Source organism: Symphodus melops (assembly GCF_947650265.1).
Source record: "Symphodus melops genome assembly, chromosome: 16".
Taxonomy (NCBI): Eukaryota; Metazoa; Chordata; class Actinopteri; order Labriformes; family Labridae; genus Symphodus; species Symphodus melops.
The window spans coordinates 16289817-16361905 of record NC_136706.1 but is presented as its reverse complement, the minus strand read 5'-3'; the positions used below and the strand labels follow the sequence as shown (position 1 = coordinate 16361905).

At 41.5% G+C, this 72089-nt stretch overlaps 1 long non-coding RNA gene across 2 annotated transcripts; it reads left to right on the top strand.

The window, feature by feature from the left end:
- Positions 1-39606: 39606 nt before the first annotated feature.
- On the top strand, positions 39607-45497 carry LOC306836538. 2 transcript variants are annotated; one of them, XR_013780791.1, is made up of 2 exons: positions 39607-39929; positions 44821-45497. It is a non-coding gene; the product is annotated as an uncharacterized lncRNA (long non-coding RNA). The 2 variants fall into 2 exon arrangements; XR_013780792.1 differs by having other exon boundaries at positions 44789-45497.
- The last annotated feature ends 26592 nt before the right edge of the window (positions 45498-72089 follow it).

The window sequence follows — 72089 nt, the reverse complement described above, 5'->3', positions numbered from 1 at the left end:
GTAATAGTAGCTCTTCTTTTGCACTTATGTCTTCGAAAACCATTCAGATGAACACTCATAACTGCGCCACATCCAGCTTATTTGTCGACTCGTCAACTGGAATGAAAAAACGTTCATTTGAGTTCATGTCCTTCTCCTTCCCCGACATTCCCTCGCATCGCTAAGTAACGGTTTTCCGGGATAGCTGCACGTCCCGAGTAGTGGCCACAATCTCTACTCTGTTTTTCAAATCATCTGATTTCATCTTTCACAACTTTGAGGTCCTTAAAAAACGTTTTGTGTTAACAGGAGCGTGGCTGACGCTGTATGATGCTATCGTTGCAGCCTTACCCTTTGTGTTGGGCCAGATGAAGACGGACTGCAGTGCTGCAAGCTGACCCTTCAATTCTTTCAGTTTTACTTTATTTTATTTGGGGAAAACATAGACATTTACACATTACACACACACACACACACACACATAATACACTTATAATGACTTTGGCTTCTCTGCAGCTGTGATATGTCTCTTAGGTTTTAGAACAGCAGATTTCTGGAGAAGTAACACCAGGATATCTTCTCTTTGATTGACATTAACCATCTTATATTGTTATTACCTTATAACTTATTCTGATTAATCATCAAAAGGAAATAAAGAAAATGTTCTCTCATAAATATCAGTCATTTTGGGGCACAATTATTCCTCAATTTCAGCGCTTCCGTCACTCAAATTAAGTCCGTAAAAGACACCTATTGAGTAAAATGTATCTTTTCTTTAAATACCTTTTTTTTTTTTTTTTTTTAAATATATGTACAAATGCTTTGTTGTGTCAACCAAAGTGATGACACTTCAGCAACTAATGTATTCAATCATTTTGATGCAAAGATGTTTTTTTTTTTTTGTAAAGCACAGTGGGAAAGCAATCAAAAATGATCCCTAATCTTGTTTTATAAAGACTTTTGATTAGGCTGATGTCAAATTGGAAACATCCCTGCATGTAGCCTAATAAGCGTCAACACCACAGCTATAAAAAAAAGTTACATTACCATCTCAATATTTAAGTACAAGACTATGCGACCGCGAGAGTGCGACCGCGGGAGTGCAGCCGCGACACGTGGCCAAGCAGCAGGCCTTACAGTCATCGAAGGTTAAAAAATTGGAGGGTGCCGAGACATCTAAGTTTGATGGTACGCCGTGGCCACGCCCTTTGACGAAATAACGTGCAGAGCACAACGAGAGATCTTCAACATGTCCAGAACACACTGACACTGAGTTCACGATGATCGGATAAACGCTGTTGTAGGAGTTCGTTCAAATAGCTAACCTGTGAAAAAGGAATTTCAGCCATTTTTCTTGCATTAAAAAAAAAGTATGGCGGACTTCCTGTTTGGTTATGACCATGGGTGTAAGAGGCTTTTATGTATCTCCTGACATGCCCAATGAGCATAAAAAATTTCATGCACGTAGGCCAAAAAAACCTCTATAGGGAGGCCTTTTTGAAAATTTCAAGGGGTCCCCACTGAGTTATTTAGCCACGCCCACTTTTTATGCCAACATGTCTAGTTTTATTTTTCCACTGGGATCATGTGTGTGATGTTTGATGAATCTATGACTATATTAAGGCCCGTAACAAACTACTTCCTGTTTGTGACGAACAACGCGTCCGTATGACCACGCCCTTTGAGGAAATAACGTGCGGAGCACAACGAGAGATCTTCAACATGTCAAGAACACACTGACATTCTCATTGTGTCAATCGGATAATTGCTTTTGGAGGAGTTCGTTCAAATAGCTAACCTGTGAAACGCGAATTTTCGCCATTGAAAAAAAATATGGCGGACTTCCTGTTTGGTTTTGACTATGGGTGTAAGAGGATTTTATGTGAGATCCCGCATGCTGAATGTGCCTAAAAATTTTCATGCACGTACAATTAAAAAACCTCAATGGGGAGGCCCTTTTGAAAATTTGAAGGGGGCGCCACTGAGTCATTTTGCGAATTTTTTTTACGGAATGACAAGAATATCAAATTTTTCGCCAGACCCGATGACACTGGAGATTTTGATGAGTTTTCATTCACGTTCAAGCCGTCAAAAGTGGCTCCAAAGAAGTGGAAGAAAAAAGAAAATGACAAAAATAATCATTAGAAAAACAATAGGGTCCTTCGCACTGGTCAGTGCTTCGGTCCCTAAAAATTAAAACCGCAAGCGGTGATGAAGGGACCGAAGCACCCCGCGCATGTCGGCATGTGACGCGACCGCAAGAGTGTGACAGCGGGAGTGCAGCCGCGACACGAGGCCAATCAGCAGGCCTTACAGTCATCGAAGGTTAAAAAATTGGTGTTCCGAGACATCAAAGTTTGATGGTACGCCGTGGCCACGCCCCTTGACGAAATAACGTGCAGAGCACAACGAGAGATCTTCAACATGTCTAGAACACACTAAGATTGAGTTTGCGGTGATCGGATAAACGCTTTTGGAGGAGTTCGTTCAAATAGCTAACCTGTGAAACGCGAATTTTCGCCATTGAAAAAAAATATTACGGACTTCCTGTTGGGTTTTGACCATGTGTGTAAGAGGATTTTATGTAGCTTCTGACATGCCCAATGAGCATAAAAAATCCCATGCATGTAGGACAAAGAAACCTCTAAGGGGAGGCCATTTTTAAGATTACATGGGGGCGCCACTGAGTCATTTAGCCACGCCCACTTATCATAACAACATGACAAGTTTAATTTTTCTACAGGGATCATGTGTCTGATGTTTGGTGACTCTACACCTATATTAAGACCCATAACAAACTACTTCCTGTTTGTGACGAACAACACGTCCGTATGACCACGACCTTTGAGGAAATAACGTGCAGAGCACAACAAGAGATCTTCAACATGTCTAGAACACACAGACCTTGACGTTGTGTCAATTGGATATAGGCTTTTGTAGGAGTTCGTTCAAATAGGTAACCTGTGAAACGCGAATTTTCGCCATTAAAAAAAAATATGGCGGACTTCCTGTTGGGTTTTGACCATGGGTGTAAGAGGATTTTATGTAGCTCCTGACATGCCCAATGAGCATAAAACATTTCATGCATGTAGGACAAAGGAAGCTCTATGGGGAGGCCATTTTTAAGATTTCATGGGGGCGCCACTGAGTCATTTAGCCACGCCCCCTTATTATAACAACATGACAAGTTTTATTTTTCTACAGGGATCATGTGTCTGATGATTGGTGACTCTACACCTATATTAAGAACCATAACAAACTACTTCCTGTTTGTGACGAACAACGCGTCCGTATGACCACGACCTTTGAGGAAATAACGTGCAGAGCACAACGAGAGATCTTCAACATGTCAAGATCACACAGACTTTAACGTGGTGTCAATCGGATACAGGCTTTTGGAGGAGTTCGTTCAAATAGGTAACCTTTAAAACGAGAATTTTCGCCATTAAAAAAAAATATGGCGGATTTCCTGTTTAGTTTTGACTATGGGTGTAAGAGGATTTACTGTAGGTCCTGACATTATGAATGTACAAAAGAATTGTCATGCATGTCAGAGGAGTTCGTTCAAATAGCTAACCTGTGAAACGGGAATTTCGGCCATTTTTGTTGCATTCAAAAAAATATGGCGGACTTCCTGATTGGTTATGACTATAGGTGTCAGAGGATTTTATGTAGGACCGGACATGCCCAATGAGCATAAAAAAATTCATGCTCGCAGGACCATAAAACCTCAATGGGGAGGGCTTTTTGAAAATTTCAAGGGGGCGCCACTGAGTCATGTGGCCACGCCCACTTTTTATGCCAACATGTCTAGTTTCATTTTTCCACCGGGATCATGTGTGTGATGTTTGATGAATGTATGACTATATTAAGGCCCGTAACAAACTACTTCCTGTTTGTGACGAACAACGCGTCCGTTTGACGAAATAACGTGCAGAGCACAACGAGAGATCTTCAACATGTCTAGAACACACTAAGATTGAGTTTACGATGATCGGATAAACGCTTTTGGAGGAGTTCGTTCAGATAGCTAACCTGTGAACCGTAAATTTCAGCCATTCAAAAAAAATATGGCGGACTTCCTATTGGGTTTTGACGATGGGTGTAAGAGGATTTTATGTAGCTCCTGACATGCCTAATGAGCATAAAGATTTTCATGCATGTAGGTCAAAGAAATCTCTATGGGGAGGCCATTTTTAAAATTTCATGGGGGCGCCACTGAGTCATTTAGCCACGCCCACTTATTAAAACAACATGACAAGTTTATTTTTTCTGCTGGGATCATGTGTGTTATGTTAGATGACTCTACGCCTATATTAAGCACTATAACAAACTACTTCCTGTTTGTGAGGAACAACGCGTACGTACGACCACGCCCTTTAACGAAATAACGTGCAGAGCACAACGAGAGATCTTCAACATGTCAAGATCACACAGACACTGACTTTTTGTCAATCGGATAAACGCTTTTATAGGAGTTCGTTCAAATAGGTAACCTTTAAAATGCAAATTTTCGCCATTAAAAAAAAATATGGCGGACTTCCTGTTTAGTTTAGACTATGTGTGCAAGAGGATTTATTGTAGTTCCTGACACTATTAACATACAAAAAAATTGTCATGCATGTCAGAGAAGAAAACCTCTATGGGGAGGTCTTTCAGAAAGGTAAAATAGGGGTGAGCCGAGACATCAATGTTTGATGGTACGCCATGGCCACGCCCTTAAACGAAATAACGTGCGGAGCACAACGAGAGATCTTCAACATGTCTAGAATACACTGACACTGAGTTTGCAATTATCTGATAAACGCTTTTGGAGGAGTTCGTTCAAATAGCTAACATGTGAAACGTGAATTTCGGCCATTTTTGTTGCATTCAAAAAAATATGGCGGACTTCCTGTTTGGTTATGACTATAGGTGTAAGAGGATTTTATGTAGGTCCTGACATGCCCAATGAGCATAAAAAAATTCGTGTATGTTGGACAAAAAAACCTCAATGGGGAGGCCTTTATGAAAATTTCAAGGGGGCGCCACTGAGTAAATTAGCCACGCCCACTTTTTATGCCAACATGTCTAGTTTTATTTTTCAACTGGGATCATGTGTATGATATTTGATGAATGTATGACTATATTGAGGCCCGTAACAAACTACTTCCTGTTTGTGACGAACAACGCGTCCGTATGACCACGCCCTTTGAGGAAATAACGTGCAGAGCACAACGAGAGATCTTCAACATGTCGAGAACACACTGACATTCTCATTGTGTCAATGGGATAAACGCTTTTGGAGGAGTTTGTTCAAATAGCTAACCTGTGAAACGCGAATTTTCGCCATTGAAAAAAAATATGGCGGACTTCCTGTTTGGTTTTGACTATGGGTGTAAGAGGATTTTATGTGAGATCTCGCATGCTTAATATGCCTAAAATCTGTCGTGCACGTACGATGAAAAAACCTCGATAGGGAGGCTCTTTTGAAAATTTGAAGGGGGCGCCACTGAGTCATTTTGCGAATTTTTTTTATGAAATGGCAAAAATATCAAATTTTTCGCCAGACCCGATGACAATGGAGATTTTGATGAGTTTTCATTCACGTTCAAGCCGTCAAAAGTGGCTCCAAAGAGACGGAAGGAAAAAAAAAAGGAGAAAAATTAAAACCGCAAGCGGTGATGAAGGGACCGAAGCACCCCGCGCATGTCGGCGCGTGTCGCGACCGCGAGAGTGAGACCACGGGAGTGCAGCCGCGATACGTGGCCAAGCAGCAGTCCTTACAGTCATCGAAGGTTAAAAAATTGGAGTGTGCCGAGACACCAATGTTTGATGCTCCACCGTGGCCACGCCCCTTGACGAAATAACGTGCAGAGCACAACGAGAGATCTTCAACATGTCTAGAACACACTAAGATTGAGTTTGCGATGATCGGATAAACGCTTTTGGAGGAGTTCGTTCAGATAGCTAACCTGTAAACCGCGAATTTCAGCCATTCAAAAAAAATATGGCGGACTTCCCGTTGGGTTTTGACCATGGGTGTAAGAGGATTTTATGTAGCACCTGACATGCCCAATGAACTTAAAAAATCCCATGCATGTAGGACAAAGAAACCTCTATGGGGAGGCCATTTTTAAGATTTCATGGGGGCGCCACTGAGTCATTTAGCCACGCCCCCTTATTATAACAACAGGACAAGTTTAATTTTTCTACAGGGATCATGTGTCTGATGATTGGTGACTCTACACCTATATTAAGAACCATAACAAACTACTTCCTGTTTGTGACGAACAACGCGTCCGTATGACCACGACCTTTGTGGAAATAACGTGCAGAGCACAACGAGAGATCTTCAACATGTCAAGATCACACAGACTTTAACGTTGTGTCAATCGGATACAGGCTTTTGGAGGAGTTCGTTCAAATAGGTAACCTTTAAAACGAGAATTTTCGCCATTAAAAAAAAATATGGCGGATTTCCTGTTTAGTTTTGACTATGGGTGTAAGAGGATTTATTGTAGGTCCTGACATTATGAATGTACAAAAGAATTGTCATGCATGTCAGAGAAAAAAATCTCTATGGGGAGGCCTTTCAGAAAGGAAAAATAGGGGTGCGCCGAGACATCAATGTTTGATGGTACGCCATCGCCACACCCTTAAACGAAATAACGTGCGGAGCACAACGAGAGATCTTCAACATGTCTAGAATACACTGACACTGAGTTTACGATGATCGGATAAACGCTGTTGGAGGAGTTCGTTCAAATAGCTAACCTGTGAAACGTGAATTTCGGCCATTTTTGTTGCATTCAAAAAAATATGGCGGACTTCCTGTTTGGTTATGACTATAGGTGTAAGAGGATTTTATGTAGGTCCTGACATGCCCAATGAGCATAAAAAAATTCGTGTATGTTGGACAAAAAAACCTCAATGGGGAGGCCTTTATGAAAATTTCAAGGGGGCGCCACTGAGTAAATTAGCCACGCCCACTTTTTATGCCAACATGTCTAGTTTTATTTTTCGACTGGGATCATGTGTATGATATTTGATGAATGTATGACTATATTGAGGCCCGTAACAAACTACTTCCTGTTTGTGACGAACAACGCGTCCGTATGACCACGCCCTTTGAGGAAATAACGTGCAGAGCACAACGAGAGATCTTCAACATGTCGAGAACACACTGACATTCTCATTGTGTCAATGGGATAAACGCTTTTTGAGGAGTTCGTTCAAATAGCTAACCTGTGAAACGCGAATTTTCGCCATTGAAAAAAAATATGGCGGACTTCCTGTTTAGTTTTGACTATGGGTGTAAGAGGATTTATTGTAGGTCCTGACATTATGAATGTACAAAAAAATTGTCATGCATGTAAAAGAAAAAAACCTCTATGGGGAGGCCTTTCAGAAAGGTAAAATAGGGGTGCGCCGAGACATCAATGTTTGATGGTACGCCATGGCCACGCCCTTAAACGAAATAACGTGCGGAGCACAACGAGAGATCTTCAACATGTCTAGAATACACTGACACTGAGTTTACGATGATCGGATAAACGCTGTTGTAGGAGTTCGTTCAAATAGCTAACCTGTGAAACGGGAATTTCGGCCATTTTTGTTGCATTCAAAAAAATATGGCGGACTTCCTGATTGGTTATGACTATAGGTGTCAGAGGATTTTATGTAGGACCGGACATGCCCAATGAGCATAAAAATATTCATGCTCGCAGGACCATAAAACCTCAATGGGGAGGGCTTTTTGAAAATTTCAAGGGGGCGCCACTGAGTCATGTGGCCACGCCCACTTTTTATGCCAACATGTCTAGTTTCATTTTTCCACCGGGATCATGTGTGTGATGTTTGATGAATGTATGACTATATTAAGGCCCGTAACAAACTACTTCCTGTTTGTGACGAACAACGCGTCCGTTTGACGAAATAACGTGCAGAGCACAACGAGAGATCTTCAACATGTCTAGAACACACTAAGATTGAGTTTACGATGATCGGATAAACGCTTTTGGAGGAGTTCGTTCAGATAGCTAACCTGTGAACCGTAAATTTCAGCCATTCAAAAAAAATATGGCGGACTTCCTATTGGGTTTTGACGATGGGTGTAAGAGGATTTTATGTAGCTCCTGACATGCCTAATGAGCATAAAAATTTTCATGCATGTAGGTCAAAGAAATCTCTATGGGGAGGCCATTTTTAAAATTTCATGGGAGCGCCACTGAGTCATTTAGCCACGCCCACTTATTAAAACAACATGACAAGTTTATTTTTTCTGCTGGGATCATGTGTGTTATGTTAGATAACTCTACGCCTATATTAAGCACTATAACAAACTACTTCCTGTTTGTGAGGAACAACGCGTACGTACGACCACGCCCTTTAACGAAATAACGTGCAGAGCACAACGAGAGATCTTCAACATGTCAAGATCACACAGACACTGACTTTTTGTCAATCGGATAAACGCTTTTATAGGAGTTCGTTCAAATAGGTAACCTTTAAAATGCAAATTTTCGCCATTAAAAAAAAATATGGCGGACTTCCTGTTTAGTTTAGACTATGTGTGCAAGAGGATTTATTGTAGTTCCTGACACTATTAACATACAAAAAAATTGTCATGCATGTCAGAGAAGAAAACCTCTATGGGGAGGTCTTTCAGAAAGGTAAAATAGGGGTGAGCCGAGACATCAATGTTTGATGGTACGCCATGGCCACGCCCTTAAACGAAATAACGTGCGGAGCACAACGAGAGATCTTCAACATGTCTAGAATACACTGACACTGAGTTTGCAATTATCTGATAAACGCTTTTGGAGGAGTTCGTTCAAATAGCTAACCTGTGAAACATGAATTTCGGCCATTTTTGTTGCATTCAAAAAAATATGGCAGACTTCCTGTTTGGTTATGTCTATGGGTGTAAGAGGATTTTATGTAGCTCCTGACATGCCCAATGAGCATAAAAAAATTCATGCACGTAGGACAAAAACACCTCTAAGGGGAGGCCTTTTTGAAAATTTCAAGGGGGCGCCACTGAGTCATGTGGCCACGCCCACTTTTTATGCCAACATGTCTAGTTTCATTTTTCCACCGGGATCATGTGTGTGATGTTTGATGAATGTATGACTATATTAAGGCCCGTAACAAACTACTTCCTGTTTGTGACGAACAACACGTCCGTATGACCACGCCCTTCGAGGAAATAACATGCGGAGCACAACAAGAGATCTTCAACATGTCTAGAACACACTAAGATTGAGTTTACGATGATCGGATAAACGCTTTTGGAGGAGTTCGTTCGGATAGCTAACCTGTGAACCGTAAATTTCAGCCATTCAAAAAAAAATGGCGGACTTCCTGTTGGGTTTTGACAATGGGTGTAAGAGGATTTTATATAGCTCCTGACATGCCCAATGAGCATAAAAAAATTCATGCACGTAGGACAAAAACACCTCGAAGGGGAGGCCTTTTTGAAAATTTCAAGGGGGCGCCACTGAGTCATGTGGTCACGCCCACTTTTTATGCCAACATGTCTAGTTTCATTTTTCCACCGGGATCATGTGTGTAATGTTTGATGAATGTATGACTATATTAAGGCCCGTAACAAACTACTTCCTGTTTGTGACGAACAACGCGTCCGTTTGACGAAATAACGTGCAGAGCACAACGAGAGATCTTCAACATGTCTAGAACACACTAAGATTGAGTTTACGATGATCGGATAAACGCTTTTGGAGGAGTTCGTTCAGATAGCTAACCTGTGAACCGTAAATTTCAGCCATTCAAAAAAAATATGGCGGACTTCCTGTTGGGTTTTGACCATGGGTGTAAGAGGATTTTATATAGCTCCTGACATGCCTAATGAGCATAAACATTTTCATGCATGTAGGACAAAGAAATCTCTATGGGGAGGCCATTTTTAAAATTTCATGGGGGCGCCACTGAGTCATTTAGCCACGCCCACTTATTAAAACAACATGACAAGTTTATTTTTTCTGCTGGGATCATGTGTGTTATGTTAGATGACTCTACGCCTATATTAAGCACTATAACAAACTACTTCCTGTTTGTGAGGAACAACGCGTACGTACGACCACGCCCTTTAACGAAATAACGTGCAGAGCACAACGAGAGATCTTCAACATGTCAAGATCACACAGACACTGACTTTTTGTCAATCGGATAAACGCTTTTATAGGAGTTCGTTCAAATAGGTAACCTTTAAAATGCGAATTTTCGCCACTAAAAAAAAATATGGCGGACTTCCTGTTTAGTTTTGACTATGTGTGCAAGAGGATTTATTGTAGTTCCTGACACTATTAACATACAAAAAAATTGTCATGCATGTCAGAGAAGAAAACCTCTATGGGGAGGTCTTTCAGAAAGGTAAAATAGGGGTGAGCCGAGACATCAATGTTTGATGGTACGCCATGGCCACGCCCTTAAACGAAATAACGTGCGGAGCACAACGAGAGATCTTCAACATGTCTAGAACACACTAAGATTGAGTTTGCGATGATCGGATAAACGCTTTTGGAGGAGTTCGTTCAGATAGCTAACCTGTGAACCGCGAATTTCAGCCATTCAAAAAAAATATGGCGGACTTCCTGTTGGGTTTTGACCATGGGTGTAAGAGGATTTTATGTAGCACCTGACATGCCCAATGAGCATAAAAAATCCCATGCATGTAGGACAAAGAAAACTCTATGGGGAGGCCATTTTTAAGATTTCATGGGGGCGCCACTGAGTCATTTAGCCACGCCCCCTTATTATAACAACATGACAAGTTTTATTTTTCTACAGGGATCATGTGTCTGATGTTTGGTGACTCTACACCTATATTAAGACCCATAACAAACTACTTCCTGTTTGTGACGAACAACGCGTCCGTATGACCACGACCTTTGAGGAAATAACGTGCAGAGCACAACGAGAGATCTTCAACATGTCTAGAACACACAGACTTTGACGTTGTGTCAATCGGATAAAGGCTTTTGTAGGAGTTCGTTCAAATAGGTAACCTGTGAAACGCGAATTTTCGCCATTAAAAAAAAATATGGCGGACTTCCTGTTTAGTTTTGACTATGTGTGCAAGAGGATTTATTGTAGTTCCTGACATTATTAACATACACAAAAATTGTCATGTATGTCAGAGAAGAAAACCTCTATGGGGAGGTCTTTCAGAAAGGTAAAATATGGGTGTGCCGAGACATCAATGTTTGATGGTACGCCATGGCCACGCCCTTAAACGAAATAACGTGCGGAGCACAACGAGAGATCTTCAACATGTCTAGAATACACTGACACTGAGTTTACGATGATCGGATAAACGCTGTTGTAGGAGTTCGTTCAAATAGCTAACATGTGAAACGTGAATTTCGGCCATTTTTGTTGCATTCAAAAAAATATGGCGGACTTCCTGTTTGGTTTTGACGATAGGTGTAAGAGGATTCTATGTAGGTCCTGACATGCCCAATGAGCAAAAAATTTTTTGTGTATGTAGGACAAAAAAATCTAAATGGGGAGGACTTTTTGAAAATTTCAAGGGGGCGCCACTGAGTCATTTAGCCACGCCCACTTTTTATGCCAGCATATCTAGCTTTATTTTTCCACTGGGATCATGTGTGTGATGTTTGATGAATGTTTGACTATATTAAGGCCCGTAACAAACTACTTCCTGTTTGGGACGAACAACGCGTTCGTATGACCATGCCCTTTGAGGAAATAACGTGCAGAGCACAACGAGAGATCTTCAACATGTCGAGAACACACTGACATTCTCATTGTGTCAATCGGATAATTGCTTTTGGAGGAGTTCGTTCAAATAGCTAACCTGTGAAACGCAAATTTTTGCCATTGAAAAAAAATATGGCGGACTTCCTGTTTGGTTTTGACTATGGGTGTAAGAGGATTTTATGTGAGATCTCGCATGCTGAATGTGCCTAAAAATTTTCGTGCACGTACGATGAAAAAACCTCAATGGGGAGGCCCTTTTGAAAATTTGAAGGGGGCGCCACTGAGTCATTTTGCGCATTTTTTTTACAAAATGACGAGAATATCAAATTTTTCGCCAGACCCGATGACGTTGGAGATTTTGATGAGTTTTCATTCACGTTCAAGCCGTCAAAAGTGGCTCCAAAGAGGCGGAACAAAAAAAATAAATAATAATCATTAGGGTTACAATAGGGTCCTTCGCACTGGTCAGTGCTTCGGTCCCTAATAATCATTAGGGTTACAATAGTGTCCTTCGCACTTCGCACTGGTCAGTGCTTCGGTCCCTAATAATAATTTGAAAAACAATAGGGTCCTTCGCACTGGTCAGTGCTTCGGTCCCTAATTAAAACCGCAAGCGGTGATGAAGGGACTGAAGGATAAAAGTTGGTATTGAAGGATAAAAGTTGCTATTTCATCCTTTTCCTAAATGTTGTTAATAGAAATCTGACTCTTTAAATAATTACCTCAAATCTCTGCGCATTCTTGTGATGGGATGAGAGGAATGACTGGAGGCGTCTCTTTCAGGTTAACAGAGTTTATTAACCTGATGAATCAAGAATAGAAGTTACAGAGTCTCTGGGTTCAACACTACACGTCCCTGACAACAGACAGATGCTGGATCAGTTCACGAAGTCTGAGCCCCGACTATCTTTCCCTGAACCCTTTTATACACTAGACAGAGAATATCTAACCAAATAATGCATTCAAGAATGTGCGGTTTCCTTCCTTCGATTGGGGCAACTTCCAAATTATGCGTCTTCGGATGAGTGGTTCCCCTTCTCTCATTGGTGCATCAAACTCCCGAATCCTTTCACCTCCTGTAGGGGAAAACACATCCTGCCTGGCCTGTTTCTTATCACAAGAAAGACATCTAGTCTAGTAACCAATTCTTTTTAAGGAGAAGACAATTTAGGTGATTAAGAATCAAGGCTCACTCAACCTATATAAAAGTGGGTGAGTGATTAACTGTTCAGGGCCATAAACTAAACCTATGTTTTAGTTGGTGAGTGATTCAGTTTAAAGGGCCCAAAACACATGTTGGAATGTGCATTCACTTCTGCAAGCCCTCTTCACACAAACACCTTACTGAAAAGTCAGACAATTTTATTAACACACACAAACCTGGAATAAAACATGATAAAATAACTGGTATAATATAAATGTAAGCAAACATCATTCAAACTGTAAATATCAAACCTTTCCTTTGGACCGGGTGATGAAACTTTATTGCAGTAAGCACATTGATTATAAGCAGAAAAAGGCCTAATATTCTATCAACTCCCCCTTTTGACCTCATTAAACATGAGGTCAATATAAAAAAGTCTTCTTCATAAGCATCAATGTTAAGTTCCTGAATAACAAGGCCTGAGCATTAACATGCAATCAAGGGCAATAAGCCCTGATAAACTGAATAAGGTCTTTATTCATCTGCAAACTGAGAATTTTACAATGGTGGGCTTCATTTTATTACCACTTACATCCTGGGGTTGTGTAGTCCAGTCATCTGGTCTGGTAGTGGTGAAATCTACCTGCATTAAAAGAATTTATCATTTACGTCTGTTAAACACATGTTGCCATTGAAGTCTTGGAATTTCAATGGTATTGGAGAGGTGAAGATATTGAGAACTTGCAAGATCACTGCGCCTGCCTCTGAATCCAAAAAAAATTTGAAGTTTCATGTGGCTTAAAGTTAAAAACACAAAAAACATCTTGAGAGAAGTAATCAGACAAGCAGATCTTTGTGTGCTACCATAAGTCTTTCACACCATCTCTACAGGCCATTTAAATCTCAAATGACCCTCAGTCAGAGGCATAAAAAGAACTAAAGTATTCTTACAAATAAAGGTACTATTTTTTATTAATATTTTACTAAAATACTCAAAGTCAGTCTAAACATGCACTCAAATGAAAATAAAAACTAGCTAATTGAAAATCTACTATAAGCAAAAGTTACTTGTTACTGTCTCTTGTTTTGTTGTTCATTGAAGGAAAATATTTACAGAGATGTATCCTGCAAACATATTCTTTTGCACCCCATTTACAAAAACAAAATATAAATAGACATTAAATCTCCAAACCTCCTTCTAACTGCATCCTCACATTTGCTTCTTCACATCCACCAACAGGTTCATCTGAACCACTTTTACTTTCTGTCACCTTCTTTCACTATTACCTTTAAATTCTTCCTTCAGGATCATTAAAGTGTCTATCTATGTCACCTTTTGCTGCTTTCAATGCTATATCTTGTACTTTTACTTTTTGTGATGAAGGGAATCGTTTTACTTTTCCAGTTTAGTCAGAGGTAAGTGGTACAGTTTCTCTGGATGTCTAAAACAACAGACGTTGTCTAAAACGTTCTCACCTCTAAATGAGCAATAAATACATTTGACAAATTAGCCCTTAGTTTGACATATTTCTGGACTTGTTCTTCACAGATATAAGAAGTTAAGGTTCATTTAGTCAGCTATGTTGATGCTTTCTGCAGTGTAAATAATGTGTGAATGGAACAAAACTATTTACAACTTTGTTTGTCTGAGATTTGTCACGATGAATGCTTTAGATAAGATGGGGGAAGTCACACTATGTGTTGTCTTTACAAGAGCTTTTACTACAGCCACTGCATATATTATTATGCATCAATACCCGTCTATATCCCCCTTTTTTCTGAAAAAAGGCCGCATTAACAACACCCCCTTTTTCAGAAACATCTAAGAAGAATGGAGTAAAATAATCAGAGAATTAAAACCATTCTATCTGTTAGAGGTCAAATGAACAGCAGCTACAACACGCTCTGGGCCCATAAGAATACAGAGAGAGGTAATACACCAGTGAGAGTTAACAACATATGCTTCAAAAGCATCATGATACACAAAGTTGGGAGTGTGAATGTAATTTAGAATGACATGGTACAGGTCTTTTGGAGGGACTAAAGGCTGGATGGACTGCAACCAAGGTTTCCAAAAGTTGTAAAAAGCAAGAATGTCCCCTTTTTCAAGTGTCTCTGGCAATGGTCGTTGGTGTCCCCGTGAACTCCACTACTGGAACACATTGTGATGAAGATTGAAGGTTGTGAAACATCACCAGTGAGAGTGGAGTAACATAGTCTTGTGTCAACCACAGAGCTGCATGAATTCAACAGTCATTGTGAGGAGGGGCTCTGCCAAACCCTCTCCCTTAAAGCACTCTGGATGACCCTTGACATTTAACCAGGCTGCTGTCACACCTGGGTGGCTCCTTGTCCATTAGGAGTCCGGTACTGATAAGAACCATGCTGCTTGCTGCTTCAGAGGGCCCTGTGAGGGAGGGCCGGAGCAGCCCACTGTCCTGGGCGGTGTCTGGCCCAGTGGTCGAGTGTCCCACAATAAAAACATCCTTGATTCTGTGGACCTGGAGCAAACCCACCCCAGCCAAGTCCACCATATCCCCTGTAATCACGCCTGTACAGATTGAAATTGTACCCTGTACTCCTCCCATAAGAGTGATATGGCTGCTGCACATATGGTTGCTCTAGATGAAACACCGGAGCGTATTTGGTTGCATCATAAAGTAGCCTCTCCCTCTTGAAGCTGTATCTGTAGGAGGTGCAGCTCTAAGTCTTATTAACTCTATCATCTGCTGTTTGCTGTTGTTTATGTGAGCGTAAGTGATGTAAGACGTGCATCTCCCATCTGGGGAGCGATATACTATTAAAACCAGGCATTTCAACTAGGTTTGCTTTGACTGATTCTGGGAGGCCTGCTACTAGGACTGCTTGTTTGAACTAAAGCTATGCCCCCCCTAGTACAACCTTATATTAAGAACATGCCAACAAGTGTAGCACCATCTAAGTTGACTTCATTTTTGTGTACAGTTTGTCATTGATGTCAGTAAAATTTCCAGTCTAATTCTTTAAACATCACTCGTAAACAGTCTAGAAATAGTTGAAATGTCAGCAAGGTGAACATATTATAAAGTTTAAATTTTTTTCTCAGCTATGGGGCCAAAATAAAGTAATTTTTGGTTTTCTATTTTAAGAATGTAAAAAACAAAGTCAGAATGGGTTGTTTGCATAATCAATGCATGCAAATAAGTACTAAGTACTAATAAGTGATCTACAACAGCTGCGCTCCTTGAATTAATCAATGCTGAGATTTAGCTATATAATATGTCTATATAACAACAAGAAAAACACTATAAAACATTTAACTACATGAAAAAAAGCAACAACAGTGAGGACTGTGGGGTGATACTGAATGGGCTAAGAAAGGATGGGGCCTTCTTCTCTCCTGTAAAACACCCTATCTAATCTCTCCTTTAAAGATACTGATCAACCCAGTGCACAGAGTCAACAAGCACACAGACCAGAGCCCCACTCTTCCAATCAACAGCCAAAACCCAAAACAAATCTCCTAGCAGTTAAAAAGGAACTCCTCCTCTTAACTATGCAAATGTAGAGTTCATCTGTTTTAAACCTTTCGAAGAATTTTAAAAGATTTTCTCCTCTCCTTCAGTAAATGTTCCACTATTATTGCCTATTTAATGACACTAAAATTCTATTTATCAATCACACTCAAACAAAATAATTACACAGGCCTTCACACACATGATTTACCACACAGCACACAAACACACACATCAACAGACATCAACAGCACTCACACACACCTACTCAGCACAGCACTCACACATCCAAAAAACTCCACCAGCACACACACATCTACTCACAGGTTTACCAGGTAGAGCTAAAGATGTTGCTCAAAATACCCATAACAGGGTAAAAGAAAAAAACCCCAACCTTTCCCCTTTCCACTCTCTGAACCAGTGAGAGAAAAGAGAAAAGGAGGTGTGATGAACGGAATAAAAAAACATATATTTCTAAATATTTGTACTTAAGGAGCAGAACTTAAGTTCAAATTAACACACAACAGAGGACAATATATACACGTGAACAGCAGAAAATGTATAGACGCACTGCTCTATTAGGAGTCCTCACTGGCAAGCTTCTACAGCAGTCCTAATGACAACTGCGGCCAGTGACTGGGGGTTCTATCCCAGACTCACAAACAGTTTTAATACACTTCTGCTGATTCACCGCCTCCCCAATGATCCCACAAACAGTTCTCTGTCGACTGAAATGACCAGCGCTCAACCTGTTGCCTTCTTTACATTGTCATTCAGTGTCAGAAGAAAAGACCCAGCCCAACATTCAACCCAGCCAGTCTCTCGCCCCTGGCTTTCTAACCAGTCTCTCGCCCCTGGTTTTCTAGTCAGTCTCTCGCCCCTGATTTTCTAACCAGTCTCTCGCCCCTGGTTTTCTAGTCAGTCTCTCGCCCCTGACTTCTCTTCGTACGGCCTTCTGTTCGATCGCTTACTTGTATTCTTGATTCAATTTTCTAAATTTAGACATTAACACCGTCTATACCCAAACCAGACAACGATAATTTAGATTTTCCAATGTGCACAATTTTATGGAAAAGGTTTGTGTTCACCTTTGGTTTTTGTGAGGCCTCTCGATGTCTGGATAGGTCTGGACGTTGTACCATAGACTTCAATGCAGTCGTTCTACTACCTTAAGAAATTAATATATTTGAATTAAACATATTTCAAAAAAATTTCATAAATTAATGAATACTTACGTCCTCCGTCAAACCTCATCCCCCATCGTCGGGGTCACCAAGTGAAGGATAAAAGTTGGTATTGAAGGATAAAAGTTGCTATTTCATCCTTTTCCTAAATGTTGTTAATAGAAATCTGACTCTTTAAATAATTACCTCAAATCTCTGCGCATTCTTGTGATGGGATGAGAGGAATGACTGGAGGCGTCTCTTTCAGGTTAACAGAGTTTATTAACCTGATGAATCAAGAATAGAAGTTACAGAGTCTCTGGGTTCAACACTACGCGTCCCTGACAACAGACAGATGCTGGATCAGTTCACGAAGTCTGAGCCCCGACTATCTTTCCCTGAACCCTTTTATACACTAGACAGAGAATATCTAACCAAATAATGCATTCAAGAATGTGCGGTTTCCTTCCTTCGATTGGGGCAACTTCCAAATTATGCGTCTTCGGATGAGTGGTTCCCCTTCACTCATTGGTGCATCAAACTCCCGAATCCTTTCACCTCCTGTAGGGGAAGACACATCCTGCCTGGCCTGTTTCTTATCACAAGAAAGACATCTAGCCTAGTAACCAATTCTTTTTAAGGAGAAGACAATTTAGGTGATTAAGAATCAAGGCTCACTCAACCTATATAAAAGTGGGTGAGTGATTAACTGTTCAGGGCCATAAACTAAACCTATGTTTTAGTTGGTGAGTGATTCAGTTTAAAGGGCCCAAAACACATGTTGGAATGTGCATTCACTTCTGCAAGCCCTCTTCACACAAACACCTTACTGAAAAGTCAGACAATTTTATTAACACACACAAACCTGGAATAAAACATGATAAAATAACTGGTATAATATAAATGTAAGCAAACATCATTCAAACTGTAAATATCAAACCTTTCCTTTGGACCGGGTGATGAAACTTTATTGCAGTAAGCACATTGATTATAAGCAGAAAAAGGCCTAATATTCTATCAGGACCGAAGCACCCCGCGCATGTCGGCGCGTGTCGCGACCGCGAGAGTGCGACCGCGGGAGTGCAGCCGCGACACGTGGCCAAGCAGCAGGCCTTACAGTCATCGAAGGTTAAAAAATTGGAGTGCGCCGAGACATCAAAGTTTGATGGTATGCCGTGGCCACGCCCTTTGACGAAATAACGTGCGGAGCACAACGAGAGATCTACAACATGTCTAGAACACACTAAGATTGAGTTTACGATGATCGGATAAACGCTTTTGGAGGAGTTCGTTCAAATAGCTAACCTGTGAAACGTGAATTTGAACCATTCAAAAAAAATATGGCGGACTTCTTGTTTGGTTATGACCATGGGTGTAAGAGGATTTTATGTAGCTCCTGACATGCCCAATGAGCATAAAAAATGTCATACATGTAGGACAAAGAAAACCCTATGGGGAGGCCATTTTTAAAATTTCATGGGAGCGCCACTAAGTCATTTAGCCACGCCGACATATTATAACAACATGACAAGTTTAAATTTTCTACTGGGATCATGCTTGTTGTGTTTGATGATTCTACGCCTATATTAAGCAGTGTCACAAACTACTTCCTGTTTGTGACGAACAATGCGTCCGTATGACCACGCCCTTTGAGGAAATAACGTGCAGAGCACAACGAGAGATCTTCAACATGTCGAGAACACACTGAAATTCTCATTGTGTCAATCGGATAATGGCTTTTGGAGGAGTTCGTTCAAATAGCTAACCTGTGAAACGCGAATTTTCGACATTGAAAGAAAATATGGCGGACTTCCTGTTTGGTTTTCACTATGGGTGTAAGAGGATTTTATGTGAGATCTTGCATGCTTAACGTGCATAAAAAATTTCATGCACGTACGATGAAAAAACCTCAATGGGGAGGCCCTTTTGAAAATTTTAAGGGGGCGCCACTGAGTCATTTTGCAAATTTTTATTACGAAATGACGAGAATATCAAATTCTTCGCCAGACCCGATGACGTTGGAGATTTTGATGAGTTTTCATTCACGTTCAGGCAGTGAAAAAGGGCGTCAAAGAGACGGACCGGAGAAAAAAAAAATAATCATTTGAAAAACAATAGGGTCCTTCGCACTGGTCAGTGCTTCGGTCCCTAATAATCATATGAAAAACAAGAGGGTCCTTCGCACTGGTCAGTGCTTCGGTCCCTAATAATCATTTGGGTTTCAATAGGGTCCTTCGCACTGGTCAGTGCTTCGGTCCCTAATTAATAATCGGTATTTAATTGAAGGTGTGAAATCCGAACACAAAGCCCTTTCACCCAGCCTAAGTCACAATGTGAATCCACAGTAATCACAAACAACTGCTCTTTAAATTATAACAGAATTTATTTAACAAAGCAACATCAAGTTAATCAATGAAACTCAATCAAACAACTATTATAAACCAAACTACAGGTAACAAACAAAACAAACAAGCGTGGCACGTGTGTGTGTGCGCGTGCGTGTTTCTGAGAGGGAGGGACGGACGGACGGATCAAAATGGCGGCAACCACGCGTGGTCACATGATGGCGGACACAGAACGTGATCTACGTTTCAGCAGCGTCTGGAAAGCCACAGATCTCCGTGTGTGCGTCTACCGAAAGGTGTGTGTGTAAAGGCGAGAGAGCGAGAGGGAAAACAACGCACCTCGACAGCTCAATCTCAGGCTGGAGCTCACGCACAACTCAGAGCATAGTTAACTTCACTTACCAGAAGCCAGTGGCCGGATTTGTATCAGACGGCGTTGACACTAGTCTTTCTGATAGTGAGTCTATTACCCGGTTATGACGCAAGAGCTCACAGATAAACACACGGAACGCAGTGGCACAAATAAAGTAAACAAACAAAAGAGGTTTTACTCTGGTAAAACCTAAGACACAGTGGTCAAACACCAAGCAAATATTATCACCGTTTCACAATAATAACTCAGTTATTAAACACACTCTGTATATCTAACTGCCCAGACCTAGCTAAGCCTCACTTGTAACCGTTTTGTCCACGGTTGATGAAAGGAAGAAAAGAGGTCCTGGAGCGGCCTTTCTGCAGTTGTATGGTGATGGCAGCGCGTCCAAGGGGTTGAGCAGGGCCGTGGTATCCTCCGTCGAGCGAGGTGATCTCCGTGGATGTCCTTTCTTTAAGGACGGAACGAGACGTAATCCTTACAGTCTCTCTCAATACCGTTTCAATACGGGAGAAATAAGACGCTCTTTTTTAGAGATGCGTTCAAGTGGATGATCTAAGCTCGGAATTTCAGATGTCGGTTTGCTTCAAGGCCTTCGGTTAACTGCGCGCCAAAACTTTTAAACAAAGAGAAGCGTGTTGTGAAACAGGAAGCAGATGGAGTATCCTCGGACGTCGCCAGACGACGTTTGAAAGAGGAAGAACAATGGGGCATGGCCGGCTTTATACCTCCCAGACTTCACACCTATGTGTTAGGTGTGGCACAGCATTCTGGGAGTACCAGCAAGGCATGCTGGGATAAAGAGTCTTTTGTCGTAGTTCTCCAAACATACACAGCCTGATCTTTGCCATCCTGGCTGAACCCAACAACTAAAAGAGGCTTGCTCTATAAACTTAGTCTATAGATGAGCTATTTTTGTATGTAACATGTGTCTTGTGGAAGTTCAGCTAAGCCATTTACCTAAATATTGTATTTAAATTGAAAAGAATAAAAACGACTGTTGCGTGAATGCATTGCTTCTTTTTTTATTTGTAAGAGTGTACAGTGTGAAGGTGTTGGATCATGAGAAGTAGAGGTTGTTGATAAGGCCAATATTGCTTCAGTTGCATAATTAAGAACAGTTCATTTTGGAATAAGTTTAAGGTTTAGATTCTTTGTGCGATTAGAAGTTTGCATTACTGTATAGGGTCTTGGCTTGGGCCCCTGATTCACTGCCAATGTTATTGGCAGTCATTTCTGGAGAGGTCTCTGTTCACTTCCTTGGCTGAAGTACCCTTAAGCAAGGTACCGAATCCCCAACTGTTCTGTGCAGCCACCTGTATGTTGCCCTCTAACTCAGACATCTGTATTTGTGAATGTGTGGGTATTTTTTATCTCTGTGTCTGAGTGGCATGTCTCAATTAAAGAATGCATAGTATATTTATCCTTAATAGAGTATAACATTAAACAAATAACAAAAATGAACTGTGAATAGTAATCCTTACAATAAAATGTTTTCATGTTAATTAGCTGCTTTTATAACTATTATATGTTCTTGAAAGCAAAAGTTCTGCCTTAGTTGTGCTAAAAAATACACATAATGTACTGTACTGGAATTTAAAAATAGAGTTCCAAAATGGCACTTTTCACATCCTTGCTGTATGGTATAAAGGAGGATTTTAATTGAAATTTAGTCACTGTTTACCTTGATTGAATTAAAGTAATCGTAAAAAGTTCAATCATGATGTCCTTTATGAGAGAATAGTAAATTGTAAGATTAGCATTTAGCAGAAAACGTTTGAAATCTGTGCATAAAATATATAATAAAAATATAAAATTTGAATTGTAATAGTTGTACAACTTTTCAGGTGACTTTGTTTATTTAAAACATACATCTGCATTAAATTCCTCTCAAGACTGAATATTTGTTTAAAAAAATTTGTGTGATTTTGGGAATCAGTGCCTGCTTGTAAAACAATATTAATTAATCCACTGATTAGATCGATGAAGCATAACGGTCGTGACGTCATTATAAAACGACCGCGTAGTTCGCTAGCGCATAACGTTTGCTTTTTAATTCTCTCGGCTGCATTAACTCTTCAAACTTCATATAAATGATGTTCATCTGTAAAGATTATCCCACTAAACAAAACAACGCGTCAGAAAAAAATCCCATAGACAAATTTACGTAGGAACCACCGGCGCCGTTTTTTTGGGTTGGCCTACAAAAATACGTCATTACTATACCAGTCTATTTCAGCCATATTGCTAGGTTGGAAGCTACTATATGCTCTGAGGATAAAGCATTTGGATAAAGCATTTAAGAAGAAACAGCGAAAAAGGATGTTTCAACTTCAAACTGATATGGATGGAGGAGATTTTGAAGGTGCTGTACTCAAATCAAATGTTCATGGCCATCTCTACAAGCCGCGATGACGAGCAGTTGAGGCTGAAAGAGGAAAGAGAGGCAGCTGCTGCGCCCGCTGCAGCCCAAAGACAGGGCCTGCATGTCGCCCACAGTGAGGAGGAGAGGCCGTGGCTGCAGCCGAGGTAGAGGGCCTCTATGTCAGCAGTGGTGGGGACGAGGAGCGGCGGCCTGGAAACATACTTTGAAATCCCTGAAGTGAACTGGAAACATCAGCCAAAGCCTGCAGGATTTAATGGACGTTTGTCTATAAAGTGAATGTTTTTATTTCATTTATGTTACTGACGTGGCATGAGTAACAGCCTACTGTTTAGCCTTCATGCTAACTGTGTGCTCAATGCTTTGTAGACAAGTTGCCTGAGAGCCTTCAGCCACTTTCTGGGATTAGTCCTGCAAGGAGAGAGACTGAGTAAAGACCATTGTGTTGTTCTGCCTACCTGTGTCCTGCAGGCCATCAGAAGACTATGGCTTCATCTCAAGTCCCTTATTTGCAGTCTCCTCAGTCCTCGGCCGAACCAGAAGTAGTTCCAGAGCCACCATGTTGAGGATCATCTCAAAGCTCTTATAGCGAACGGAGGAGAGAGGAGGCAGATCCGAGGAGCGATAACCAAGGAGACACAAGAGCCGACTTCACGGAAGTCTTTTCACTGACAGACACGCCTCCTTCTCATATATCACTCACTGATTGGACACTGCAGAGGATCAGACTTCAGTGAAACTTCTCAACATGAGCAGAGTTTAATACCGGAGAAAAGACGGACATTAAAAAGACGCTAAACGGAGCGTCGGACATTTTAACAGGTTATGAACATAAGTGAATTTGTAAAGAGTCTGTCTGTGATGAGCTGGGATTAAAAAGAGTCTGACGTGAAGATTAACAACTAAATATGAAGCTCTATAACTTCTATAAAATCAATACATCCTTCATGTTCTGTTCATCATCCATCAGACTGTTTGAATGTCTGATGAGGATGACAGTTTGATGAAGAGGAAGTCAGTCAGTCACAAACACGTTTTACATTCCCACTTATTTATCCTCAGAAAGTTTCATCATTTAGATTCTAATCTAATTCAGTATTCCTGACACATAAATATCTGTGTTATACAGAGATTGTTGTTGAAATACAGGCTAGGCTGAGTCAAAACTGTATAATAATAGACAATTCAAAATGAATTATTTTAGTCAGTAGAAAGTGTCCTTTTGGTTTGAAACAGACTGCAGGTTGTTCTTCAGGTGTTTGTTATCAGATAAAGAGACTAAACACTGTAACTGTGTGTATTTAATGAGAAATAATACAGTGTACGTTTGTGTGGACATAAACAGCTGTTAGACTGATTGACAGCTGAATGTGATCAGCGTGACGCTGTTGAGGAAAGGACATTTCATGTCTCTTAAAACTCCTCGCTCCTTGGCTTCGTTTCGTCTATGCATCTCTGGTGGGCGGGACTAAGACGCAAGTGGAGGAGACAACTTGCGAGGACACTTGGTGCAAATAAGAGACTTGAGATGTAGACCATATCCAGCTCCAGACGGCCAGTACAGCGGGTGCCATTACAGACACTTTTGAGCTCAGGAAGAACTATCATCTGCTTTATTGATGTCTATTTGTATTGTTGTTTATATTTATCTTTGATTAAAAGTTTAAATTCATGTTGGTTGTAGTTTATTTTGTGGTTGCTCCAAGTACTGTATTAGACAGATTTTTTTGATAAGTAAGCATTCAGCCTCCTTCCACAAATTTTTGATGTTGAATGTTGGTGTACGCAGGAGGGGCCGGGTAAGGTAAATGTTTTTAAAGACAAATAAAAGTGTTTGTGCCATTATAAAAGGTAGATGCAAAAAATAAAATTAACAGGGAGATTCATCTAAAAAAGCTATGCATTATATAGTCCAGTTAAAGTCTTATGTATAACATATGAATCAAAAGTACCAAAAAACTAAACAAGAAATGAATATAAACAGACTCTGAAAAGGCACAGCATTAGGAGAGGAGGTAAGTCAGTGTTAAAAGGTCTCAGAAGCAGCTTTGGAAAGATGTTGTAGCAGCCTCCTATTATGGTTTAGGGACAGTGTTGGGTGGCAGCAGGTTGTGGCCGGGCAAGTGAGGAGGTTAGCATCTTTAACTGGATGTTTGGGTTGCGTCTTCTGTTCATAACCCCCTCGATGAGGGTGGTGTGTGAAGATTTTCTCTTACAGTATACTTCATTGAACTGTGATTCTTCTGTAAAGGACAAGGAATATAATTACACAGAAGACTTGACTGTATTATAGGTTTCTCCCGAGGAATATATAAACCTTTCAGCAAAATATGCCAATTTAGTTAGCTGTGAAGATTGTCATTTTGGCTATTATTCTATTCTGAGAGCAAATGGTAACACACCTTTCATTGTTGTGACTTGCTTCCTTTCCACGATGTTTTCATGAAGCTCTAGGATGGCAAGGTGACACCTCTCCTCACCCCACGCCTGGTGTTTAGGGAGGTACTTTTAAACTGTGAAAGACCTCCAGTGGCCCTGTGTGATATTTAAAAGAGAAAGGGAGAGCAGATAGGGTTAATTAAAACATTTGACCTGTGTTTAGTTGAGCAGGCATTGTTCCTCTTCATCTTCTGATGACCCCGAAGCAGCTGCAGCTGTCAATGGAATCTGAAATGAGATATGTTCAATAAAGTTAAAAACATAACTATTGACATGTGAACAAGGCGCGTGCACATTAATGAATCTTAGTGAAAGTTCAGTAAGGAAGACTTTAAGTGATCCACAATCAGGTTTCTCAGTCACCCCTTTTTTCATGCTATCTCATTTCCGCTGTCATTCTCAAGCTGTCAGTTTGGGCCGTCCATGGGTTAATCAGCTGTTCTGTCACCAGACCTCATCTAACCATTGGCACAGCATTCCTCCTTCGTTTTCGGCCTATCGTCGTTCAGCTCTCCTTTTAAATATAATTCTTTTTCTTGCCTAGTTCTTTCAAGCCGGCTTCATGCGCTTTAAGCGGTTTGTTGATGGCAAATTTAAAGCTTTTTTTGGCGTTTGTCGGGCTGTCTTTGTTTCTTAGCATGTCAGTCTCCGATCAAGATTATGGACTGGTGCTAGATTCAGCCCAGTCTTCTCAGCCAGCTCGGCGAGCACCCGCATTTCTGCTAGGTATCAGGAGTCCGTAGCTGAAATCACGAATATGCTCAGAGCTCATGGAATCAATCCGGCTCCGGGTCTGGAGCTTTCTCAAATGAATGAGTTAGCCTATGAAGTTGTTTCCGACACCCCCGTCCGAAGAGTGCCCACTGACATCAACATCACATCTCGGGCTCCTTCCAGCAAACGATCGAAAAAAAGATTGTACCTGATCCCACTACTCATGTCGAGTTTCCTGCTACAGCCTCTCCGCTTCCTGAGGTTAGAATTTCTTCCACTTTACTATCCCTGGCTTTATCAATGCAATCTATCAATAATCGCCTGCTCTCACTGGAAATTATTAATATGGCCTCAACTTCATCAACACAAGCCTTTCAGCTTCCGTCATCCCAGGCACCGAATCCAGCACTGATGCATCAGGCTCCGACTACCATCTCAAGCACCTTCAGTCAGGCTCTATACACTCTGGCTTCTGCTGCCCCTGCTCCACTGATAGGTAGACCATTCATTCCTTTAGGGGCCAACATCTCTCCCAGCTTAAGGTAAAAAATTCTACTAGGAAAAGATATTAATTTAATCAGTATCATTCTTCCGTCCGCTCAGTGCGATAGCAAGGTCATATCGGGGGAAGAAATTACGACTGTTTTAAATCGGCAGACCCCAGACTTTTTGACAATTGGTGAATTCATTGTAGCCTTCAGCATTTACAGGGATGTAATTTGCTCCGTTTTTCCCGAGCGCAGACAAGAATTGCACAATTATCTTTCTTTAATCAGAGACCTCCACTTGAGGTATGGGGGTAATATTTTTTACCAGTACCATAAAAGTTTTTCCAACAAAGCAGCCCTTCTCATCTCTCAAGCAAACACATGCCTGAATTGGTCAGTCCTTGACACCGAACTTCAGGTCATGATAACGGGAGGAGCTCAAGCTAGATCTTGTGCTACATGTGGGCATTCAGCTTCCCTCTGCCCTCAGCTGCCTTTCTTTCCACGTGAGTTCAAAGCACCTTTTAACCCAGGTACTTCATCGTCGGAAAGCAGAGACTGCCATAGCCGCAAGGTGCTCATGTTTAACAAAAAACCCATATGCAACAATTTCAACGAAAATGTATGTTCTTACCATACTTGCTTATATCTTCATATCTGCAGCCATTGCAAAGATGCTCATCCAAAGTCAGTGTGCCCCAGAAGGTATCATCATGGTTCAAAGACTTATTAAAAATCCACCCGTCTTCTCCATTAAACATTCCGGCTTTGGCATTAGAACTATCTTCTCATCCTGATAATGTTTTTGTTGATCATTTACTGACCCAAGGGTTTCGGGTAGGAGTGGTATTATCTCTGCACTCATCTCTCCACTTATGTATGTAAAAACCTCCAATCTTTCATCCAAGATCCAGATACAGTGTCATTACTCATATCTTCATACCTGATGGGTCCTTACGTTTCTTCTCCTTTTTCAGTGTTTCACATTCGTCCCATTGGTATAGCCACAAAAAAATATTCCAGGAAGAAAAGACTTATATTTGACCTCTCAGCCCCTCACAACGGGCCAATTTCCAGCATAAACAGTCTCATTCCAGCCAAACTTCTTTTTTTTCTTCCTATTACTCCACCATGACTTCTCACCTGTGCGCCGACGTGAGTGGCCGCATATCCAGTAGCTCCGTCCCTGCCATACTCGTCTTGATATGTTATTCGTTTGTTTTGGCTCTGTGCCAACTTCTACTTTTATAGTTTTATAGTACACTTTCAGTGTATAACTTTATGTATCCTATGGATACTTTTACGTGCTTTCGTGGAAATAGCAGCGGAAAACTTTCTTATTCAAGGGAGAAGCTGCTCTCACTCCGGTCAGCGGGACAAGCCAGCATCGTTCATCCGATACCTGTGGAGCTGAAGCGGAGGTATAGAGGCTGTCGAGCCGGGGCTATGCTAAAAGCTAAGCTAGCGGCTAAGCGATCGAGGTACAAGCCCTCGGTTCCGGTGATAGTTATGGGGAATGTAAACTGTCTAACCAACAAGACAGACGAGCTGGCTGCTCTCGTGAGGAACAACCGGACATTTAGAGAGTGCAGTTTAATGTGCCTCACAGAAACCTGGCTGACTCAAGACACCCCGGACGCCAACGTGGATCTACCAGGCTTTACTACAGTGAGAGCGGACAGAGACATGAAACGCAGCGGCAAACGGAAAGGAGGAGGACCTTCCGTCCTTACTACATGCCCACAGAATTTTCCCACGCAATTGTTGTTGCTGTGTACATCCCTCCGCGAGCACACGTCGAGACTGCGTGTGACGTCATCCACTCTAACATCTCGAGATTACAAACGCTGCACCCGGATGCTTTCATTGCCATCTCAGGGGACTTTAACCATGTTACATTGAACTCCACACTACCGGACTTTCACCAGTTTGTAAGCTGTCCCACCAGGAAGAACAGGACAATAGACCTCCTGTATGCAAACGTGAAGGACGCCTACACTGCCACCCCCTTACCACCTCTGGGTAAGTCCGATCACAACCTGGTCCTACTAAAGCCACAGTACAAGACTAAGATCCGGAGACAACCGGTAACAACATGCACCTTCAGAAAGTGGTCTCCCGAGGTAGAGGAGGCTCTCAGAGACTGTTTTGAGACCACTGACTGGAGTGCCCTGCAAGAGACTCACGGTGATGACATTGAGGGGGTCACACACTGCACAACTGACTACATGAACTTCTGTATGGACGTTGTGGTTCCCACTGAAACTGTGCGCTGCTTCCCGAATAACAAGCCCTGGATCACCAGCGATGTCAAGGAGATCCTTAACAGGAAGAAAAGGGCATTCAAGGAGGGAGACCAGGCAGAGCTGAAGCGTGTGCAGGGGGAACTCAAGGTCAGACTCCGAGAGGCAAAGGAGGAGTACAGAAGGAAGGTAGAACAGAAGCTGCAGCAGAACAACATGAGGGAGGTCTGGGAGGGCATGAAAACCATCACAGGCTGCAAGAAGAAAAACAACAACGCAGAAGACGGGGACCCTGAGAGAGCAAACCAGCTCAACTTGTTTTTTAACAGGTTTGACAGCCCCGTCGCTGCAGCCAGTGCCTGTCCCCCCAGCACCCCTCTACACCCCCCCCCCCCCCCTCACTCCCCCCAACACCTCCACCAGGACAGACACAACCTCCAGTGACAATCCATCCCCCCTCCCCCCCACCATCACCAGAGAACAAGTGAGCAAGGAGCTGAAGAGACTCCGCCCCAGGAAGGCAGCAGGCCCGGACAAGGTGTGTCCCAGGATGCTAAAGGCCTGCTCTGCTGAGCTGGGGGAGCCACTTCAAAATGAGCCTGCGGCTTTGGAAGGTTCCTGTGCTCTGGAAGACCTCGTGCCTCACCCCAGTCCCCAAGAAGAAAAACCCCAGTGAGCCAGGCGACTTCAGACCAGTCGCTCTGACATCCCACGTTATGAAGACCTTTGAACGGCTGCTGCTCCAACACCTCAGACCCCAGGTCCAACACGCACAGGATCCCCTGCAGTTTGCATACCAGGCAAAGGTGGACACCGACACCATCCATCCCCTCCTACTGAGAGACAAGCTGACCGAGATGAGGGTGGACTCGTACCTGGCGAGGTGGATCACGGACTACCTCACAGAGAGACCACAGTACGTCAGACTGAAGGACTGCACATCTGACACTGTGGTCAGCAGCACCGGAGCACCACAGGGGACTGTGCTCTCCCCCGTCCTGTTCACCCTGTACACCTCTGACTTCCAGTATAACTCTGAGCTCTGCCACATGCAGAAATACTCGGACGACACTGCGATAGTTGCTTGTGTCAGGGATGGACAGGAAGAGGAGTACAGGAGCCTGATCGAGGACTTTGTGACGTGGTGCAGTGACAACCATCTGCAGCTAAACACCTCCAAGACCAAGGAGATGGTGGTGGACTTCCGAAGGAACAAACCACATCTAGAACCTGTTTCCATCGGGGGGGTCGACGTGGAGGTGGTCAGGACCTACGGGTATCTGGGGCTGCAGCTGGATGACAAGCTGGACTGGTCGCCTAACATGGACACTACCTGCAGGAAGGGACAGAGTCGTCTGTACTTCCTGAGAAGGCTGGGGTCCTTCACCATCTGCAAAAAGCTGCTGCAGATGTTCTACCAGTCTGTGGTGTCCAGCGTCCTCTTCTACGTAGTGGTGTGCTGGGGAGGAAGCTGCAAGAAGAGGGACGCAGCACGCCTGGACAGACTGGTGAGGAGGGCCGGCTCTGTGGTGGGTACAGAGCTGGACTCACTGGTGACAGTGGCAGAGAGGAGGTCTCTGGACAAAATGCTCTCCATCATGGACAAAACACACCACCCTCTGCACAGCACCTTCACCGGTCAGAGGAGCATGTTCAGTGACAGACTGCTGTCACAGTCGTGCTCCACGGACAGACTCAAGAACTCTTTTGTCCCCCCTGGCCATAAGACTGTACAACACTTCACTGTCACGAAGAAGCACACGGTGAACTCTGGATTCTTTTTTAATTTTTTTTCCCACTCCTCATCTGCACTGCTGACCTCAGAGTCAGCCCCCAGTTGGACACTTTAATGCATATTGATAGTCACCTTACTGAGCACTGGTCACTTTAATGATAATCACTCTAATCATGTCTGGTTTCATCCTACTGTTGTGTTTAGCTACATCTGTAATGGTTGACATGATCACCCTAACTAGGTCAAGTTTCACTGTATTGTCTTCAACACTTAATGCTAATCTGCTCCTCAATAGCTGGGTACTTTAATGGCAATCACCCTAATCACTCCTGGTTTCACCTTATTGTTTTGGACACTTAATGCTAATCACTGCTCCCTTATGTTGCTGAGCCCAATTGCATTCCTGCATTGACTGTTTAACGACTGTACTCACACCTCTGGCACTACCTCAAAGACCTCTGTACATACACATGTAACTAGTTTCTAGAAGGTCAGCCCTTGTTTCCAAGGCTCTTTAACTGTCTACGGGTCTCTTTTAACCAGCACACATGTTTCTCTCTCCTCACAAGTTAGGTACATTATGCTATATAAGTTTTAAGTCTAATGCTAATGCCAACTGCACAGGTTTAACCTTTACTCTTAGTCACATAGGGGCTGATAAATCGTGTTTGGGGGATTATTGTATAGAGAGGGGAGGGGGGACAGCGGGTGTGTATTGTAACCAATGTCTTGTGTCCTGCCTGTCTGTATACTGCTACTGGATGCCCTGAATTTCCCTCGGGATCAAAAAAGTGTCTGTCTGTCTGTCTGTCTGTCTGTCTGTCTGTCTGTCTGTCTGTCTGTCTGTCTGTCTGTCTGTCTGTCTGTCTGTCTGTCTGTCTGTCTGTCTGTCTGTCTGTCTGTCTGTCTGTCTGTCTGTCTGTCTGTCTGTCTGTCTGTCTGTCTGTCTGTCTGTCTGTCTGTCTGTCTGTCTGTCTGTCTGTCTGTCTGTCTGTCTGTCTGTCTAACGCTATTAAGCTGATTAAACTTGCAGGCCAGGGTGCACAGCTATCTAAAGCCGACATCAAAGATGCCTTTAAAATAGTTCAATAGTTCATATTCACTATTCGAGAGTCACAGTGGCATCTCTTTGGCTTAAAATGGTAATCCAAGTTGTATTTTGCCGTGTAGTTGCCAGCTCTTCACCAGTTCCAGTTCCACCACTAGAATCAATAGTCTTTTATTAAACCAGCATTACTTAAAATCCTATCTAGATAAAGCCAGATTTTATATGAGAAAGGGACTAGCTGCCTCGACTATTAAATTGTATGATTTTGCTTGGAGGATGTTTTTTTTTTATTTATTTTTTTACATATGTTATTGAATGTTCAACTAAAACCTGTCACCATTATTGTAGTTTGTGCTTTTATTTGTCATTGTATGGATGTACGTCACTTTAAACCTCAGTACATAAGAGGTCTTGTCGCAGGCATCCAGTTCAACGCTAGACGTTCAAACCCATCTTTTCCCAGTCTATTCTCCAACCCAGCAATCAAATTACTGCTTAAAGGGATTTCAAAAGCTGCCCCTCCAATCAGAGACAACAGACTCCCTGTCACTCAATGCATACAATGCTGTTAACTCTAAGACAGGGCTGTTTTTCACCCTATGTTGATTCCCTCTTAGATTGTTGTTTTCTGTTAGCATTTTATGGGTTCCTTTAGAATAGGTGAATTTTGTACTCCTGCTTCTTCTTTCGATCCTTCAAAAGACGTCACTATGTCTGATATCCAGTTCCACCCACAATATTTTAATTTGTTCTTAAAAAACTCAGAAACTGGCAGCCAGTGCTCCATAGTTGTAGCTCGCATTAATAAGAGAATTAAGAGTTTTGTCCCTTTAAATATAAGCGTAATTATTTAAAAAAAAACAGATCTCCACTTTATCTGCAGGCTCCTCTTTTTCTCACTGATAGTAATAATCCCATGTCAAAATCCTGGTTCTGTTTTCACTTAAAACAGACCCCCTTAAAATTTTACATATCACCAAAGCACTATTCAGGCCACTCATTCAGGATAGGAGCCGCTACCTCCGCTGCAATTCAAGACCTACCTACAGCGTCTCTACAGCAAATGAGGCGCTGGTCTTCTTCGGCTTTCACCTCCGACGTGCGTCCTGAAGCAACTTCTATCATCAAAGCACAAAGATCTCTAAAATCTTGACAGTGAAGGATAAAAGTTTCTATTTAATCCTTTTCCTAAATGTTGTTAATAGAAATCTGACTCCTCTAAATAATTACCTCAAATCTCTGCGCATTCTTTTGATGGGATGAGAGGAATGACTGGAGGCGTCTCTTTCAGGTTAACAGAGTTTATTAACCCGATGAATCAAGAATAGAATTTACAGAGTCTCTGGGTTCAACGCTACGTGTCCCTGACAACAGACAAATACCTGGTCAGTTCGCGAAGTCTGAACCACGACTATCTTTCCCTGAACCCTTTTATGCATTAGACAGAGATTATCTAACAAAATTATGCATTTCAGAATGTGCGGTGTCCTTCCTCCGATTGGGCAGCTTTCCAGATTATGCGCCTCCTGATGTTTGGTTCTGCTTCTCTCATTGGTGGATCAAAAACTCCCGAATCCTTTCACCTTCTGTAGGGGAAGACACATCCTGCCTGGCCTGTTTCTTATCACAGGAAGACGTCTAGTCTAGTCATCATTTCCTTTTAAGCAACAAACCATTTGAGTGATTATCTATCAAGGCCCACTGAACCTATCAATGTGGATGAGTGATTAACTATTCAGGGCCTTAAACTAAACCTATGTTTGATTTGGTGGTGAGTGATTCAGTTTAAAGGGCCACATCAAACACATGTTGGAATGTGCACTCACTTCTGCAAGCCCTCTTCACAGAATACCTTTAACCTCTGAACTAAAATCTCAAACAATTAGATTAAAACACTGAGAGTAAAACATGATATAATTACTGATATAATATAAATGTGAACAACAATCATTCATACTGTAAATATCAAACCTTTCCTTTGGACCAGGTGATGAAACTTTATTGCAGTAAGCACATTGAATATAAGCAGAAAGAGGCCTAATATTCTATCAACAGCAAAGGTAAGCTATGCAAATATCTGGTGGTGGTGGCTTCAGAAATGTACCATCTGTTTGCTTGAAATCTTGGTCTGTTAAATTCATTAATCAAATATTCAGGATTTAGGCTATGTCGGTCTACTCACTCTAATGTGAAGTAGTCCCTCAGTACAAATGTTTAGTGGCTTAATTATCTCTAATCAACTGTTGTAAAGGTCTAATTTTCTTGTTTTTTATCTTTGCAGCAAATGCCATATGTGGGGGTTTGCGCCTACGTTCGAGGATGGTTTGGCAGTCCCTGAAATGTATTCATACATGTATATATACAAATAAATACAGCAAAGTCAATGAAAGCTTCTGTGTTCAACGTCCCAGTCGCAGCCATATCGCTGGCAAAGAATCAGTCTCAGCCATAACGTTGGCAAAAGCATCAGTCACAGCTATCATGTTTGCAAAAGCATCAGGCACAGCCACAACATTGGCAAAAAAAGCATCAGTCACAGCCATAACGTTGGCAAAAGCATCAGTCACAGCCATAACATTGGCAAAAGCATCAGTCACAGCCATATCGTTGGCAAATCATTAGCTGCCATATCATTGGCAATGCATCCCAATGCAAGCAAAATAGTAAGCAGCCTTCCAATAATCACAATTATCACAAGCATTCTCTCGTCCAGTAACTCATAATTCACGGAGAGCAATTGTTCAGCTGATGTTCTTCTGCACAAGTAAAAAGGTTTAGCTGTTTAAATTATTGTCTTGTTCTTTTACAGGCAGAAGCCAAGGAATCACATTTATGCTTTATCGGTGGAATAATTATTTAATTGCAGCGAGTGTGGTTTGTTGCCTGAGGGCGTTGATGCAAAAGCTTGTTTTTAATGGTCATGTTTCATTCATTCAGCAGATTAAGCCAATTATTTCATTTTGACCGATTCAACATAATCAGTAAGTAAAACTTTTCTTTTTGGGGACTCTATGGGCTGTGCTACTTTATTAAGGGGTCCGCACCTTTTCTTTTGGGGGATCTATCCTGATGACGAGCCGAACTTCATCACTAAATTGCATCTTCCACCCCATAGAGTCCAAGCACCAAAACTTTTCTGTCAAATCTCATTTTGTCAATCACTCTTTCACTGTAATAAATTCATTGAAATAACAGCTTATTGAATAGCTAACTTATAGAGGTTAAATGTAAGTGTGTAATATCAAATTCTAACTTTGCTGGTTTACTGATAAGGACTGTCACTGTGTGATCAGAAATAATGTTTTAGAGTTTTAGTTTTGCTGACACATTAGAAAAACGTGATATTATTCGAGCAAATGATAGGTAGATTTACTTTGATTGCAGCTAACTAATACAACTTCTATGTGCTGCTTTATTGCAGACGACTGTATCATTGAGTGTGATCAGAAATATAGTTTTACCTCAGGTGTTGGTGTCCTCTGCAGCTGCACTCGCAGCCAATGTAAACATTGCATCACGTCCAAATCTCTAATTGGCTCGTGGTGAAAACTTATTTGTTGTCCTTGTTCGGATTAAACAACCTGGTACAAAGCAACAATTCACCATTTCGAAATAAAAACAAATGAAGGACAGTCAAGTCTTACTTACTTACCAGTACTGCAAACTAGTTAGCTGATAGCTTGTAGCCTCACTGGCCTTAAGGCTTGCTCTGGTGGGTATAGACTGGTATAGTAATGACGTATTTTTGTAGACCAACCCGAAAAAATGGCGCCGGTGGTTCCTATGAAAATTCGCCTATGGGATTTTTGCATTGGATTTTGGATCATTGCAGAAAATAAACTCTGTGTCAAACACACGTTTCTGACACGTTGTTGTTTTGTTTAGCGGGATAATCTTTACAGATGAACATCATTTATATGAAGTTTGAAGAGTTAATGCAGCTGAGAGAAGTAAAAAGCTAACGTTATGCGCTAGCGAACTACACCGGTCGATTTATAATGACGCCCCGACCGTTATGCTTCATCGATCTAATCAGTGGATTTGACAAGATAGCTATACGTTAGCTTAATAAGTTGTTTATTAACCTAATATTTGCAAGAGCACTGAAAAACATGACTAGAGGCTGTAAGGAGAATTAGGGAGAGGGTTCCCGGAGTGATGACGTTTAATGTCTGTGACAACCACTGTAGTTTCAGTTAGCTACTTGTTAGCAACCGCCGTTTAAAGTTCGCGTAAAAACTTTAAAAGTCACAAGTGGGGTCTTAGGTAACGTAGTTTTTCTTGTCTAACAAAACGTATATCATATCTTCAGCTTGTGTTAACCACAGACCTTATTTCAGGCGTCTAAACACAAACCCATTCAAAATCCCCATTGACTTTTAGAGTTAGGAACCCATGGCGCTAAAATGCTAACTCACTTCCTGGTTTTAGGACTCAAAACTACACCAGTCTATTGTGAACTTGGTTTAAATCAGGCCTTAAAACTTTGTTATTCACTCAGGCTTTCAATTAGAAATATACTAGTAAGTCTGCCTTACTGCAACACAATTGCAGTAAGGCAGTAATTGTTCCAGGTCGTTGCTCCGAGCCTCTGGAATGAACTTCCATCATCCTTGCGCTCAATTGATTCAGTTGACACTTTCAAGAGTCAACTGAAGACGTTTTTATTTGTCCAGGCTTTTAATTAGTCTCTTTTAGGGCTGCTATGATCTTTGAACTGTCTGTATATTGCTTGTGATGTTTTAACCCTGATTGTGAAGCACTTTGTGGCCCCTGCCTGCGAAAAGTGCTATATAAATAAAATGTACTTACTTACTTACTTACTTACAATCTTCCTTACTTAATAGTTTTTAACAGTTGTTTCTTTATCGAGTATTTTTACATTCTTCTCTGTCCTTTAATGATGTATGATCTTTCTTTTGCTCTGTTTTTTTTATTATTTCTGTTGCATTCTTTCCTTAAGCTCTGTTTTTGTGAATTGACTGTGATTTTGTGAATTGCCTTGTGTCTGAACAGCGCTATATAAATACATTTACCTTGCCTTGGTGTTCAGTAGGATCATTGGGAGTGGCCTGAGGCGCTGTACATTCTCAGGGTTGTAGTATTTAATTCAAATCAGTTTAAAATAGATTTTCTGCTTTTTCTCGGTCAAGAAAGCAACAAATAAAAAAAGAATTTCACATTTCTACTACATATATGGCGCAATTTCACTACAGATTAATGTTTCAATGGGTGAAATATCCCTTTAATTATTGACTCATTCATTAGGCAGTGTTTCATGCAAATCTTTAAATCTTTCACCCAGCTTGACAGGTTTGAATTACAATCATCCTTTTATTTAAAACATTTGCATAAAAGTTTTTCAAAACTTTTGTTTTATAAATTAAAAAAAAAAAACATTCCTTCCCTACATGGTCTCTGTACGGTAAGTCAATGAGAAGATATAGACATTTGACACAATGACACTAGCACAGCCTGCAGAGATATCACTGCTAAAGTGTTCCAATTTCAGGAAGGCAAACAATCCAACAGGCAAACATACCCTGCATGGCCAACAATGATATTTTCTGTTCGTCTTATCAGAGAAAACAAATATTGGCTTAGCCCTGATGGAGGCCTGTCAGCCGGATGCTGTTTGTGATTCAAGGAATCAAGTACAGAGGGGCCCAAAGGCATGTTGTTGCTTTCCATCCGCCACGTCTCCCAATAAGGGGGAATCTATCTCCCTGACCTCAGCTAACACTCCCAGACATGCTGATAAATACAGAATATTTATCATACACTCTTTCCATCTGTCTCCCTCACACCCATTCTGTCAATCTATATTTCCCCAGAAAATCCAAATACACTTTTGCTTAATCTCAGCATCACAAATGCTCTATCTCTCACACACGTATTATCAAAAAAAGACACAAACAGTGAAACATGAAGATATATTCTCTCTCTAGCAAAAACCCACATGCACACAAGCCCACACACCAGGGAAATGTAATATTTAGCAAGATGATGCAAGTGTGCTGAAACCTTTGAGGAATGCAAAAGAGGATGGAAATTGTTTTTTTTTTTTGTTTTTTTTGGGGGGGGGGGGAACTTTGACAATAATATGAATGCATTCATATATTCAGACCTTTAATTTGCAAAAGTTTACTCCTGGACAGGTTACAATGGCAACGTTGTCAGAGGTTTCAAGAAAGCGGCATACCGTTTAAAGTTTTAATTATTAAAATAATTGAGTGTCTTGCCCAAAAATACATCAGACATGTTACTGCAGGAGCTGGGAATCAAACCCTCATTCTTCTGTTGAAAGACAACAACTTTACCAAGTATGCTGCCCCAGACGGTACAACAATATGAAGTGAAGTGATAAAATGATCAACAAGGCTCTTCAAATCTAAAAAAAACCCTTATAAAATGCATCTTTCAGAGAAGTTATTCAAGTAGATGTTGAACTTTAGCACCAGTCCCATCTAACTCTTAGTTTTCAAATAATTAAAATAAAATAAAAATACAATAAAATAAAACCATAACCTATCAACAAATCAAGAATATGTGTCCCTGTATCTGTTAAGAAACATTTCTTATCACCAGTCAGGTCAGTCTGGCACCTTCTAAGCCAGTGTTTCCTCTCTGTATTATTTCACTTAGATCCCAGGTAATCCATTAGGGGCTGATGCCAATAAAAGAGTTGTCATTTCCTTTTAATTAGGCACTTTGGCACCTTCCATTGGAAAAACTCTAAAAAAAAAATGCTGTCCCACTGAGTTACAGTGGGGGGGTTTCTCACTAATTCAATCAAATAATATACTCTTTCTGGCAAAAAAAAACAACAGGAGTTTATTGAGGAATTTTGTTTTTTTCACATCCATAACTGTATTCAAAGACGACATCCCCAATAAAAATGGACCCATATATTTAGAAATGCTGTGTTTGAATATTGCTGTCACTTCCTTAGACACACATGACTAGAACTGTTATATTCTTAGACAGCTCCAGAAGCAGTGTATATATGTTCCCCTTGCTAACTTACATATGAGAGACAATGTTGATCTATTAGAGTCCATTTTGTTCATAACATTAGGGGCCTGATTTACTAAGATTCTAATAAGAGCACTAAATTGCGTTTGACCGTTTTGCGGGTGACCTACAAAGAAAGTTTGTGTGAATGATAGTAGGTGCAAACCTTGTGGAGGCGGTAGTATTTCAGTCAGGCTTTTGCGTGTTCTACTGGTTCACATCACAGAGAGTTTGGAATGGAAAGCAGGAAGACTGCAAGCGCAAAATGGGTATTAGTGGTAGAAACAAATGAACGTCCAGCATTTTCAAGTTATAGCAGATAAATCTCAATATAACAAAAACAACATTTGGGTTATCAGAAGAACACAGAATTCCCTTAATTTCTTGAATGAATTGTCATACATTGCGCAAGAGCTGTGGCACGGCACTCAGGCACACTGATAGGACCATTGCGCACGAGTGCTGTGTGTGATCGGACATAAATGCCTTTGCAAAAGGAGCGCACCGGAGAGCAATAGTGCAACCCGAGAAAAAGGAAATGCTCAGTTTAAAACGTTGATAGTACATATTTTCATGGCTTCATTCATCTTGATAAATGTGTGGATATGTCTTTTAATTGTGTTAACCATGTGAGAGTAATTCTTTTAGGTTTGTGAAGATGTACTACATAGGTGTGTAAGGGATGGATCATGGGATCCTGGTTCAGCAGCATGTCAACTATTGTGATATTCTGAGCAGCTGTTGCAATTCTGTAGAATGCAGAGGTTGTGAATATTCAGCAATATCAGTTTTATCATGGTGTTTCTCTTTGTTAAAAGTTATTGAACCAAAATCAAAAATGCATGTGTGGGGGGAACAAAAGCAATCTTTACGCCTTCTTTTATTGAGCCTATAGCTCCTCCTAACTGCAGCCTGTTATGCGTAACCCTGAGCCCCTGAATTAGCACGTTCCTTTCAAAGGTTTTAAATTTAGACACTGTCACAATCACCGCAATTTTAGCCTGGCTTGGTAAATTGCATTGCGTGTACTAACTTAACTTCTTTGCATTTTCTCCTCCCAGTATTTTGCACACTGAGGCAGAAATGCCCCATATTGCATACTCATTAAGGCAAACGTACTAAATGAACAATACATGTTGTTTTGCTCAAGACGCAATCTTCACTGCACGCTGTTAGTGTAGCAGAGTAAATATTTTTGTTTTAAAATATTTTGCTATTGAATGTTTGTGAACATTCTCAAAACATGTTGTCCAGAACTGTACAATCACTTTTCCTGTGCGTTTTTTATCTACATTGTGACGGCCCCTATTTTTGGCTTGGTACTGTTTTTGGTTTGTGTTTCAGTTTGTTGGCGTCATCTGGTGGTTGGAGGTGGCGTGCCGGCTGGTTGGTTGGAGACCAGCACCTACTGTTGATTGCAGATGAAGTACAGCTGAGTGGGAGGGCATATAAGCCAGGCTGCCAAGGCTTTCTCTCTCTCTCATCGGTGGACCACCAAGATCAACAACCTGCTACTTGTGTTTTGGGGCGATTGTAAAATAAATGTCACTTAAAAGCAAGTTGGCTGTGTGGTTCTCCACTGTTTGTTAGGACCTAAACGAGCGGGTCGTAACAAAATGGGGGCTCGTCCAATGAGGAAACAAGTCAGTATGTTGATTGTTTAGCTGCGTTGTAGTAATCTGGAGAAGTGACATTCTGTTTTCCCTTGTGTGTGTTTTAGTCATTGTTAAACTGGTTGCTTATTGGAATTTGGTTAGGTGCTCATGCAGTGTGTGGCTGTAGAAGGGTTGTGAAAACATTTTTCGGGAGCTTGTATTTTTCCCCTGCGTAGGATGTAGCAGCAGTCCTCACAAGGAGGCTGTTGAGTTTTTTTTTTTTTTCAGGTTTTTTTTATTTTTGTATGTTGTCCGTGTGGCTTAAAGCAGTTGTCTTGGGGGTGCTATCCGTAGCATTGGCTGAAGACAATTTGTTTTCCCCTTTGCAAGCGGGCTTTAAGCACATAAGTACCCACCACCAGTACGCATACGAAGATTCTAGGGTTGAGTTATTAAGATTTGGGTAGGCAGTTCAGGTGGGGGAATGCTCCTTTTTCTCAAATCAGCCCTCTCTATGGTTGTGCATTGTGTGTTGCACCGAAGGTCATTTTCTTTAAATAGTTACAAGGGTTGAATGTTAAAAGTGTCTCTTTTGTGTACAATATGTCTACCAAGCACAAAAATCCTTTGGTGGCAGAGTTTTTGGAGCGGCCTTCTCGGAGAACATTGTGTCAATTTACAAAGGCAGATTTTGTTGATTTAGCTGTGCATTTAGGTTGGAGGAAGACTGAGATTATTCCTAGGAAAGATGACTTAAGGGTCATTGTTGAGGGGTTGGCAGTTGCAGGAGGTATTTTGGAACCTGAGGAGAGTAAGGGTTCTGGACTACAGTTTCCAGGAGTTGTTGGGAAGTTTTCTTTTGATCAATACATGCAGTTAGAAAGAGAAAAGGCTAACTGGGAAAGGGAAATGTTGCAGTTGAAGTTGCAGTCAGAGCAGGCAAAGAAAGATAAAGAGGCCGAGGTGATGTTGATTCTAGAGAGGGAAAGGTTAAAGCTTGAAGAGTTGAAGCTGGAGTTGGTAAGAGAGGGGAAAGCTAGTGAAGCTCTCCTGGGCTCTGGTTTGTTGGGACAGAGTGTTGATGGCAATGCTGGATTTGATGTTTCTGGTAATTTGCGCTTGTTACCTAAATTCAATGAGAAGGATCCGGACACATTCTTTTCGTTGTTTGAGAGAGTTGCAGATACAAGGAGTTGGCCCGATGCGGACAGAACCCTAATGCTGCAATGTGTATTCACAGGGAAAGCTCAGGAAGCATATGCTGCCCTCAGTTCTGGTGATTCTGTTGATTATAGTAAAGTGAAAGCTGCAGTTTTGAAAGCTTATGAATTAGTTCCTGAGGCATATAGGCAAAGATTTAGAAGCTGGAAGAAAGGTGATAGACAGACTCATGTAGAGTTTGCACGTGAAATTTCAGCTCACTTTGCACGTTGGTGCTCAGCCTCAGAGGTGGATAATTTCGATGATTTGGGTAACCTTATTATATTGGAACAATTTAAAAACTCTGTTCCACATCACGGTACACCTTAATGAGAGTAAAGTTAAGACAGCTTCAGCGGCTGCGGTGCTAGCAGATGAGTATGTGTTGACTCATGCTACTTCCCCAGACTGGCGCAGAGGTACAAAGGACTATGGGAGGTTTAGTCCAGGGAAATTTGTCGGGGCTGATCGGGGTTCATGGGCGACTGTAAGAAGTGTACTGGGTACCGATGGTAAATTTGATCCAGGAAAAGTGTGCCATTCATGTAAAAATAAAGGTCACTGGAAAGGAGAGTGTCCAATTTCCAGGTCAGACCAGGATTCAGCCAATTCAAGTGTGTATGTGAAATCGGTTGGTATGGTGGCTTCAATTTCAGCAGTGCGGACTCAGGGAGTGTCAGATACATCTCCTAAACTGTCATCAAAGGGGACGGATGAATTGTATACTCCTTTCATATCCAAGGGGTTTGTGTCTCTGAATGATGGCGAGAGGAAGTCTGTAAATATTTTGAGGGATTCGGGAGCATCCCAGAGTTTCATTTTGGAACACATGTTGCCGTTTTCTTCAGCCACAGACACGTGTGAGAGGACTCCAGTTCTTGGAATTAGTTTGGTTCCACTGTTTGTACCATTGCATCGTCTTACCCTCTTTTCAGATCTAGTTAAGGGTGAGGTGGTCATGGGGGTGCGGAACTCATTGCCAATGGAGGGTGTGGATGTTATATTGGGTAATGACCTGGCAGGGGCAAGAGTGTGGAAAGACGATTCCCCTTCTCTCGTAGTGACTGCATCACCCGAGTACTCTCAAGGTCCAGATGAGTGTGCTAGACAACATCCAACTGTTTTTCCTGTTTGTGCAGTTACTCGGGCAATGAGTAGGATGGTTGCAGGAAACAGTGAAGGGTCTACACTGTCAAGTTCCCCACTGATGTGTTCTGAAGGTAAAGCTCCAGTGGACATCGGGGATCAGACTTCCCTCTGTCCTTTGCCTTTGACGTCTGTCAGTAGGGAGGAACTTATTGCAGAACAGGTAGTAGATCCCACATTGTCATCTTTATTTCACATGGTTTGTTCTGAGGGAAAAATACAGGAGATGGAAAGTGGTTACTTCTTTAGGGAGGGGGTGCTACTCAGGAAGTGGACACGGAGAGTGGATAATGTGAATGTCGATCAGGTAACTCAAGTGGTGGTGCCTTCTGCATTCAGGAAATTGGTGTTGAGCAACTCACATGATGGAGTTGCAGGACATTTGGGGATTAGGAAGACCTATGACCGGGTGCTTCGTCATTTCTTCTGGCCATTGTTGAAGAGGGATGTATCTCTGTATTGTAAGACGTGTCATACGTGTCAGCTGACTGGCAAGCCCAATCAGAAGGTCAGGCCAGCTCCTTTGTGCCCAATTACTGTTGTGGAAAATCCATTTGAGTACTTGATTGTGGATTGTGTTGGTCCTCTGCCAAAGAGTAAAAGTGGAAGTATTTTCTTGTTGACCATAATGTGCAAGAGTACAAGGTACCCAGCAGCCTTTCCTTTGCGCTCGATAAAGGTGAAGCCTGTTTTTAGGGCCTTGACTACTTTTATTTCCACCTTTGGCATTCCAAGGGTGATACAAACAGATCAGGGGACAAACTTTATGTCTCGTACTTTTGCTCAGGTGTTGAAGCAGCTTAAAGTGAAACACAATGTTTCCAGTGCATATCATCCAGAGTCTCAGGGAGCTTTGGAGAGATTTCACCAGACCTTGAAATCAATGCTACGTTCCTATTGTAATGAGCTTTCAGGTGACTGGGAAGAAGGTCTGCCTTGGCTCTTGATGGCAGTGCGGGAAGTTTGTCAGGAGAGTACAGGTTTTGCACCAAATGAGTTGGTTTTTGGGCACATTGTACGTGGCCCCCTGGCGGTGTTAAGTGACCAGTGGAAAACTGTTGATCCCCCTGACCATATTTTGAATTATGTAAATGATTTTCGGTGCCGTTTGTATACTGCTTGTGCAGCTGCAAGAAGACAGCTTGGTGGGGCTCAGGAAAAGATGAAGGATCTTTTTGATCGCAAGGCCAGGTCTCGACAATTTGAACCAGGTGATCAAGTATTGATGTTGTTGCCCATTGTGGGTTCCCCTTTCCAGGCTAAGTTTAGTGGTCCATATACGGTTAAGAGTTGTATGTCTGAGGTTGACTATCTGATTCATACGCCTAATAGGAGAAAGAAAGTTCAGTGGTGTCATGTCAACCTTCTGAAGCCGTATTATGGTGGACAGGCAGATGTTAGGGCAGAAAAGGCTGGTGATAATGAATCTGTGCCAGTGCCTCACTTTAAACCGGTGTTTATCGCTGCAAAATCTGTCATGGTCCCATCTGAAGACTTTGCGGTTCAGTCAGAGCAAGTTGTTACAGGAAAACTGAACAACTCAGCCTTTTTGAAGGACTTAGGGGATCTGCTGATTGAATTGTCAGAGGAACAATCTAAGGATGTAATTAAATTGATTAATTCTCACCTCTCTCTTTTTTCAGACACTCCGTCGCGTACCACCTATGTGCAGCATGACATAGAGGTTGGTGATGCTAAACCCATTAAACAGCGTTTTTATCGTGTCTCAGTAGAGAAGCGGAGACGTATGGAAAAAGAGATTGAGTATATGGTGGAAAATGGAATCGCAGAGCCAGCATCCTCCCAGTGGGCATCACCATGTTTGCTTGTTCCTAAGTATGATAGTTCAGATAGATTTTGTACGGACTTCAGGAAGGTAAATGCTGCCACTAAACCAGATTGTTATCCATTGCCTCGTATTGATGATTGTGTAGATGAGGTAGGTGGTGCTAGTTTTGTGACGAAGCTAGACCTTCTAAAAGGTTACTGGCAGGTGCCATTGACGTCCAGGGCAAAAGAAATATGCACTTTCATAACGCCAAACGGATTGTTTGCTTACAACGTCATGCCATTTGGTTTGCGGAATGCTCCAGCCACGTTCCAGCGGCTTATGAACAAAGTTTTGCAGGGTTTGTCGGGATGCACGGCATATTTGGATGACGTTGTGGTCTTCAGTGATTCTTGGGAGTGTCATGTTAAGCGTCTTGGGGACCTGTTTGATCGTCTGGTTGAAGCTAATCTGACAATCAACTTGTCCAAATGCGAGTTTGCTAAAGCTAAAGTAACATACCTTGGAAAGGTTGTGGGTCAAGGGGAAGTACGTCCTGTGAGAGCCAAAGTGGAGGCTATTGATAAATACCCAGTGCCAGCAACAAAGAAAGAGTTGGGAAGGGTTTTGGGTATGGTCGGGTATTACCGGGGGTTTTGCCCAAATTTTTCAACTGTGGTAGCTCCGCTGACAAACCTTTTAAGTAAAAGGAATAGTTTTGTGTGGTCACCCACTTGTCATGATGCTTTTGTTACGGTGAAATCCTTGCTCTGCTGTTCTCCTGTGCTTGCAGCTCCAAAATTTCACAAACCCTTTAAAATCCAGGTGGACGCAAGTGGAGTTGGTGCAGGAGCAGTACTTCTGCAGGAAGGGAAGGGGGAAATTGATCATCCAGTCTGCTTCTTCTCCCGTAAGTTCAAACGTCATCAATTAAATTACTCCGTCATTGAGAAGGAGACGTTGGCGCTTATTTGGGCTCTACAGTTCTTTGAGGTGTATGTAAGTTCAGGGAGTGCACCAGTTACAGTATTTACCGACCATAACCCCCTGACTTTTCTGTCTAGCATGCAGAACAGCAATCAGAGGTTGATGCGCTGGTTGCTATTTTTACAGCCCTACAGCTTCGATATCTGTCACATCAAGGGCAGGGATAACGTGATGGCAGATGCTCTTTCTCGAGCAGTAACTTGATTCTTACGTTGACCCACAAGGGTCTCCGTTTTTTTATGGGGGGAGGTGTGACGGCCCCTGTTTTTGGCTTGGTACTGTTTTTGGTTTGTGTTTCAGTTTGTTGGCGTCATCTGGTGGTTGGAGGTGGCGTGCCGGCTGGTTGGTTGGAGACCAGCACCTACTGTTGATTGCAGATGAAGTACAGCTGAGTGGGAGGGCATATAAGCCAGGCTGCCAAGGCTTTCTCTCTCTCTCATCGGTGGACCACCAAGATCAACAACCTGCTACTTGTGTTTTGGGGCGATTGTAAAATAAATGTCACTTAAAAGCAAGTTGGCTGTGTGGTTCTCCACTGTTTGTTAGGACCTAAACGAGCGGGTCGTAACAACATGGAGAGTACTGTTGTAAATAGCTTAATTGGTTCTGTATTACTTGTTGTAGCGGGGGGGGGGGGGGGGACATTATTTTATGGGACACAAGGACGCACATGTGCATCAAAGCTGCGCGTTCCCGGCATAAGAGGGACGGCTTCTGTACTGGTAAGACGTGTGAGATGCTCTCTTCCATTTTTAAGCTAGCGAGTATAAAAAGTTGTTCTGTTTTAAACTGTACCAAAATGTAGCGTGAACTTAGTGTAAGTTTGTATATAACTTTTGAAGTTAGTTTTGTCCGATGAAAGTGACGCTACATTATGATAAAAACGTCGGACATTTTGTTTCACTCGCTGCAGGGAGAGAGACCATACTGCTGTACGTGTGACATGTGCCCTCTTGCTACGTTACAGAAAATAAACGTGTTGATCCTGATGCCTGCCTGAGTGTTTGCCTTCATGAATGCCAGCGTTCATCTTAAGTCTGTCACATTAGTACATCAGATAACATGTTTTTTGCTGGTGGTATCAAGTTTGCACACATTTTAATACACGCAAACGTTTAGTAAATCAAGCCCTAGGTGTTCTGTGCTTCCAAGACCTTATGCCTGATTAATTTTTGTATGAGTTCCTGCTTATAAAGACTTTCTGGTCAGAGCTGATTAAGAGTGGTGTCATGTCTTTTCACAAATACGTTTGAAAAGATTTCACTGTCCACATACATCAGGGTAAACGGCCATATACACTTGGGGGGGGTGGGGGTGGTAGTCAAAGGATTATAGATATATTGGCAGCATATAATGAGCCTTGTAAGAAACCTTTCCCTATTGACAGAAGGTACATCTTCAGCAGAGGTCTATGGAGTTACGGTATATATATATATATATATATATATATATATATATATAGAGAGAGAGAGAGATATTGATAGAATAATATTCAATGTGTTCACTTCAATAAAGTGTTGTTGAATAAATGTGATAAGGTTTCATCACCCAGTCCAAAGGAAAGGTTTGATATTTATAGTTTTAATGATTTCTGCTTACATTTAAATCATACCAGTTATTTTATCATGTTTTGTTCTAGGTTTGTGTGTGTTAATAAAATTGTCTGACTTTTCAGCATATAAAGGTGTTTTGTGTGAAGAGGGCTTGAAAGAGTGAGTGCATATTCCAGCATGTGTTTGGTGTGGTCTTTCAAAGTGAATCACTCACCAACTCAAACATAGGTTTAGTTTAAAGCCCTGAACAGTTGGTCAATCACCCACTTCAATGAGCTTTGATTCTTAATCACCTAAATTGTCTTCTCCTTAAAAATAATTGGTCACTAGACTAGATGTCAGGTTGTGATAAGAAACAGGCCAAGTAGGAAGTGTCTTCCCCTACAGATTGGACAAAGGATTCGGGAGTATGACGCACTGAGAGAACCACATATCAAGAGACGCATAATTTGGAAAGCTGCCCAATTGGAGGGAGGAAACCGCACATTCTTGAATGCATTATTTGGTTAGATGTTCTCTGTCTAATGTAGAAAAGGGTTCAGGGAAAGATAGTCGGGGCTCAGACTTCGCAAACTGACCAGGTATCTGTCTGTTGTCAGGGACACGTAGTGTTGAACCCAGAGACTCTGTAACTTGTATTCTTGATTCATTGGGTTAATAAACTCTGTTAACCTAGAAATCGACGTCTTCAGTCATTCCTCTCATCCCATCAAAAGAATGTGCAGAGAGATTCAAGGTAATTATTTAGAGGAGTCAGATTTCTATTAACAACATTTAGGATAAGGATTAAATAGCAACTTTTATCCTTCAATATATATACATATAAAACTCTGGATCATTACCACCTAGTTGTGGAGCTGTTCTGTTCTGCAGAGAATTGATTGTATTGTTTATCTCTTCACTAGTTATTGGTCTTCCAAGAGTGGATTTATCTGCTTCTGATAAGGAGTCGAGACTACATGTTTCTAGAAAACTCTGTATAGAATGTGATGATGTTGTGGATTCTGAGGTATAAAGTCTTTCATAAAAGTTTTTTCCAGTTTCGTCCTTTAAGGAGGAGCTAGCCAAAACTTTACACCTACCAGCTGCTAAGCATGCAAGTAGTTGCCCTGGTTTGTCAACTGTTTCAAACAGTGCTTTGCATAGAAGAGACTTGTGTTCACTGTAAAAATGAAAAACTTAGGAAAACTCAAAATTTCAAGGCAACTTGATGCACTAGATTTTTGAGTTTTGTGGCCAACTCGAATTATTAAATTTTGAAGAAAACTCCCAATAGTTGTTCCAACAAATTATCGTTTGTTTGCAGAACTCAAGTTTCATAGTAATAAAAACTTCAAACCCTGAGTTTGCAGAACTCAAGTTTCATAGTAATCAAAACTTCAAACTTAAGTTTTGTAGTAATAAAAACTCAGGATTTTATCAGGATTTTATCTGCTGTTACGAGTCAGACAATCTTCGGAACCAAGCGCACGACTCAGAGACAGAGGAACGTTTAACAAATAACAATTTATTAACACGTGACACGGGGTGAATAATTTGTGCAATACAATAATCAAAGTGACTCTAGTGCGTGACACGGGGTGAATAATTTGTGCAATACAATAATCAAAGTGACTCTAGTGCAACCTAACAACCCTAAACCTAAACACGCGTGATGATGAGCCAGATCGGACACACGAGACGAACAGGGGAAGACGGAATCGCAGGAGGGACGAGAACGGGAACTACGGAGAAGGAAAAAACACGAGAGGTTAACAAACACGAGTAAATACAAATATCCAATAAAGTACAAGGAGCAAGAGCAAACACTGGAGAACAAACCCATGGAGATGAGACAATAATCTGGTAGCCAGTGGCTTGAGCTGCGAAACGTGAAACGTGGGATGAATCCTGAGAGCCGGGGGAAGTTTGAGACGAATAGCAGAAGGGTTAATGACTTTTTCGACCTCGTATGGCCCGATGAATCGAGGAGCCAGTTTTTTGGAAGCAACATTCAGAGGAATATCTTTTGAATTTAGCCAAACCTGCTGCCCCGGAACATAAACCGGAGCCTGCATCCTCCGTCTGTCTGCCATTTTCTGGTTGCGTTCCTTAGTTCTAAGTAGTGCAGCACGAGCCTCCTTCCATGTCCTGCGAATCCGCCGCAAGTGGCTTTGGACAGAAGGTACTGCAATCTCCTCCTCCTGACTCGGAAACAACGGAGGTAAGTAGCCCAACGAACACATGAACGGAGCCATACCTGTGGCCGATGAGGTGAGTGAGTTATGGGCATACTCAACCCACGCCAGATGTTGGCTCCAGCTGTTCGGCCTCTGCTCACACACACAACGAAGCATCGCCTCCAGGTCCTGATTCGCCCTCTCCGTCTGTCCATTTGTTTGCGGGTGGTACCCGGACGAAAGGCTGACCTGAGCCCCCAAGGCTCGACAAAAGGCCCTCCACACTTGGGACGTAAACTGGGGTCCACGATCGGAAACAATGTCTAGAGGGATGCAATGCAACCAGAAGACATGCACTGTCATCAGTTCAGCAGTCTCGGAAGCAGAGGGCAGTTTGGGAAGAGCGATAAAGTGAGCAGACTTTGAAAAACGGTCAACAATAGTAAGTACTACTGTATTACCTTCAGAGGCTGGTAATCCTGTGACGAAGTCCAATGCCACATGCGACCATGGACGTCCTGGTGTCGGAAGAGGTCGTAATAGCCCCGCAGACGGACGATGAGACGCCTTACTCCGAGCACAGACCGTACATGCCATGACGAACTCCTTGACGTCTTCAGTCATGGATGGCCACCAGAAATGTCTCTTTAAAAAATCTGTGGTTCTGGTGATGCCAGGATGGTAAACCATCCTGGATGAGTGTCCCCACTGCAGGACCTGCGAACGGACAACATCTGGAACGAATAGACAGTTAGCAGGACCTCCACCCGGATCAGGGGGATCCTTTTGAGCCTCCCTAACCACCGACTGGATCTCCCAAGTAACAGCTGCCACCAGGCAGGAAGGAGGCAGAATGGTGTCTGGTAATTCCTCATCCTTACTGTCTTTGAGAAACTGTCTGGAAAGGGCATCTGGTTTCACATTCTTGCTACCAGGCCGGTAAGTAACTGTAAAATGAAATCTGGTGAAAAACAAAGCCCACCGAGCCTGTCTAGAGTTCAATCTCTTGGCTGTTTGGATGTAAGATAAGTTTTTGTGATCTGACCAGACCACAAAAGGTACTTCCGCTCCCTCCAACCAGTGACGCCATTCCTCAAGCGCCAACTTAACAGCCAGTAACTCCCTGTTACCCACATCATAGTTCTTTTCAGCAGGTGAAAGTTTGCGCGAAAAGAACACACAAGGATGTGGGTAACAGGGAGTTACTGGCCTTTTAATTCTATGAAGAGAAGTCCCAGAACCTTTTAGTTCTTTGAAGAGAAGTCCCTGAACCTTTTATTTCTATGAAGAGAAGTCCCTGAACCTTTTAGTTCTATGAAGAGAAGTCCCTGAACCTTTTAGTTCTTTGAAGAGACTGAACCTTTTAGTTCTGAGAAGAGAAGTTCCTGAACCTTTTAGTTCTTGGAAGAGAAGTCCCTGAACCTTTTAGTTCTTTGAAGAGATGTCCCTGAACCTTTCAGTTCCGTGAAGAGAACTCCATGAACCTTTTAGTTCTACGAGAAGTCCCTGAACCTTTAAGTTCTATGAAGAAAAGTCCCTGAACCTTTTAGTTCTATGAATAGAAGTCCCTGAACCTTTTAGTTCTGAGAAGAGAAGTCCCTGAACCTTTTAGTTCTTTGAAGAGATGTCCCTGAACCTTTCAGTTCCGTGAAGAGAAGTCCATGAACCTTTTAGTTCTATGAGAAGTCCCTGAACCTTTAAGTTCTATGAAGAGAAGTCCCTGAACCTTTTAGTTCTATGAATAGAAGTCCCTGAACCTTTTAGTTCTATGAATAGAAGTCCCTGAACCTTTTAGTTCCTGAAGAGAAGTCCCTGAAACTTTTAGTTCTATGAAGAGAAGTCCCTGAACCTATAGCTCTATAAAGAGAAGTCCCTGAACCTTTTAGTTCTATGAAGAGACGTCCCTGAACCTTTTAGTTCTGAGAAGAGAAGTCCCTGAACCTTTTAGTTCCTGAAGAGAAGTCTGTGAACCTTTTAGTTCTATGAAGATAACTGAAAAACTGAATTTCCCCTCGCGGGATTAATAAAGTATATGAAAAAAAAAAAAAAAAAAAAAAAAAAAAGTGTTATGAAGAGAAGTCCCTGAACCTTTTAGTTCTAAGAAGAGAAGTCCCTGAACCTTTAGTTCTATGAGGAGAAGTCCCTGAACCTTTAGTTCTATGAGGAGAAGTCCCTGAACCTTTTAGTTCTATGAAGAGAAGTCCCGGAACCTTTAGTTCTATGAAGAGATGTCCCTGAACCTTTTAGTTCCTGAAGAGAAGTCCCTGAACCTTTTAGTTCTATGAGAAGTCCCTGAACCTTTTAGTTCTATGAAGAGTAGTCCCTGAACCTTTTAGTTCTGAGAAGAGAAGTCCATGAACCTTTTAGTTCTATGAAGAGAAGTCCCTGAACCTTTTAGTTCTATGAAGAGACTGAACCTTTTAGTTCTGAGAAGAGAAGTCCCTGAACCTTTTAGTTATGGGCGGCAGTAGCTCAGTCTGTAGGGACTTGGGTTGGGAACCGGAGGGTCGCCGGTTCAAGTCCCGTCACGGACCAAGTCCGGAAATTGGTCTGGTAGCTGGAGAGGTGCCAGTCCACTTCCTGAGCATTGCCGAGGTGCCCCTGAGCAAGGCACCGAACCCCAACAACTGCTCTGGGGCGCTCTCTGTGGGCAGCCCCCTCACTCTGAGACCTCTCCATTAATGCAGAGTGAAAACTGAAAACTGAATTTCCCCTCGCGGGATTAATGAAGTATATGAAAAAAAAAAAAAAAAAAAAAGTTATATGAAGAGAAGTCCCTGAACCTTTTAGTTCTAAGAAGAGAAGTCCCTGAACCTTTTAGTTCTTTGAAGAGATGTCTCTGAACCTTTTAGTTCCTGAAGAGAAGTCCATGAACCTTTTAGTTCTAACACGAGAAGTCCCTGAACCATTTAGTTCTGAGAAGAGAAGTCCCTGAACCTTTTCGTTCTGAGAAGAGAAGTCCCTGAACCTTTTCGTTCTATGAAGAGAAGTCCCTGAACCTATAGCTCTATGAAGAGAAGTCCCTGAACCTTTTAGTTCTATGAAGAGACGTCCCTGAACCTTTTAGTTCTGAGAAGAGAAGTCCCTGAACCTTTTAGTTCCTGAAGAGAAGTCCGTGAACCTTTTAGTTCTATGAAGAAAACTGAAAAACTGAATTTCCCCTCGCGGGATTAATAAAGTATATGAAAAAAAAAAAAAAAAAAAAAAAAAGTTATATGAAGAGAAGTCCCTGAACCTTTTAGTTCTAAGAAGAGAAGTCCCTGAACCTTTAGTTCTATGAGGAGAAGTCCCTGAACCTTTAGTTCTATGAGGAGAAGACCCTGAACCTTTTAGTTCTATGAAGACAGGTCCCGGAACCTTTAGTTCTATGAAGAGATGTCCCTGAACCTTTTAGTTCCTGAAGAGAAGTCCCTGAACCTTTTAGTTCTATGAGAAGTCCCTGAACCTTTTAGTTCTATGAAGAGTAGTCCCTGAACCTTTTAGTTCTGAGAAGAGAAGTCCCTGAACCTTTTAGTTCTAAGAAGAGAAGTCCCTGAAACTTTTAGTTCTATGACGAAGAGTCCCTGAACCTTTTAGTTCCTGAAGAGAAGTCCCTGATCCTTTTAGATCTCTGAAGAGAAGTCCCTGAACCTTTTAGTTCCTGAAGAGAAGTTCCTGAACCTTTTAGTTCTAAGAGAAGTCCCTGAACCTTTTAGTTCTTTGAAGAGATGTCTCTGAACCTTTTAGTTCCTGAAGAGAAGTCCATGAACCTTTTAGTTCTAACACGAGAAGTCCCTGAACCATTTAGTTCTGAGAAGAGAAGTCCCTGAACCTTTTCGTTCTGAGAAGAGAAGTCCCTGAACCTTTTCGTTCTATGAAGAGAAGTCCCTGAACCTTTTAGTTCCTGAAGAGAAGTTCCTGAACCTTTTAGTTCCTGAAGAGAAGTCCATGAACCTTTTAATTCTATGACGAGGATTCCCTGAACCTTTTAGTTCTTGGAAGAGAAGTCCCTGAACCTTTTAGTTCTGACAAGAGAAGTCCCTGAACCTTTTAGTTCTTGGAAGAGAAGTCCCTGAACCTTTTTGTTCCTGAAGAGAAGTCCATGAACCTTTTAGGTCTATGAAGAGAAGTCCCTGAACCTTTTAGTCCTGGGAAGAGAAGTTCCTGAACCTTTTAGTTCTGAGAAGAGAAGTCCCTGAACCTTTTAGTTCTGTGAAGAGAAGTAACTGAACCTTTTAGTTCTGTGAAGAGAAGTCCCTGAACCTTTAAGTTCCTGAAGAGAAGTCTGTGAACCTTTTAGTTCTATGAAGAGAAGTCCCTGAACCTTTAGTTCTATGAGGAGAAGTCCCTGAACCTTTAGTTCTATGAGGAGAAGTCCCTGAACCTTTTAGTTCTATGAAGAGATGTCCCGGAACCTTTAGTTCTATGAAGAGATGTCCCTGAACCTTTTAGTTCCTGAAGAGAAGTCCCTGAACCTTTTAGTTCTATGAGAAGTCCCTGAACCTTTTAGTTCTAGGAAGAGTAGTCCCTGAACCATTTAGTTCTGAGAAGAGATGTCCATGAACCTTTTAGTTCTATGAAGAGAAGTCCCTGAACCTTTTAGTTCTATGAAGAGACTGAACCTTTTAGTTCTGAGAAGAGAAGTCCCTGAACCTTTTAGTTATATGAAGAGAAGTCCCTGAACCTTTTAGTTCTAAGAAGAGAAGTCCCTGAAACTTTTAGTTCTATGACGAAGAGTCCCTGAAACTTTTAGTTCCTGACGAGAAGTCCCTGAACCTTTTAGATCTATGAAGAGAAGTCCCTGAACCTTTTAGTTCCTGAAGAGAAGTTCCTGAAACTTTTAGTTCTAAGAGAAGTCCCTGAACCCTTTAGTTCTGAGAAGAGAAGTCCCTGAACCTTTTAGTTCTTGGAAGAGAAGTCCCTGAACCTTTTAGTTCTGACAAGAGAAGTCCCTGAACCTTTTAGTTCTATGAAGAGAAGTCCCTGAACCTTTTTGTTCTGAGAAGAGAAGTCCATGAACCTTTTAGTTCTATGAAGAGAAGTTCCTGAACCTTTTATTTGTATGAAGAGAAGTCCCTGAACCTTTTAGTTCCTGAAGAGAAGTCCATGAACCTATTAGGTCTATGACGAGAAGTCCCTGAACCTTTTAGTTCTATGAAGAGAAGTTCCTGAACCTTTTAGTTCCTGCAGAGAAGTCCCTGAACCTTTTATTTCTATGAAGAGAAGTCCCTGAACCTTTTAGTTCCTGAAGAAAAGTCCATGAACCTTTTAGGTCTATGAAGAGAAGTCCCTGAACCTTTTAGTTCCTGAAGAGAAGTCCATGAACCTATTAGGTCTATGAAGAGAAGTCCCTGAACCTTTTAGTTCTGGGAAGAGAAGTTCCTGAACCTTTTAGTTCTGAGAAGAGAAGTCCCTGAACCTTTTAGTTCTATGAAGAGAAGTACCTGAACCTTTTAGTTCTGTGAAGAGAAGTCCCTGGGCCTTTTAGTTCTTTGCAGAGAAGTCCCTGAACCTTTTATTTCTATGAAGAGAAGTCCATGAACCTATTAGGTCTATGAAGAGAAGTCCCTGAACCTTTTAGTTCTGGGAAGAGAAGTTCCTGAACCTTTTAGTTCTGAGAAGAGAAGTCCCTGAACCTTTTAGTTCCTGACGAGAAGTCCCTGAACCTTTTAGATCTATGAAGAGAAGTCCCTGAACCTTTTAGTTCCTGAAGAGAAGTTCCTGAACCTTTTAGTTCTAAGAGAAGTCCCTGAACCTTTTAGTTCTTTGAAGAGATGTCTCTGAACCTTTTAGTTCCTGAAGAGAAGTCCATGAACCTTTTAGTTCTGTGAGGAGAAGTCCCTGAACCTTTTAGTTCTTGCAAGAGAAGTCCATGAACTTTTGAGTTCTAAGACGAGAAGTCCCTGAACCATTTAGTTCTGAGAAGAGAAGTCCCTGAACCTTTTAGTTCTTGGAAGAGAAGTCCCTGAACCTTTTAGTTCTGACAAGAGAAGTCCCTGAACCTTTTAGTTCTATGAAGAGAAGTCCCTGAACCTTTTGGTTCCTGAAGAGAAGTCCCTGAACCTTTTAGTTCTTGGAAGAGAAGTCCCTGAACCTTTTAGTTCTTGGAAGAGAAGTCCCTGAACCTTTTTGTTCTGAGAAGAGAAGTCCATGAACCTTTTAGTTCTATGAAGAGAAGTTCTTGAACCTTTTAGTTCCTGCAGTGAAGTCCCTGAACCTTTTATTTCTATGAAGAGAAGTCCCTGAACCTTTTAGTTCCTGAAGAGAAGTCCATGAACCTATTAGGTCTATGAAGAGAAGTAACTGAACCTTTTAGTTCTGTGAAGAGAAGTCCCTGAACCTTTAAGTTCCTGAAGAGAAGTCTGTGAACCTTTTAGTTCTATGAAGAGAAGTCCCTGAACCTTTAGTTCTATGAGGAGAAGTCCCTGAACCTTTAGTTCTATGAGGAGAAGTCCCTGAACCTTTTAGTTCTATGAAGAGATGTCCCGGAACCTTTAGTTCTATGAAGAGATGTCCCTGAACCTTTTAGTTCCTGAAGAGAAGTCCCTGAACCTTTTAGTTCTATGAGGAGAAGTCCCTGAACCTTTTAGTTCTATGAAGAGTAGTCCCTGAACCATGTAGTTCTGAGAAGAGATGTCCATGAACCTTTTAGTTCTATGAAGAGAAGTCCCTGAACCTTTTAGTTCTATGAAGAGACTGAACCTTTTAGTTCTGAGAAGAGAAGTCCCTGAACCTTTTAGTTATATGAAGAGAAGTCCCTGAACCTTTTAGTTCTAAGAAGAGAAGTCCCTGAAACTTTTAGTTCTATGACGAAGAGTCCCTGAAACTTTTAGTTCCTGACGAGAAGTCCCTGAACCTTTTACATCTATGAAGAGAAGTCCCTGAACCTTTTAGTTCCTGAAGAGAAGTCCCTGAACCTTTTAGTTCTTGGAAGAGAAGTCCCTGAACCTTTTAGTTCTGACAAGAGAAGTCCCTTAACCTTTTAGTTCTATGAAGAGAAGTCCCTGAACCTTTTTGTTCTGAGAAGAGAAGTCCATGAACCTTTTAGTTCTATGAAGAGAAGTTCCTGAACCTTTTATTTCTATGAAGAGAAGTCCCTGAACCTTTTAGTTCCTGAAGAGAAGTCCATGAACCCATTAGGTCTATGACGAGAAGTCCCTGAACGTTTTAGTTCTGGGAAGAGAAGTTCCTGAACCTTTTAGTTCTGAGAAGAGAAGTCCCTGAACCTTTTAGTTCTATGAAGAGAAGTACCTGAACCTTTTAGTTCTGTGAAGAGAAGTCCCTGAGCCTTTTAGTTCTTTGCAGAGAAGTCCCTGAACCTTTTATTTCTATGAAGAGAAGTCCCTGAACCTTTTAGTTCTATGAAGAGAAGTCCCTGAACCTTTTAGTTCTATGAAGAGAAGTTCCTGAACCTTTTAGTTCCTGCAGAGAAGTCCCTGAACCTTTTATTTCTATGAAGAGAAGTCCCTGAACCTTTTAGTTCCTGAAGAGAAGTCCATGAACCTTTTAGGTCTATGAAGAGAAGTCCCTGAACCTTTTAGTTCCTGAAGAGAAGTCCATGAACCTATTAGGTCTATGAAGAGAAGTCCCTGAACCTTTTAGTTCTGGGAAGAGAAGTTCCTGAACCTTTTAGTTCTGAGAAGAGAAGTCCCTGAACCTATTAGGTCTATGAAGAGAAGTCCCTGAACCTTTTAGTTCTGGGAAGAGAAGTTCCTGAACCTTTTAGTTCTGAGAAGAGAAGTCCCTGAACCTTTTAGTTCTGTGAAGAGAAGTTCCTGAACCTTTTAGTTCTGAGAAGAGAAGTCCCTGAACCTTTTAGTTCTATGAAGAGAAGTACCTGAACCTTTTAGTTCTGTGAAGAGAAGTCCCTGAGCCTTTTAGTTCTTTGCAGAGAAGTCCCTGAACCTTTTATTTCTATGAAGAGAAGTCCCTGAACCTTTTAGTTCTATGAAGAGAAGTCCCTGAACCTTTTAGTTCTATGAAGAGAAGTTCCTGAACCTTTTAGTTCCTGCAGAGAAGTCCCTGAACCTTTTATTTCTATGAAGAGAAGTCCCTGAACCTTTTAGTTCCTGAAGAGAAGTCCATGAACCTTTTAGGTCTATGAAGAGAAGTCCCTGAACCTTTTAGTTCCTGAAGAGAAGTCCATGAACCTATTAGGTCTATGAAGAGAAGTCCCTGAACCTTTTAGTTCTGGGAAGAGAAGTCCCTGGGCCTTTTAGTTCTTTGCAGAGAAGTCCCTGAACCTTTTATTTCTATGAAGAGAAGTCCATGAACCTATTAGGTCTATGAAGAGAAGTCCCTGAACCTTTTAGTTCTGGGAAGAGAAGTTCCTGAACCTTTTAGTTCTGAGAAGAGAAGTCCCTGAACCTTTTAGTTCTAAGAAGAGAAGTCCCTGAAACTTTTAGTTCTATGACGAAGAGTCCCTGAACCTTTTAGTTCCTGACGAGAAGTCCCTGAACCTTTTAGATCTATGAAGAGAAGTCCCTGAACCTTTTTGTTCCTGAAGAGAAGTTCCTGAACCTTTTAGTTCTAAGAGAAGTCCCTGAACCTTTTAGTTCTTTGAAGAGATGTCTCTGAACCTTGTAGTTCCTGAAGAGAAGTCCATGAACCTTTTAGTTCTGTGAGGAGAAGTCCCTGAACCTTTTAGTTCTTGCAAGAGAAGTCCATGAACTTTTGAGTTCTAAGACGAGAAGTCCCTGAACCATTTAGTTCTGAGAAGAGAAGTCCCTGAACCTTTTAGTTCTTGGAAGAGAAGTCCCTGAACCTTTTAGTTCTGACAAGAGAAGTCCCTGAACCTTTTAGTTCTATGAAGAGAAGTCCCTGAACCTTTTGGTTCCTGAAGAGAAGTCCCTGAACCTTTTAGTTCTTGGAAGAGAAGTCCCTGAACCTTTTAGTTCTTGGAAGAGAAGTCCCTGAACCTTTTTGTTCTGAGAAGAGAAGTCCATGAACCTTTTAGTTCTATGAAGAGAAGTTCTTGAACCTTTTAGTTCCTGCAGTGAAGTCCCTGAACCTTTTATTTCTATGAAGAGAAGTCCCTGAACCTTTTAGTTCCTGAAGAGAAGTCCATGAACCTATTAGGTCTATGAAGAGAAGTCCCTGAACCTTTTAGTTCTGGGAAGAGAAGTTCCTGAACCTTTTAGTTCTGAGAAGAGAAGTCCCTGAACCTTTTAGTTCTATGAAGAGAAGTACCTGAACCTTTTAGTTCTGTGAAGAGAAGTCCCTGAGCCTTTTTGTTCTTTGCAGAGAAGTCCCTGAACCTTTTATTTCTATGAAGAGAAGTCCCTGAACCTTTTAGTTCTATGAAGAGAAGTCCCTGAACCTTTTAGTTCTATGAAGAGAAGTTTCTGAACCTTTTAGTTCCTGCAGAGAAGTCCCTGAACCTTTTATTTCTAAGAAGAGAAGTCCCTGAACCTTTTAGTTCCTGAAGAGAAGTCCATGAACCCTTTAGGTCTATGAAGAGAAGTCCCTGAACCTTTTAGTTCCTGAAGAGAAGTCCATGAACCTATTAGGTCTATGAAGAGAAGTCCCTGAACCTTTTAGTCCTGGGAAGAGAAGTTCCTGAACCTTTTAGTTCTATGAAGAGAAGTCCCTGAACCTTTTAGTTCCATGAAGAGAAGTTCCTGAACCTTTTAGTTCCTGAAGAGAAGTCCATGAACCTATTAGGTCTATGAAGAGAAGTCCCTGAACCTTTTAGTTCTATGACGAAGAGTCCCTGAACCTTTTAGTTCCTGACGAGAAGTCCCTGAACCTTTTAGATCTATGAAGAGAAGTCCCTGAACCTTTTTGTTCCTGAAGAGAAGTTCCTGAACCTTTTAGTTCTAAGAGAAGTCCCTGAACCTTTTAGTTCTTTGAAGAGATGTCTCTGAACCTTGTAGTTCCTGAAGAGAAGTCCATGAACCTTTTAGTTCTGTGAGGAGAAGTCCCTGAACCTTTTAGTTCTTGCAAGAGAAGTCCATGAACTTTTGAGTTCTAAGACGAGAAGTCCCTGAACCTTTTAGTTCTATGAAGAGAAGTCCCTGAACCTTTTGGTTCCTGAAGAGAAGTCCCTGAACCTTTTAGTTCTTGGAAGAGAAGTCCCTGAACCTTTTAGTTCTTGGAAGAGAAGTCCCTGAACCTTTTTGTTCTGAGAAGAGAAGTCCATGAACCTTTTAGTTCTATGAAGAGAAGTTCTCGAACCTTTTAGTTCCTGCAGTGAAGTCCCTGAACCTTTTATTTCTATGAAGAGAAGTCCCTGAACCTTTTAGTTCCTGAAGAGAAGTCCATGAACCTATTAGGTCTATGAAGAGAAGTCCCTGAACCTTTTAGTTCTGGGAAGAGAAGTTCCTGAACCTTTTAGTTCTGAGAAGAGAAGTCCCTGAACCTTTTAGTTCTATGAAGAGAAGTACCTGAACCTTTTAGTTCTGTGAAGAGAAGTCCCTGAGCCTTTTTGTTCTTTGCAGAGAAGTCCCTGAACCTTTTATTTCTATGAAGAGAAGTCCCTGAACCTTTTAGTTCTATGAAGAGAAGTCCCTGAACCTTTTAGTTCTATGAAGAGAAGTTCCTGAACCTTTTAGTTCCTGCAGAGAAGTCCCTGAACCTTTTATTTCTAAGAAGAGAAGTCCCTGAACCTTTTAGTTCCTGAAGAGAAGTCCATGAACCCTTTAGGTCTATGAAGAGAAGTCCCTGAACCTTTTAGTTCCTGAAGAGAAGTCCATGAACCTATTAGGTCTATGAAGAGAAGTCCCTGAACCTTTTAGTCCTGGGAAGAGAAGTTCCTGAACCTTTTAGTTCTTTGCAGAGAAGTCCCTGAACCTTTTATTTCTATGAAGAGAAGTCCCTGAACCTTTTAGTTCTATGAAGAGAAGTCCCTGAACCTTTTAGTTCCATGAAGAGAAGTTCCTGAACCTTTTAGTTCCTGAAGAGAAGTCCATGAACCTATTAGGTCTATGAAGAGAAGTCCCTGAACCTTTTAGTTCTGGGAAGAGAAGTTCCTGAACCTTTTAGTTCTGAGAAGAGAAGTCCCTGAACCTTTTCGTTCTATGAAGAGAAGTCCCTGAACCTTTTAGTTCCTGAAGAGAAGTTCCTGAACCTTTTAGTTCCTGAAGAGAAGTCCATGAACCTTTTAATTCTATGACGAGGATTCCCTGAACCTTTTAGTTCTTGGAAGAGAAGTCCCTGAACCTTTTAGTTCTTGGAAGAGAAGTCCCTGAACCTTTTAGTTCTGACAAGAGAAGTCCCTGAACCTTTTAGTTCTTGGAAGAGAAGTCCCTGAACCTTTTTGTTCCTGAAGAGAAGTCCATGAACCTTTTAGGTCTATGAAGAGAAGTCCCTGAACCTTTTAGTCCTGGGAAGAGAAGTTCCTGAACCTTTTAGTTCTGAGAAGAGAAGTCCCTGAACCTTTTAGTTCTGTGAAGAGAAGTAACTGAACCTTTTAGTTCTGTGAAGAGAAGTCCCTGAACCTTTAAGTTCCTGAAGAGAAGTCTGTGAACATTTTAGTTCTATGAAGAGAAGTCCCTGAACCTTTAGTTCTATGAGGAGAAGTCCCTGAACCTTTAGTTCTATGAGGAGAAGTCCCTGAACCTTTTAGTTCTATGAAGAGATGTCCCGGAACCTTTAGTTCTATGAAGAGAAGTCCCTGAACCTTTTAGTTCCTGAAGAGAAGTCCCTGAACCTTTTAGTTCTATGAGGAGAAGTCCCTGAACCTTTTAGTTCTATGAAGAGTAGTCCCTGAACCATTTAGTTCTGAGAAGAGATGTCCATGAACCTTTTAGTTCTATGAAGAGAAGTCCCTGAACCTTTTAGTTCTATGAAGAGACTGAACCTTTTAGTTCTGAGAAGAGAAGTCCCTGAACCTTTTAGTTATATGAAGAGAAGTCCCTGAACCTTTTAGTTCTAAGAAGAGAAGTCCCTGAAACTTTTAGTTCTATGACGAAGAGTCCCTGAAACTTTTAGTTCCTGACGAGAAGTCCATGAACCTTTTAGATCTATGAAGAGAAGTCCCTGAACCTTTTAGTTCCTGAAGAGAAGTTCCTGAAACTTTTAGTTCTAAGAGAAGTCCCTGAACCCTTTAGTTCTGAGAAGAGAAGTCCCTGAACCTTTTAGTTCTTGGAAGAGAAGTCCCTGAACCTTTTAGTTCTGACAAGAGAAGTCCCTGAACCTTTTAGTTCTATGAAGAGAAGTCCCTGAACCTTTTTGTTCTGAGAAGAGAAGTCCATGAACCTTTTAGTTCTATGAAGAGAAGTTCCTGAACCTTTTATTTGTATGAAGAGAAGTCCCTGAACCTTTTAGTTCCTGAAGAGAAGTCCATGAACCTATTAGGTCTATGACGAGAAGTCCCTGAACCTTTTAGTTCTGGGAAGAGAAGTCCCTGAACCTTTTAGTTCCTGAAGAGAAGTCCATGAACCTTTTAGGTCTATGAAGAGAAGTCCCTGAACCTTTTAGTTCTGGGAAGAGAAGTTCCTGAACCTTTTAGTTCTGAGAAGAGAAGTCCCTGAACCTTTTAGTTCTAAGAAGAGAAGTCCCTGAAACTTTTAGTTCTATGACGAAGAGTCCCTGAACCTTTTAGTTCCTGAAGAGAAGTTCCTGAACCTTTTAGTTCTAAGAGAAGTCCCTGAACCTTTTAGTTCTTTGAAGAGATGTCTCTGAACCTTGTAGTTCCTGAAGAGAAGTCCATGAACCTTTTAGTTCTGTGAGGAGAAGTCCCTGAACCTTTTAGTTCTTGCAAGAGAAGTCCATGAACTTTTGAGTTCTAAGACGAGAAGTCCCTGAACCATTTAGTTCTGAGAAGAGAAGTCCCTGAACCTTTTAGTTCCTGAAGAGAAGTTCCTGAACCTTTTAGTTCTAAGAGAAGTCCCTGAACCTTTTAGTTCTTTGAAGAGATGTCTCTGAACCTTGTAGTTCCTGAAGAGAAGTCCATGAACCTTTTAGTTCTGTGAGGAGAAGTCCCTGAACCTTTTAGTTCTTGCAAGAGAAGTCCATGAACTTTTGAGTTCTAAGACGAGAAGTCCCTGAACCATTTAGTTCTGAGAAGAGAAGTCCCTGAACCTTTTAGTTCTTGGAAGAGAAGTCCCTGAACCTTTTAGTTCTGACAAGAGAAGTCCCTGAACCTTTTAGTTCTATGAAGAGAAGTCCCTGAACCTTTTGGTTCCTGAAGAGAAGTCCCTGAACCTTTTAGTTCTTGGAAGAGAAGTCCCTGAACCTTTTAGTTCTTGGAAGAGAAGTCCCTGAACCTTTTTGTTCTGAGAAGAGAAGTCCATGAACCTTTTAGTTCTATGAAGAGAAGTTCTTGAACCTTTTAGTTCCTGCAGTGAAGTCCCTGAACCTTTTATTTCTATGAAGAGAAGTCCCTGAACCTTTTAGTTCCTGAAGAGAAGTCCATGAACCTATTAGGTCTATGAAGAGAATTCCCTGAACCTTTTAGTTCTGGGAAGAGAAGTTCCTGAACCTTTTAGTTCTGAGAAGAGAAGTCCCTGAACCTTTTAGTTCTATGAAGAGAAGTACCTGAACCTTTTAGTTCTGTGAAGAGAAGTCCCTGAGCCTTTTTGTTCTTTGCAGAGAAGTCCCTGAACCTTTTATTTCTATGAAGAGAAGTCCCTGAACCTTTTAGTTCTATGAAGAGAAGTCCCTGAACCTTTTAGTTCTATGAAGAGAAGTTCCTGAACCTTTTAGTTCCTGCAGAGAAGTCCCTGAACCTTTTATTTCTAAGAAGAGAAGTACCTGAACCTTTTAGTTCCTGAAGAGAAGTCCATGAACCCTTTAGGTCTATGAAGAGAAGTCCCTGAACCTTTTAGTTCCTGAAGAGAAGTCCATGAACCTATTAGGTCTATGAAGAGAAGTCCCTGAACCTTTTAGTCCTGGGAAGAGAAGTTCCTGAACCTTTTAGTTCTGAGAAGAGAAGTCCCTGAACCTTTTAGTTCTATGAAGAGAAGTACCTGAACCTTTTAGTTCTGTGAAGAGAAGTCCCTGGGCCTTTTAGTTCTTTGCAGAGAAGTCCCTGAACCTTTTATTTCTATGAAGAGAAGTCCCTGAACCTTTTAGTTCTATGAAGAGAAGTCCCTGAAACTTTTAGTTCCATGAAGAGAAGTTCCTGAACCTTTTAGTTCCTGAAGAGAAGTCCATGAACCTATTAGGTCTATGAAGAGAAGTCCCTGAACCTTTTAGTTCTGGGAAGAGAAGTTCCTGAACCTTTTAGTTCTGAGAAGAGAAGTCCCTGAACCTTTTCGTTCTATGAAGAGAAGTCCCTGAACCTTTTAGTTCCTGAAGAGAAGTTCCTGAACCTTTTAGTTCCTGAAGAGAAGTCCATGAACCTTTTAATTCTATGACGAGAATTCCCTGAACCTTTTAGTTCTTGGAAGAGAAGTCCCTGAACCTTTTAGTTCTGACAAGAGAAGTCCCTGAACCTTTTAGTTCTTGGAAGAGAAGTCCCTGAACCTTTTTGTTCCTGAAGAGAAGTCCATGAACCTTTTAGGTCTATGAAGAGAAGTCCCTGAACCTTTTAGTCCTGGGAAGAGAAGTTCCTGAACCTTTTAGCTCTGAGAAGAGAAGTCCCTGAACCTTTTAGTTCTGTGAAGAGAAGTAACTGAACCTTTTAGTTCTGTGAAGAGAAGTCCCTGAACCTTTAAGTTCCTGAAGAGAAGTCTGTGAACATTTTAGTTCCTGAAGAGAAGTTCCTGAACCTTTTAGTTCCTGAAGAGAAGTCCATGAACCTTTTAATTCTATGACGAGGATTCCCTGAACCTTTTAGTTCTTGGAAGAGAAGTCCCTGAACCTTTTAGTTCTTGGAAGAGAAGTCCCTGAACCTTTTAGTTCTGACAAGAAAAGTCCCTGAACCTTTTAGTTCTTGGAAGAGAAGTCCCTGAACCTTTTTGTTCCTGAAGAGAAGTCCATGAACCTTTTAGGTCTATGAAGAGAAGTCCCTGAACCTTTTAGTCCTGGGAAGAGAAGTTCCTGAACCTTTTAGTTCTGAGAAGAGAAGTCCCTGAACCTTATATTTCTATGAAGAGAAGTCCCTGAACCTTTTAGTTCTATGAAGAGAAGTCCCTGAACCTTTTAGTTCGATGAAGAGAAGTTCCTGAACCTTTTAGTTCCTGCAGAGATGTCCCTGAACCTTTTATTTCTATGAAGAGAAGTCCCTGAACCTTTTTTTTCCTGAAGAGAAGTCCATGAACCTTTTAGGTCTATGAAGAGAAGTCCCTGAACCTTTTAGTTCTGGGAAGAGAAGTTCCTGAACCTTTTAGTTCTGAGAAGAGAAGTCCCTGAACCTTTTAGTTCTATGGAGAGAAGTACCTGAACCTTTTAGTTCTGTGAAGAGAAGTCCCTGGGCCTTTTAGTTCTTTGCAGAGAAGTCCCTGAACCTTTTATTTCTATGAAGAGAAGTCCATGAACCTATTAGGTCTATGAAGAGAAGTCCCTGAACCTTTTAGTTCTGGGAAGAGAAGTTCCTGAACCTTTTAGTTCTGAGAAGAGAAGTCCCTGAACCTTTTAGTTCTAAGAAGAGAAGTCCCTGAAACTTTTAGTTCTATGACGAAGAGTCCCTGAACCTTTTAGTTCCTGACGAGAAGTCCCTGAACCTTTTAGATCTATGAAGAGAAGTCCCTGAACCTTTTAGTTCCTGAAGAGAAGTTCCTGAACCTTTTAGTTCTAAGAGAAGTCCCTGAACCTTTTAGTTCTTTGAAGAGATGTCTCTGAACCTTGTAGTTCCTGAAGAGAAGTCCATGAACCTTTTAGTTCTGTGAGGAGAAGTCCCTGAACCTTTTAGTTCTTGCAAGAGAAGTCCATGAACTTTTGAGTTCTAAGACGAGAAGTCCCTGAACCATTTAGTTCTGAGAAGAGAAGTCCCTGAACCTTTTAGTTCTTGGAAGAGAAGTCCCTGAACCTTTTAGTTCTGACAAGAGAAGTCCCTGAACCTTTTAGTTCTATGAAGAGAAGTCCCTGAACCTTTTGGTTCCTGAAGAGAAGTCCCTGAACCTTTTAGTTCTTGGAAGAGAAGTCCCTGAACCTTTTAGTTCTTGGAAGAGAAGTCCCTGAACCTTTTTGTTCTGAGAAGAGAAGTCCATGAACCTTTTAGTTCTATGAAGAGAAGTTCTTGAACCTTTTAGTTCCTGCAGTGAAGTCCCTGAACCTTTTATTTCTATGAAGAGAAGTCCCTGAACCTTTTAGTTCCTGAAGAGAAGTCCATGAACCTATTAGGTCTATGAAGAGAAGTCCCTGAACCTTTTAGTTCTGGGAAGAGAAGTTCCTGAACCTTTTAGTTCTGAGAAGAGAAGTCCCTGAACCTTTTAGTTCTATGAAGAAAAGTACCTGAACCTTTTAGTTCTGTGAAGAGAAGTCCCTGAGCCTTTTTGTTCTTTGCAGAGAAGTCCCTGAACCTTTTATTTCTATGAAGAGAAGTCCCTGAACCTTTTAGTTCTATGAAGAGAAGTCCCTGAACCTTTTAGTTCTATGAAGAGAAGTTCCTGAACCTTTTAGTTCCTGCAGAGAAGTCCCTGAACCTTTTATTTCTAAGAAGAGAAGTCCCTGAACCTTTTAGTTCCTGAAGAGAAGTCCATGAACCCTTTAGGTCTATGAAGAGAAGTCCCTGAACCTTTTAGTTCCTGAAGAGAAGTCCATGAACCTATTAGGTCTATGAAGAGAAGTCCCTGAACCTTTTAGTCCTGGGAAGAGAAGTTCCTGAACCTTTTAGTTCTTTGCAGAGAAGTCCCTGAACCTTTTATTTCTATGAAGAGAAGTCCCTGAACCTTTTAGTTCTATGAAGAGAAGTCCCTGAACCTTTTAGTTCCATGAAGAGAAGTTCCTGAACCTTTTAGTTCCTGAAGAGAAGTCCATGAACCTATTAGGTCTATGAAGAGAAGTCCCTGAACCTTTTAGTTCTGGGAAGAGAAGTTCCTGAACCTTTTAGTTCTGAGAAGAGAAGTCCCTCAACCTTTTCGTTCTATGAAGAGAAGTCCCTGAACCTTTTAGTTCCTGAAGAGAAGTTCCTGAACCTTTTAGTTCCTGAAGAGAAGTCCATGAACCTTTTAATTCTATGACGAGGATTCCCTGAACCTTTTAGTTCTTGGAAGAGAAGTCCCTGAACCTTTTAGTTCTTGGAAGAGAAGTCCCTGAACCTTTTAGTTCTGACAAGAGAAGTCCCTGAACCTTTTAGTTCTTGGAAGAGAAGTCCCTGAACCTTTTTGTTCCTGAAGAGAAGTCCATGAACCTTTTAGGTCTATGAAGAGAAGTCCCTGAACCTTTTAGTCCTGGGAAGAGAAGTTCCTGAACCTTTTAGTTCTGAGAAGAGAAGTCCCTGAACCTTTTAGTTCTGTGAAGAGAAGTAACTGAACCTTTTAGTTCTGTGAAGAGAAGTCCCTGAACCTTTAAGTTCCTGAAGAGAAGTCTGTGAACATTTTAGTTCTATGAAGAGAAGTCCCTGAACCTTTAGTTCTATGAGGAGAAGTCCCTGAACCTTTAGTTCTATGAGGAGAAGTCCCTGAACCTTTTAGTTCTATGAAGAGATGTCCCGGAACCTTTAGTTCTATGAAGAGATGTCCCTGAACCTTTTAGTTCCTGAAGAGAAGTCCATGAACCCTTTAGGTCTATGAAGAGAAGTCCCTGAACCTTTTAGTTCTATGAAGAGTAGTCCCTGAACCATTTAGGTCTATGAAGAGAAGTCCCTGAACCTTTTAGTCCTGGGAAGAGAAGTTCCTGAACCTTTTAGTTCTTTGCAGAGAAGTCCCTGAACCTTTTATTTCTATGAAGAGAAGTCCCTGAACCTTTTAGTTCTATGAAGAGAAGTCCCTGAACCTTTTAGTTCCATGAAGAGAAGTTCCTGAACCTTTTAGTTCCTGAAGAGAAGTCCATGAACCTATTAGGTCTATGAAGAGAAGTCCCTGAACCTTTTAGTTCTGGGAAGAGAAGTTCCTGAACCTTTTAGTTCTGAGAAGAGAAGTCCCTGAACCTTTTCGTTCTATGAAGAGAAGTCCCTGAACCTTTTAGTTCCTGAAGAGAAGTTCCTGAACCTTTTAGTTCCTGAAGAGAAGTCCATGAACCTTTTAATTCTATGACGAGGATTCCCTGAACCTTTTAGTTCTTGGAAGAGAAGTCCCTGAACCTTTTAGTTCTTGGAAGAGAAGTCCCTGAACCTTTTAGTTCTGACAAGAGAAGTCCCTGAACCTTTTAGTTCTTGGAAGAGAAGTCCCTGAACCTTTTTGTTCCTGAAGAGAAGTCCATGAACCTTTTAGGTCTATGAAGAGAAGTCCCTGAACCTTTTAGTCCTGGGAAGAGAAGTTCCTGAACCTTTTAGTTCTGAGAAGAGAAGTCCCTGAACCTTTTAGTTCTGTGAAGAGAAGTAACTGAACCTTTTAGTTCTGTGAAGAGAAGTCCCTGAACCTTTAAGTTCCTGAAGAGAAGTCTGTGAACATTTTAGTTCTATGAAGAGAAGTCCCTGAACCTTTAGTTCTATGAGGAGAAGTCCCTGAACCTTTTATTTGTATGAAGAGAAGTCCCTGAACCTTTTAGTTCCTGAAGAGATGTCCCGGAACCTTTAGTTCTATGAAGAGATGTCCCTGAACCTTTTAGTTCCTGAAGAGAAGTCCCTGAACCTTTTAGTTCTATGAGGAGAAGTCCCTGAACCTTTTAGTTCTATGAAGAGTAGTCCCTGAACCATTTAGTTCTGAGAAGAGATGTCCATGAACCTTTTAGTTCTATGAAGAGAAGTCCCTGAACCTTTTAGTTCTATGAAGAGACTGAACCTTTTAGTTCTGAGAAGAGAAGTCCCTGAACCTTTTAGTTATATGAAGAGAAGTCCCTGAACCTTTTAGTTCTAAGAAGAGAAGTCCCTGAAACTTTTAGTTCTATGACGAAGAGTCCCTGAAACTTTTAGTTCCTGACGAGAAGTCCCTGAACCTTTTAGATCTATGAAGAGAAGTCCCTGAACCTTTTAGTTCCTGAAGAGAAGTTCCTGAAACTTTTAGTTCTAAGAGAAGTCCCTGAACCCTTTAGTTCTGAGAAGAGAAGTCCCTGAACCTTTTAGTTCTTGGAAGAGAAGTCCCTGAACCTTTTAGTTCTGACAAGAGAAGTCCATGAACCTTTTAGTTCTATGAAGAGAAGTTCCTGAACCTTTTATTTGTATGAAGAGAAGTCCCTGAACCTTTTAGTTCCTGAAGAGAAGTCCATGAACCTATTAGGTCTATGACGAGAAGTCCCTGAACCTTTTAGTTCTGGGAAGAGAAGTTCCTGAACCTTTTAGTTCTGAGAAGAGAAGTCCCTGAACCTTTTAGTTCTATGAAGAGAAGTACCTGAACCTTTTAGTTCTGTGAAGAGAAGTCCCTGAGCCTTTTAGTTCTTTGCAGAGAAGTCCCTGAACCTTTTATTTCTATGAAGAGAAGTCCCTGAACCTTTTAGTTCTATGAAGAGAAGTCCCTGAACCTTTTAGTTCTATGAAGAGAAGTTCCTGAACCTTTTAGTTCCTGCAGAGAAGTCCCTGAACCTTTTATTTCTATGAAGAGAAGTCCCTGAACCTTTTAGTTCGATGAAGAGAAGTTCCTGAACCTTTTAGTTCATGCAGAGATGTCCCTGAACCTTTTATTTCTATGAAGAGAAGTCCCTGAACCTTTTTTTTCCTGAAGAGAAGTCCATGAACCTTTTAGGTCTATGAAGAGAAGTCCCTGAACCTTTTAGTTCCTGAAGAGAAGTCCATGAACCTATTAGGTCTATGAAGAGAAGTCCCTGAACCTTTTAGTTCTGGGAAGAGAAGTTCCTGAACCTTTTAGTTCTGAGAAGAGAAGTCCCTGAACCTTTTAGTTCTATGGAGAGAAGTACCTGAACCTTTTAGTTCTGTGAAGAGAAGTCCCTGGGCCTTTTAGTTCTTTGCAGAGAAGTCCCTGAACCTTTTATTTCTATGAAGAGAAGTCCATGAACCTATTAGGTCTATGAAGAGAAGTCCCTGAACCTTTTAGTTCTGGGAAGAGAAGTTCCTGAACCTTTTAGTTCTGAGAAGAGAAGTCCCTGAACCTTTTAGTTCTAAGAAGAGAAGTCCCTGAAACTTTTAGTTCTATGACGAAGAGTCCCTGAACCTTTTAGTTCCTGACGAGAAGTCCCTGAACCTTTTAGATCTATGAAGAGAAGTCCCTGAACCTTTTAGTTCCTGAAGAGAAGTTCCTGAACCTTTTAGTTCTAAGAGAAGTCCCTGAACCTTTTAGTTCTTTGAAGAGATGTCTCTGAACCTTGTAGTTCCTGAAGAGAAGTCCATGAACCTTTTAGTTCTGTGAGGAGAAGTCCCTGAACCTTTTAGTTCTTGCAAGAGAAGTCCATGAACTTTTGAGTTCTAAGACGAGAAGTCCCTGAACCATTTAGTTCTGAGAAGAGAAGTCCCTGAACCTTTTAGTTCTTGGAAGAGAAGTCCCTGAACCTTTTAGTTCTGACAAGAGAAGTCCCTGAACCTTTTAGTTCTATGAAGAGAAGTCCCTGAACCTTTTGGTTCCTGAAGAGAAGTCCCTGAACCTTTTAGTTCTTGGAAGAGAAGTCCCTGAACCTTTTAGTTCTTGGAAGAGAAGTCCCTGAACCTTTTTGTTCTGAGAAGAGAAGTCCATGAACCTTTTAGTTCTATGAAGAGAAGTTCTTGAACCTTTTAGTTCCTGCAGTGAAGTCCCTGAACCTTTTATTTCTATGAAGAGAAGTCCCTGAACCTTTTAGTTCCTGAAGAGAAGTCCATGAACCTATTAGGTCTATGAAGAGAAGTCCCTGAACCTTTTAGTTCTGGGAAGAGAAGTTCCTGAACCTTTTAGTTCTGAGAAGAGAAGTCCCTGAACCTTTTAGTTCTATGAAGAGAAGTACCTGAACCTTTTAGTTCTGTGAAGAGAAGTCCCTGAGCCTTTTTGTTCTTTGCAGAGAAGTCCCTGAACCTTTTATTTCTATGAAGAGAAGTCCCTGAACCTTTTAGTTCTATGAAGAGAAGTCCCTGAACCTTTTAGTTCTATGAAGAGAAGTTCCTGAACCTTTTAGTTCCTGCAGAGAAGTCCCTGAACCTTTTATTTCTAAGAAGAGAAGTCCCTGAACCTTTTAGTTCCTGAAGAGAAGTCCATGAACCCTTTAGGTCTATGAAGAGAAGTCCCTGAACCTTTTAGTTCCTGAAGAGAAGTCCATGAACCTATTAGGTCTATGAAGAGAAGTCCCTGAACCTTTTAGTCCTGGGAAGAGAAGTTCCTGAACCTTTTAGTTCTTTGCAGAGAAGTCCCTGAACCTTTTATTTCTATGAAGAGAAGTCCCTGAACCTTTTAGTTCTATGAAGAGAAGTCCCTGAACCTTTTAGTTCCATAAAGAGAAGTTCCTGAACCTTTTAGTTCCTGAAGAGAAGTCCATGAACCTATTAGGTCTATGAAGAGAAGTCCCTGAACCTTTTAGTTCTGGGAAGAGAAGTTCCTGAACCTTTTAGTTCTGAGAAGAGAAGTCCCTGAACCTTTTCGTTCTATGAAGAGAAGTCCCTGAACCTTTTAGTTCCTGAAGAGAAGTTCCTGAACCTTTTAGTTCCTGAAGAGAAGTCCATGAACCTTTTAATTCTATGACGAGGATTCCCTGAACCTTTTAGTTCTTGGAAGAGAAGTCCCTGAACCTTTTAGTTCTTGGAAGAGAAGTCCCTGAACCTTTTAGTTCTGACAAGAGAAGTCCCTGAACCTTTTAGTTCTTGGAAGAGAAGTCCCTGAACCTTTTTGTTCCTGAAGAGAAGTCCATGAACCTTTTAGGTCTATGAAGAGAAGTCCCTGAACCTTTTAGTCCTGGGAAGAGAAGTTCCTGAACCTTTTAATTCTGAGAAGAGAAGTCCCTGAACCTTTTAGTTCTGTGAAGAGAAGTAACTGAACCTTTTAGTTCTGTGAAGAGAAGTCCCTGAACCTTTAAGTTCCTGAAGAGAAGTCTGTGAACATTTTAGTTCCTGAAGAGAAGTTCCTGAACCTTTTAGTTCCTGAAGAGAAGTCCATGAACCTTTTAATTCTATGACGAGGATTCCCTGAACCTTTTAGTTCTTGGAAGAGAAGTCCCTGAACCTTTTAGTTCTTGGAAGAGAAGTCCCTGAACCTTTTAGTTCTGACAAGAGAAGTCCCTGAACCTTTTAGTTCTTGGAAGAGAAGTCCCTGAACCTTTTTGTTCCTGAAGAGAAGTCCATGAACCTTTTAGGTCTATGAAGAGAAGTCCCTGAACCTTTTAGTCCTGGGAAGAGAAGTTCCTGAACCTTTTAGTTCTGAGAAGAGAAGTCCCTGAACCTTTTATTTCTATGAAGAGAAGTCCCTGAACCTTTTAGTTCTATGAAGAGAAGTCCCTGAACCTTTTAGTTCGATGAAGAGAAGTTCCTGAACCTTTTAGTTCCTGCAGAGATGTCCCTGAACCTTTTATTTCTATGAAGAGAAGTCCCTGAACCTTTTTTTTCCTGAAGAGAAGTCCATGAACCTTTTAGGTCTATGAAGAGAAGTCCCTGAACCTTTTAGTTCCTGAAGAGAAGTCCATGAACCTATTAGGTCTATGAAGAGAAGTCCCTGAAACTTTTAGTTCTGGGAAGAGAAGTTCCTGAACCTTTTAGTTCTGAGAAGAGAAGTCCCTGAACCTTTTAGTTCTATGGAGAGAAGTACCTGAACCTTTTAGTTCTGTGAAGAGAAGTCCCTGGGCCTTTTAGTTCTTTGCAGAGAAGTCCCTGAACCTTTTATTTCTATGAAGAGAAGTCCATGAACCTATTAGGTCTATGAAGAGAAGTCCCTGAACCTTTTAGTTCTGGGAAGAGAAGTTCCTGAACCTTTCAGTTCTGAGAAGAGAAGTCCCTGAACCTTTTAGTTCTAAGAAGAGAAGTCCCTGAAACTTTTAGTTCTATGACGAAGAGTCCCTGAACCTTTTAGTTCCTGACGAGAAGTCCCTGAACCTTTTAGATCTATGAAGAGAAGTCCCTGAACCTTTTAGTTCCTGAAGAGAAGTTCCTGAACCTTTTAGTTCTAAGAGAAGTCCCTGAACCTTTTAGTTCTTTGAAGAGATGTCTCTGAACCTTGTAGTTCCTGAAGAGAAGTCCATGAACCTTTTAGTTCTGTGAGGAGAAGTCCCTGAACCTTTTAGTTCTTGCAAGAGAAGTCCATGAACTTTTGAGTTCTAAGACGAGAAGTCCCTGAACCATTTAGTTCTGAGAAGAGAAGTCCCTGAACCTTTTAGTTCTTGGAAGAGAAGTCCCTGAACCTTTTAGTTCTGACAAGAGAAGTCCCTGAACCTTTTAGTTCTATGAAGAGAAGTCCCTGAACCTTTTGGTTCCTGAAGAGAAGTCCCTGAACCTTTTAGTTCTTGGAAGAGAAGTCCCTGAACCTTTTAGTTCTTGGAAGAGAAGTCCCTGAACCTTTTTGTTCTGAGAAGAGAAGTCCATGAACCTTTTAGTTCTATGAAGAGAAGTTCTTGAACCTTTTAGTTCCTGCAGTGAAGTCCCTGAACCTTTTAT